This window comes from Pseudomyrmex gracilis, unplaced genomic scaffold (assembly GCF_002006095.1).
Source record: "Pseudomyrmex gracilis isolate BER0280 unplaced genomic scaffold, ASM200609v1 scaffold_233, whole genome shotgun sequence".
Classification (NCBI taxonomy): Eukaryota; Metazoa; Arthropoda; class Insecta; order Hymenoptera; family Formicidae; genus Pseudomyrmex; species Pseudomyrmex gracilis.
In genome coordinates, this window is record NW_018020817.1 from 158,478 (window position 1) to 230,566 (window position 72,089).

The 72,089-nt window shown below is 37.0% G+C and overlaps 6 protein-coding genes across 10 annotated transcripts in view; 4 read left to right on the forward strand and 2 right to left on the reverse strand.

Annotated features, from left to right (window-relative positions):
* The window catches only part of LOC109858998 (putative leucine-rich repeat-containing protein DDB_G0290503), a 6,872-nt gene extending 6,762 nt beyond the window's left edge, over window positions 1-110 (reverse strand). The window contains exon 1 of one of the 2 annotated variants that reach the window (XM_020436798.1): window positions 1-110. This exon is cut by the window's left edge and continues 298 nt beyond it. The gene's annotated coding sequence lies outside the window, so the exon portion shown is untranslated. The other variant, XM_020436797.1, reaches the window with a different exon arrangement.
* A 260-nt stretch (window positions 111-370) lies between these two features.
* Window positions 371-1,452, forward strand: LOC109859002 (D-tyrosyl-tRNA(Tyr) deacylase 1). The gene is made up of 4 exons (XM_020436802.1): window positions 371-579; window positions 718-808; window positions 904-1,139; window positions 1,255-1,452. Exons 1-4 carry the CDS (start codon window positions 537-539, stop codon window positions 1,386-1,388), a joined length of 504 nt encoding a protein of 167 aa, XP_020292391.1. The 5' UTR covers window positions 371-536; the 3' UTR covers window positions 1,389-1,452.
* LOC109858999 (GRIP and coiled-coil domain-containing protein 1) lies at window positions 1,302-4,582 on the forward strand. 2 transcript variants are annotated; one of them, XM_020436799.1, is made up of 10 exons: window positions 1,302-1,394; window positions 1,704-1,824; window positions 1,909-2,003; window positions 2,070-2,234; window positions 2,301-2,446; window positions 2,558-2,792; window positions 2,879-3,191; window positions 3,269-3,570; window positions 3,719-4,170; window positions 4,251-4,582. In XM_020436799.1, the coding sequence occupies exons 2-10, from the start codon at window positions 1,755-1,757 to the stop codon at window positions 4,414-4,416; spliced, it is 1,944 nt and encodes a 647-aa protein (XP_020292388.1). In that variant the 5' UTR covers window positions 1,302-1,394; window positions 1,704-1,754; the 3' UTR covers window positions 4,417-4,582. The 2 variants fall into 2 exon arrangements, with proteins under 2 accessions (XP_020292388.1, XP_020292389.1); XM_020436800.1 differs by lacking the exon at window positions 1,302-1,394 and adding an exon at window positions 1,485-1,553.
* LOC109859000 (dnaJ homolog subfamily C member 17) lies at window positions 4,563-6,272 on the reverse strand. Its single transcript, XM_020436801.1, has 7 exons — window positions 6,089-6,272; window positions 5,851-5,979; window positions 5,549-5,716; window positions 5,257-5,472; window positions 5,103-5,183; window positions 4,794-5,003; window positions 4,563-4,695 (listed from the first exon to the last, which is right to left on the reverse strand). Exons 1-7 carry the CDS (start codon window positions 6,155-6,157, stop codon window positions 4,579-4,581), a joined length of 990 nt encoding a protein of 329 aa, XP_020292390.1. The 5' UTR covers window positions 6,158-6,272; the 3' UTR covers window positions 4,563-4,578.
* Window positions 6,273-11,669: 5,397 nt separating this feature from the next.
* Window positions 11,670-21,185, forward strand: LOC109859005 (RNA-binding protein 25). Of its 3 annotated transcripts, none has more exons than XM_020436820.1 (12): window positions 11,670-11,971; window positions 12,537-12,677; window positions 13,187-13,541; window positions 13,613-13,807; window positions 13,885-14,000; window positions 18,029-18,240; window positions 18,599-19,211; window positions 19,318-19,735; window positions 19,870-20,088; window positions 20,164-20,336; window positions 20,561-20,707; window positions 20,814-21,185. In XM_020436820.1, the coding sequence occupies exons 2-12, from the start codon at window positions 12,570-12,572 to the stop codon at window positions 20,904-20,906; spliced, it is 2,649 nt and encodes an 882-aa protein (XP_020292409.1). In that variant the 5' UTR covers window positions 11,670-11,971; window positions 12,537-12,569; the 3' UTR covers window positions 20,907-21,185. The 3 variants fall into 3 exon arrangements, with proteins under 3 accessions (XP_020292409.1, XP_020292411.1, XP_020292410.1); XM_020436822.1 differs by having other exon boundaries at window positions 13,217-13,541; XM_020436821.1 differs by having other exon boundaries at window positions 11,670-11,799.
* Window positions 21,186-27,946: 6,761 nt separating this feature from the next.
* Window positions 27,947-49,053, forward strand: LOC109859007 (DNA-binding protein D-ETS-4). Its single transcript, XM_020436824.1, has 6 exons — window positions 27,947-28,328; window positions 42,435-42,829; window positions 42,990-43,651; window positions 44,449-44,603; window positions 47,494-47,689; window positions 47,935-49,053. The coding sequence occupies exons 1-6, from the start codon at window positions 28,317-28,319 to the stop codon at window positions 48,276-48,278; spliced, it is 1,764 nt and encodes a 587-aa protein (XP_020292413.1). The 5' UTR covers window positions 27,947-28,316; the 3' UTR covers window positions 48,279-49,053.
* Window positions 49,054-72,089: the final 23,036 nt, after the last annotated feature.

Genomic DNA, 72,089 nt, shown 5'->3' on the forward strand with positions numbered 1-72,089 from the left:
CGCGCGACAACGAACACGGGAAGTGCGTATCGCGACGCGCACATATCACCCACGATCACGGGGGAATCGGCGAATGGCTGCTGAGACGACGATTACGCGATTACTATTTGCATACGCTACCGAACCGCCACTGTAGTCTGTAGAAACAGAATTTCTCTTGACTCAAGTCGATCGGCTCTCACCACTTAAGTTCTCGTCTCGCGCGGCAGCTAAAAACCGATTGAAAATTGACAAATCATCAGGAAACGAAAACCAATCTAATACGATTTTGTAAAAATTGTTCCTGTAGAATTGACCAATCACATTGATCGATTGGACGAATTATAACCAATGTGATTGGCCGATTTCACGAAAACGGTTGTTTCCCAAACCGGATGTCAACCGATGCCGTGTGAACGTGATCAGTCATGCGGGGTTGAATCGTCCCGAGTTATGCACTTACGCTTTATGTCTAAGCTGCATTTAAAAAAAAAAAGTAATTATCTGTCAATGAAGACAACGTTTGTATTACGAGTTATATCGAAATAGTTTCTGACATGAAAGCGATAATACAACGAGTATCAAAGGCTTCAGTTTCAGGTAAAATCCTGTAGCTTAAAAATGACATTTTTGTATATCTCATATGTCTTAGATACATATTTAACACTTTTTATAATATGATAATTAAAATTCGTGTTGTATTATTTAATGATAGTAAGGTCTAAGTATAATTTTCAGTTGACGGACAAGTTATTAGTAGCATTGGAAATGGGTTGTGTGTGTTAATTGGTATAAAGAGAGATGACGGAGCTGTAGATGTGGAATATATGTAATGAGAATATATTTAATAATGTGTAAATTATAATTCATATACACATATCAATATTTATATGCGTACAAACGTGAAATTTTTGTGCTGTGTAGAATAAGAAAAATATTGAATACCAAACTTTTTGATGATGACAAGGGTAAAAGATGGGGTGCCAGTGTAGTGGATAAAAAGTATGAAATATTATGTATTAGTCAGTTTACTTTGTACCATGTTTTAAAAGGAAACAAGTTAGATTTTCATAAAGCTATGCCTGCACAAGAGTCAGAACCTTTTTACATGAATTTTATTGCTGAACTTCGTAAGAAGTATATGCCAGAATTAATTAAAGGTAACTGTCATTTTCACAGCACAGTTGTGTGATTTATCTTATATTTACTTTGTTCAAAAATGTGTGCAAAAAAATGTGTTAAAATTAAAAATCAATTTTTGATAAACATATGCAGATGGTAAGTTTGGTGCAATGATGGAAGTTTGCATACAAAACAGCGGACCAGTAACAGTGGAAATAGAATCTCCAATAAAATCCATTTCAAATAATGACACTGGAAGTATAGAAAACAGAAAGAAAACAGATTAAAAAAACGTACTAATTATGTATATAACTGACAAGTTCAATAAACTTATGCCAATCTTGATATCAATGAATGTATTTATTTAACCTGATATAAATATATAAACTACTGTACTTCAAAGTTTTGGAATCAAACTCTTGATATATTAATAACAATAACATAATTCTTGTGTAAGATTTTTTAGTATATTTGTATTGAACTCAAGAAAGTTATACTTTGTTATTGTAATATACTATATGTTTTATTTGTTATATTTGCTGATAAAAATTATATGTGTACACATATAGGTAAAATAAATTTGTAAATTTTGTTTTTTTCAGATATTGAGACTAATAAATTATAACATTTAACTACACATTTAATATTTGATCATGGCAACTGCTAAAGAGGAAACTACATTACAGAATAAGGATAGTAAATTAGAAAGACAGAATGAAAAAGGTATACACACATACTATATCAATGTGTCATTAAAAACTGTTGGTATTTGATTTGTATTATATTTAAACAAATATTATTTTTTAGAGAAGAAGATTACAGAACTTGATGCAGAAAATACTGAAAATGTAGCCAGAATAGACCAATCTATTCCTAAGAGTGACTCATCTATTGATCAACAGGTAGTCATTTGTTTTCTTTCTTAACATCCTTAGAGAGAGATTTTTTATGATCTTTTATAATTCTAGTCGCGTGTAACTCAGACAGATCCTGAGGATACAGAAACTGTGGAACTGTTAAAAAATCAACTAGGTGTATTAATGAATCAGTTAAGTACCTTGTCAGCCGAAAAATCGAAAATGGAGGCAAACTTTCAAATCGATAAGAAGCAACTGAGAAGTGAACGCGACGAAGTAAGATAAGAAGCTTGTTGTTTATTCTATTATCGTGATTATTCAATTGATTGTTAATGTTTACAGTGTGAAAAAGTAATCAAAGATTTGAAAGAAAGACTGAAGAAGACTCAAAATGTTAATCATTCCGAAGTTGAACATATAAAGTGTAAATTGATTATGGAGCGACACGAACGAGAAAAGGAACAAGCCGATTTTGTTAAAAAGATTAAGTATGTAGTACTTACTACAAATTATCTACATTTGTATGAAATAACATATCTCGCGCGCGACATTACATTATGTACCTTTTTACGAAAAGAGAAATTGTTTTATTCTTACAGAGAGTTGCAGAAATTATTATACGACGAGCAACGTAGCAAAGAACAATTGGAAGGTCAATTAAAGACACATCTAGCAAACAAAACGCAATGCAAGATTCTTGAGGCTGAGCTGGAAATTACCAAAACCAAACTCAAACAAGCTGAAGAAGCTGCAAAAGAAACACCACCACATTTCCTCTCTCTGCAAGCTGAGATGGCTATGATGAAGAAGCAACACTTAAATGCGATTCGTGAAGTAAAGAGAAGATATAAGAAGACTCTTTGCACATTATCTATAATAAAATCGAATATAAATCGATATAAATATATTTTGATGTGTAGGAGCAAAAACGAGCCTCTGCTGCAGAGCAGCAGGCGAGAGGATTAGCCATGAAACACGAAGCGAGAGTAGCTGGCTTGGAGGCTCGACTGGCTGAACTTTCTGAGATTGTCGGAAGTTACGACAGATTGAGACAACAGGATCAATTAGCCATACAGAAATTGAAGGATCAGCTGGCTGCGTTGCAAGACACCGATCACAATGAAACTGTAACATCGAATAATCAGGCAGAGGAAATTATTTCTAACATAAAGGCCTTGTACACTCGGTTACTAGATCTTGACAATAAGAAAAAAGACTCAACCTTTGTAAAATGTAAATAATTACATATCGATTGTGCAAAACGTGAGGAAGATAAAAATTTTAAATAATTTAACTATAAATTTTTTCAGCATTATTGGAGAGTTTAGATTTACGAGATGAAAATTCTGTCTACAAAGAGAAGTACGATGCACTTATGCAAGAATTTGAGGACTATAAGCATCAAGTAAAGTGTAAATATAACATGTCTAACGTACTTCGTAGCACTCAGCAACAAAATTTGTCTTTGGCGCACGATAAAGATCACGATAAAACTCAGTTGAATCTTCTCAAGGTTCACAACAGCAATCTAGAAGAAAGAATACGTATGATTAGTAATGAAATGCTAAATAAAGAAAGAGCTTTGCAAGAGCAATTGGAACATCAACAAAAAGTAAGTTTCTCTCTCTCTTTATCTATCTATATTTTTCTCTTACCAGATAATTATAATTAAAAAATTATAAAAACTCCTTAATTAAAACCCTTCTCAATTAATTATTCTTATTTATAAAAAAAAAACAATCAAGTTGTACTTGTATTAGGTGTTTCATGAAGAACGATTGAAACTGGAGAATACCTTGCATCAAAAAGACAATGAATATCGCAATAGAATCTCGACATTAGAACAGCAACTATTACGACAAAGAGAGAGATCTATGGCTCTTGTAGAGGAGAAAGATAAAGAGATAATTACCTTAAAAGCTTCATTTCGTGCATTATTACCTAACAAAGAAACTGCGACAGAAAATAAGACTCATAGACACGAGGGTACAGTCGAGCCAGTTTCCGACTTGGTAACAGGATTGTTGACAAACGACAGTCCTCTGATACTGCATTATACTCAGGAATTGTCCAGGAAAGAAGTGCAAATGTCGTCATTGAGGAAACGGATTCTGGAGTTGGAAGCGACATTGAGAGAGCAGCAAAGAGAAATAGTCCATATAAAAGAACAACAACAAGAAGAGACTAAAATGTTAAAAACGCATATTACTAGGTAATAAATTACATCATTAAAAAATAAATGTATATATCTACTCTTCTTTTTGTTTGTATAAAATTTTTAAAATTATTCAGGTTGGAAGCGTGCAAGTCAAGAGAAGGTGCTAATCTGGAATACCTGAAGAATGTATTTATAAATTATTTGACAACAAACGATGCATCCAGTAAGCGACACATGTTAAATGCTATTTCAACGGTATTGCGTTTCACACCAGACGAACTAAGTAAAATTAAACATTAACAATAAATAAAAGACATACACGAACACCTTGTATAATTGGCTCGTACAGCCTTTTCTTCTCCATAATATTAACAATAGATGTTTATTATATCAATATATTTCACTAATGTAGAAAAAATAACTACACGCGAATATTGTCTAAATACAGTTTACTTATTGAAACTAAGTATCTTCTTCTGTCTTCAATTCTTCTATAAGTCGTTTGCGTTCTTGTGCTCTTTTTAAATTAGCTAATACGGAACTTTCAAATTCCGCTTCTGACATTCTTGCCTGCTGCGTCTATATAACATAAAAGATGATCTTATTATAACAAATCATTTCAATTATCTACAAATCACAATAAAATCTCAGACGGATCTGTTTAGCATTATACATACAAATATATTGGGTGCAGAAGAAAAGCTGACAGATGGTTTGCTATTGTTCAAATGTGTGTTTGCAAAACACACAGGAAATATGGTTGTTCCTCCAGCGTTGCAACTTGCTATATTACTTGGTAGTGCGCTAGTTGATTTCTTTGTGTCCCATAATCCACAAAGTTTTAAAGGATTCTCCGCTAAACCGATTTCTGCTAAAAGTGCTGTTTCCTAAAATAAGAATTTTCTTACAAATTAAAAAAGAATTTTCTTATTATAAAATAGCAACTAACATTACTACTTTACTATGAAACATTTGTTTTTACTCACTGCTGCACTTTTGTCTCCAAATTCAACCATGGCTCTACCTTTTTTTGTAGATGATATTACAAGAGCTGCTACATCTCCATACTTCAAAGTAAAATAATAAAAATAAATCTCTTTAAAACATACATATGTAATGTTAAGAACTTGAAGATCTTACTTTTGAAAACATTGTGTGTAGGTTATCATAATTGTAGCCACCATTTGTTGTATCATCTTCTTGTACCTTCCATCTGATTTTGATCCTAAATTCTCCTACATTAGATGCTGAATTTTTTGACAATCCATAAAGCTGCTCCCAAATTTGTTTTTTTACAAAAGCCACCTCTTCTTCTACTTGCCTGGATCCTTCCTTTTTTAATCTTTCTATCTCAGCCTAAGAAAATCATGTATTGTTAATGATTCTTATAATTTTATAATTAATTGTATATGCATATATATGTTGGCTATACCTTTAATTGTTCCTCATCTGATTTAGTATTGTATGTAGGATCTAATGATCTTTTGTAAGCTTCCTCACGGGCTTCTAAATCTTCTTTTAACTTCTTTCTCTTGGCATCAAATTGTCTAACTCGTTCTTTTGCCTGCTTCTTGGCAGCAATAACTTTGTCGTAAGCTGCCTTGTTTTATACATATGACAACATATTTTAATAAATTAGATTATCCTATGAGACTTTCTGGAAGTCTATATAAGAAGATACACATTTAATAATACCAATATCAATGAGCTTTCAAGAAATATCAATGTACTTACTCTAGCTTTCTCATCTGTTAAAATTTCTAGAGCTTTTGAAAGTTCAAGAAATGCTTCTGCAGCTTTTGGATTATCAGGATTCTTATCAGGATGGCATGTTAAAGCTTTTTTTCGAAAAGCTCTTTTAAGCTACAACATAAACAATAATGTATATTATATATTGTACTGTACTTAAAATGTGGAAAACTTTGTTAAAATAAATTTCTTTAACAAAACTATTTATAAACACAGACGTTACCTCTGACACAGAAGCTGTAGGTTTTGCTCCAATTAATTCATATAAATTCACTTCATTCATATGATCCATGTTTGTGAAAATTTAATAATTCGACGTAATTTTGTAAATTGGTTTGGTACGAAAGTGGCTCAGCGAACCGTTTCAGGTTGGTCCATACGCCATTCTAAAGGGCCTTCTACAATAAGATATTAGCAGAGAGAAACCTGAGAGCGGCCATCCTTATGTAATTTTTTACGACGGTTTCAGCCGCTGGTTTTAGCCGTATTTCCACAAAAGTGGAACTCAAAGGCCGGTCTACATTAAACGCAAGTGTCAGATCTCGTGGAATTGACCAATTGCAGAGTCAAATCAGCCAATCGACCAACGTGATTGATCAGTTCCACGAGACCTGCGACTTGAGTTTCATAGAGAANGGCCTTTGAGTTCCACTTTTGTGGAAATACGGCTAAAACCAGCGGCTGAAACCGTCGTAAAAAATTACAATAGGATGGCCGCTCTCAGGTTTCTCTCTGATATTAGTAATAAATCAGAAGTCAGAAGCAAGAAATTGACTAATCACAATCGATTATTCTTCTGTGATTTGACTGTGATTGGTCAATTTCTTGCTTCTGATTTCTGATTTATTACTAATATCTAATTGTAGAAGGCCCTTAAGATATTAATATTTATAATAGCTGTAACCGCTAAAGGGTCGTCTACAATGGAGAGTTGTAGGCCGTAACAGTAAGAAATTGACAAATCACAATCGATTATTCTTCTGTACTTCGTCTGTGATTGGTCAATTTCTTACTATTACGGCCTACAACTCTCCATTGTAGACGGCTCTTAAGGCCTGGTTTATGCGGGCAATAACTGGTCTAGTTTCCACCGAAACCCTCAATTCGGTTTCACTCCGGTACTGATCAAATTTAGTGCTCTGTTTCCATTGGAAGTAGAGTACTTATAGATCGAAGCGGAAGTGAAATCAGCACAATTTGACAGGTTTCCATCGACTTGAATTTGATTCTACGTCGCATTTGGTGTGAATTAATGCTTCGATGGAAACTAGACCACTGTTAATTTATGCCGGAAACCGGTAGAGTTTAACTATAGGATTCCAATACTTCTGTTTATATGCATTCGGCAATTTTGTATAAACAGAAGCATTGAAATCCTATAGTTAAACTCTACCGGTTCCGGCATAAAGAGCCGTCTACAATGGAGAGTTGTAGGCCGTAATAGTAAGAAATTGACCAATCACAGACAAAGTATAGAAGAATAATCGATTGTGATTTGTCAATTTCTTACTGTTACGGCCTACAACTCTCCATTGTAGACGGCTCTTAAGTTAACAGTTATTGCCCGCATAAAGACGACCCTTAAAGGATCGTCTACAATGGAGAGTTTTAGACTGTAACAGTAAGAAACTGACAAATCACAATCGATTATTCTTCTGTACTTTGCCTGTGATTGGTCAATTTCTTACTATTACGGCCTACAACTCTCCATTGTAGACGGCCCTTAAGATCATTGTTACAATAAAAGCTTTAGAATCGGTATTATATAATTATTGTGTAACATTTATTCTCCTGTACATTGCCGGGATCGTGTGTTGTCGAGGTCGAGCCGGTCGTCGGCATATATATAATACTCCTATATTGCTAGTACGGTGCCGACCTGAAGCCACATGTTACGGTGCAGACAATATAGTAGCCTCTCTCTCTCCAGCTGCTTTGTGCGCATGCGGTGAACATTCAAGCACGTTTAGGCATTTCTTTCTCGCGTTCTTTCCAATGCTTTATCTCGCTCGCACTCGCTTAGTAGACGCGCCTGCGCATAAGGACGCTCGACTATCTATGCCCATATTTGGACTTTGTGCGTCTCCCTTTCTCGGGCCTCGTGCCTCTCATTGCGAAGATACGCGACTAGCAATATAGGAGTATTATATATATGGTCGTCGGCCAAACAAAACCTAACCTAACCTAATCCGGCCATTGTCGCAAACTTGATTCAAAAACCACCACATCCACCCGTCATGTTAATATAATAATAAGAATCGATAACTTCGAGTAAATTCAAGTCGCGTCGATATGGACAATTTTTTCCAAGACCATAACAGGAACTGCAGATATTTAGATTTGGCACCCTCCGAACTGCCCTAATAGGAAAACATTTACAAAATTATGTGACAAAATCTTGCACTAAAATTGTAATTTGCAATTATACAAATATATTTTAAGAAATGGATGTAAAAACATTGATCTTTTATAAAATATTTGTTTTCGGGTATACTCATTTTAGTTGTTTGCAAAATTACTTTCCAAATACTATCTTGGCAAAAGAATAACGATATGGCGAATCATCTTAGCAGTATATTTGCAAAATTAATTTCAACAAGAAATTGAGACAATATTAATTGAGAAAATAATTGAGAAACAATTTCAGCTATGTGATGTTTAAAATATATAGAAATATAATCGCATATGAAAAAATCAACTTAATTCATGTATATACTTATGGAAATGCATAACGACTTTTTCGCAATATTTGACAAATATTATTTACAACATTTTATTTCGACAAAACTGTTGCATTATGGCGAATCATCTTAGTACAATCATTGCAGGATCGTCGTTATTCATGATGCCATTTTTGTGCAATATTTTCACAATTTGTCTATTAGGGATGAATTAATCGGCGGGCCTCACGACCCGCTTAGAAGCGGATGCTTGCCCACATAGCATCGTAGCCAGTGTTCACAGTTTTAGCTTCCTTACAGCATGCTGAAGCGGTGGAAGGGATGCGCACAACAGTAGCGAGTTTATGCAGTTAGAATTCGCTGCTGTTGTGCGCATCCCTTCCACCACTTCAGCATGCTGTAAGGAAGCCAAAACTGTGAACACTGATCGTAGCACAAACGTTTCTGCAACGGGTTTTTCAAAACTTAGCAACGTTTCGTTAAGAGCCGTCTACAATGGAGAGTTGTAGGCCGTAACAGTAAGAAATTGACAAATCACAATCGATTATTCTTCTGTACTTTGTCTGTGATTGGTCAATTTCTTACTATTACGGCCTACAACTCTCTATTGTAGACGACCCTTTAAGAGCCGTCTACAATGAAGAGTTGTAGGCCGTAATAGTAAGAAATTGATCAATCACAGGCAAAGTACAGAAGAATAATCGATTGTGATTTGTCAGTTTCTTACTGTTACGGCCTACAACTTTCCATTGTAGACGGCTCTTTAAACGTCGTAGCAACGTAGCGGAAACGTCGAAATGTCCGCTTTTTAAGTTTCGGTCCGATTTCGTTGAAACGTATAAAAAACGTTGCCCGATAAGTTGCAAAGTTGTTAATCACTTGTGTAAGTAATCACTCCTTCCTAGAGAATGGTTAAAGCAGGCAAACCCTGCATGGTTGATTAATTGTATTTTACAATGTTTATAAAAATTTAAACATTAACAACTTTGCAACTTATCGGGCAACGTTTCTTATACGTTTCAACGAAATTGGACCGAAACTTAAAAAGCGGACATTTCAACGTTTCCGCTACGTTACTACGACGTTTTACGGCCGATTTCTTCATACCTCTCGATAGCTATCCTCTGGATAAATTCCTCCATAGACGTATAAGAAATAGACTGCGCGTGTGAGAGGGGAAGTGAGTCAAACTTCGGAGTGAGACAGATGCTTTCACCCGAGTCTCTGTCTCTGTCTTTCAGCATCTGGAGTGGGGACTCCCCACTCGGGAGACAACTCCATAGAATGTCTATGCTGTCAATCGCCTACTGTCGCCCCTTCATCGCTCGATGCTCCTCTATTGCCCCACTACGCTATTTCTCATTCCTACTACTTTTCTTGTCCGCCAATCACCGCGTCACTAAACAAGGATAGTGACTCGGGTGAAAGCATCTATCCTCGTCCGAAGTTTGACCATTCTTTCTGCACAGAAAAGATACGGGACGCGCAGTCTATTTCTTATATGTCTATGAATTCCTCTGAGAACCAATAAGGAGAACCAATTTTGGGAGATATCTTCTAGATAAAGTTATCGAAAACTTATCTAGAAGTGAAAAAATTGGCTGTTAGAAACGTTTAGACCTGTTCTACAATACAGTCGTAAGCTGTAAGTCGTAAGAAATTGACCAATCACAATCGATTATTCTTCTGTAATTGGTCTGTGATTGGTCAATTTCTTACGATTTACGGCTTACAACCGTATTGTAGAACAGGCCTTAACGAAACGTTGCTAAAGTTTTGGAAAACCCGTTGCAGAAACGTTTGTGCTACTAACGATGCTATGTGGGTAATATCTTATTGTAGAAGGTCCTATAGGACCTTCTACATGCGTCTTGAATTTTTTTTTCATATGGCAAAACACATTTTACTTTTTTATTCACACTTTTTATTTTGCATTAATTAGTACTATATTTTCATGCAAATCAATGAGGTAGTCTATTATTTAAAGTAAAAAACATTATTCTTTAAAATAGACATAAGTAACATACCTTCTGTAACGTTTCTTTCTCAAAAGTGAAGCGCTACTCCGTACTAGATGAAAGAACCGCTTATTTGTGTTTGCAAAATTAATGAGATCACGCATTCCAAGTCTTTCATCTTCGAGTATCATATAGATAATCTCATTGGGCATACTCATTAACGAAGCCATAGAAATTATTGTGTTTTTTTAGAAGAGACAACGGTGAACTTTGTTAAAGTGAAATTATACAGAAAGATGACTACGAGGTCTACGAGTCGGAAAGTATGATAGTATGATAGAAAAAGGCGGTCTTGAGCATAGATGCCAGATCGGGGACGCTTGCAGCATGCTCCGCAAGTAGAAGGGATACACAGACAAAACGCACACAGGCGAACAGCCGTGTACGTGTGCTCTCAGCGATTCGACGAGTGGCTGCTCGCGTGTGTGCGTATCCTCTCCACTTGTTGCAGCATGCTGCAAACGTCCTCAATCTGGCATCTATGGTCTTGAAGCTTCTCATTGGTTGCAATATCTCCGCCTGGAAAAATTTGGACGAATCGCCGTCATACATCAACATAATGTTTGTTTTTTTCCTGCACTGGCTGCACTAGTTCACAGTCTATCTTTTTTTTATTCATATTAGAAGGAAAAAGATAGACTGTGAACTAGTGCAGCCAGTGTGCAGGGAAATAATACTAAGCTATAATATGTCTGCGCTCTTTCACGAGCGCATACGGACGCAAAAAACGCACCCATTGGGTGCGTTCAGACAACTCAACAGTTGCACAACGGTTAAGAGATAATCACTTCTGATTGGATCATACTTTTGGAACCCAATCAGATTTTGAAGAATAGTCCTATCATAAGTGATGATCTCTCAACCGTTGAGTTGTCTGAACGCACCCAATGTAGAACGGGCTTGATGAAAAATGAAGCCAGAGACGTACGATGCTTTTTTGCTTGCTAGATCGCTTGCATGCTTCTGTACTGATTTACTGACAGGAGCCAATCAGGACGCAGCCTTAGAGTATCACGTGATCTAAAAAGTTTTGTTCTGATTGGCTCTCGTAATAAACCGGTATATGACCGTGCAAGAAAAATAGTATCCGTGATTTATCACGAAACTTCAGCAAAGCAGTCCGAAGCGTGTGTAGCCAGCACAGGAGCACGCAAGCGATCCAGCAAGCAAAAAAGCATCGTGCGCCGCTGGCTTTATGAGTAGTGAGCTACCATGTTGTGTTGAAGTACATAATGGTATCCTATCTATGGCATTCTGTGATATCATAATTTTTGTGCTGAAAACTATTAAAGTACATAATACCTGTAAAATTCAACTTGTGAGGGATTTCTGCTTAATCAGATAATTTTATCGAAATGACATGTAAATTTCTAGTACGGTAACTCACAAGTGGGTAGTTTGAGTTGTGTGAGTATAATACTTGACGATATTGTCCTACGCTCTCGCGTTTAGTGGTTAAAAGTCTGTCCGCATTGACGTCGAATGTTCGTAAATCTTGGTATGACGCGAGAATAATCACAGTTATATATATTGTGATTTCTTTCAACGGCAAATATTTCACATAAGCTTGTTCCATTTTTGTGACAATGTTATGTATGTATTTACGCGTTTCAAAGTAACTCTTAAAGGTTACTATAAAAACTAAAAAAGATATTGAGTTTTTTTTTTATTGTTCTTGTATGCGGCACATGCAAAATTGTTTGTGCAATTTTTCGTCTATTCTACTATTCGCAAATTTGTTTTGTTTTTTTTTTATGTAATATCAATAAATTAGTATATAATTTGTATTATGTGTGTGAAAAAAAGAGAAGAAGAGAGAAACAAAGTACATACAAATATATAAAAGTATATACAAAGATTTTTTTGTTTGTTAAAGATATGTGCACATGTACATTTTTTCTCTTTGTTGAATATAAAGTTTAGTTTGTATTTAAAACATTTTATAACATTTTTCTTTCAAACCATGTTTCAGGATTTACTGCAATAGTATCAATTAATCACAACCATGTCTTATCCTGGTCAACCACCCATGGGTATTCCAGGAATGCCACCAATGCCATACATGGTTAGCGCACCACCTCCGATGATAGGTGGAGTGATGCCTATGGCACATGTTAGTATATTTAATTGATTAAAGCATGATAGGTGTTTTTTTCATATTGCTATATTATCTTTAAAATGTGTGTGTACTTTTGTTTTGTGTGTGTATTATATTTTCTTCTCTTTAATTAAAAACCAGTTTTATATAGTAGTAATACTTTTATTTTAATTATAGCTCTGGGAAATTTAATGTTTCAATAAAAAAGATTTAAAAAATAATTATTTATAATGAAGAAACATATGTATAATGTTAACATATATCTTAAACATATATTCACACAAAGTATGTGTATGCAAATGTTTAAAATAATTATCTGTAAAGTAAAAGAGAAAAGATATATTAATTAGTTATATTCTTTTTTTTTAATTTTGTTTAATGCATGTGATGTGTTTTAATAAGGTGGAATGCTTAGATAGCTAAAATAAGAATAAATTAATCATGCTATTAGAAAGGGAGGGGAAAAGCAGAGTGCATGAGTAGACATATGCATAATTAAGAATCCTACCATTTATAAAACATAGATGATACCAACACCCGTATCTGCGATGCAGACATCAGCGCCTGCCGTCCGTTATTCACGCAATCAGAATCGTCACGATAACAATCGAAGACGTGAGAGGGAATCTGGTCCGCCTGTCACAGTATTTATTGGTAACATAATGGACAGGGCACCTGATGTAATGATGAGACATATTTTGAGCGCATGTGGACATGTGCTTTCTTGGAAGAGAGTGCAAGCGTTTGGCTTTTGTGAATTTGCTGGCCCTGACGCGGGTCTCAGAGCTGTGAGATTACTTCATGATATGGAAATAGGCACTAAAAAACTCGTTGTCAAAGTGGATGCTAAAGCTAAAGTAGCTCTGGATCAATTTAAAGGTAAGCTTTTGAGATGAAAACTAAGTTAGAAGAGAGGTGAGGTTTTATTAAAATAATTACTTCTTTAATAGCTGAGCGAAGAAAGAAACTCAAAGGTGGTCAATCGCCTTTACAAGACGAGATATCTGGTGAAGGAGCAGATGGTGAAGAGAACGAAGATTATATGGACGAAGGCATGAGAGTGGTTGATGCAGATGCGCTTACTCGTATCAATCAGATCATAGCTGAACACGCTGCGGATTTGGAAATGGCACAGGTAGCTCCAGGTAAGTACTTAAAAAATTTTGTTTAAACACACGTGCATAAAAGTGTTATTATTATTTCTAATTTATTTTCCTTACAGAAGAACATCAGACCAAAATGGTAGCTAAATCCTTAAATCTGGATGATGCGGAGATAGAAGAAAGTAAAAGAGACTTGATTACTCGAGAAATTGGCAAATTCAGGGAAGTCATGAAGGTAATTATTATTATTATTATTATTATTAATATTTCTATACAAATATACTCCTTTTTCTTTTTTGACTTTGCTTTTTTTTATTAGTTATTAAACGTTGATTACATAAAAATACACAATAGACAAATTTTATTTTCTTAAAAAGGAACATACTAAAAATATTTCATATCTTATATCTATCATATAAATTTAATATAATTTATATATTTATATTTATAATATAATCTGGACTAGAAATTATTAAAAAAAAACATCTTTTTATTATGATATATAATTTTGTCTTCACTCTTATACTGCAAAATAATGACTATTCAGCAGAATAAGATAGTGTACTCAAAATTCAACAAGATGAGATAGTATATGTATTAATGCGCTTATACGTATTTTATACGTGCATGCGTGTACGCATACACACACACACACATAGTAATTTTTCTGAAAATTAATATCATCTTAGTCCTTTATTTTTTTAATCTATTTTATCTTTCTTGTCAACTTGATCTAAAGATGTGCAGAATAGTTTCTTTACTTTCAGAAAAAATGTATATATCGGATACAGTTTTGTAATACTCTACATTAATGTGTTAGTTATTTTTAACATTTATTTTCTATATACATTTATCAATTTATTTTTTTTAATTCGGGTCCTACATAAATTGATTATACATTAATATATGTATAAGTATAATGATCACATTAAAAGAGAGGAGAAAGAGAGAGAGAGAGAAATATCAAATATAAGATTGTTTTATGCTAAATTTTTATACAATTTGGAGATGTTATATATATATACATATATATATATGTATATGTATAAATATACAAAAAACAATTTTTGTCTACATCATATCTTGATGATTTTGATGAAGGCAAAAGTACATTCAGCAACAAAACAACAATGTAAATCTCGTGCTATATACGAAAAGAACATCTTTAATGTTTATCGATGTACATTGCCGTTAGCACTTATTTTATACAGATGCTGCGACCGGACACAGGAATATACTTTGTAAAAAAAATCTTAAACAATCTAAGTGATAACATGAGGTCACAAACTAACAAGTTGTTTTGGGAAAGTATGTGTAATGTGAAAAAATAACAAGTGTCCAATCGCATATATATCTTATCGCAGATGCTGGTAACTAGACTATTTCTCTCTGTGTACACTTAATGTGTAAAAGAATGTAACTGGATTTATAAGAGGATACGGTAGAGATATATAGATTACACGAGTATTTTAAAAGACACGTAATTTTTTAAGTATTTTGTGAGATAAAATGCGTGTGCTCTATTAGCTCTAAACAATTGGAGCGGTGATTCGTTGCTATAATTATAATAACAGGCAGCGTGCGTCGCACACAGCAAACGCACACGCCTAGGAATGCTGTGTGTGTGGGGGACCACTCTTTCACTCATTCATTGGCTCTGAAGGGAGTCAATCACAGCACATCCCTCGTATTTTCGCAGGCAGCTGCAGCCTCGTCGGTAAGTCAGAGTATAATCCAAAAAAAAAAACCAAACATGAAAAAAAAGCCAAAACAAAAACGAAATATGCAATAATGTTAAGAAGACTCTCTTAGCTCTCCGCGACAAGCTGGCGACATGTAATTGATCATTTCATCTCTATTAATATTCCAGTTGAATTTATTGCAAATACAGATCTGTGCAACATTGCAACTGTAATATTTTTTTATGTTTATAGAGATGGATATGTGATTACAATTCATTTGTAATAACTAATCAGTTAATTTTATCTACTTCTGCATATATGGTATGCTAAACTGCTAGCAATAATATTTAATGTCAAAGATTTATTGTAATGTATTATACATAAAATATAATTAAATAAATTTGTTTTTTTTTTATATACATTATGCAACTATATTTTGTTTTTATAATAATTATGTAATTATTGTAAAAACAAAAGAGTTGTCTAGCAGTCTAGTATTCGCATATTGCAAATGTAGGTAAGCGGGGTTGTTCAGATTATTTTCACGCGCAATTTAGGATTTAGAAAGTGTTACCGTATTTTGAGCAAAATATATTTTGACGCTGACACTCTTTGTTCTATACATCTTTGGATAGACTGATAGGACCGAAAGATTTTCTCTGTACGCTACACACAATGAAAACTGATTTTGCCCATCATCAATGGCGACTGTTCAGTTGTTGTCTTTATTTTGTGTAAACAGCTTCTGTCAGCGTCTCGATCAGACATGTAGTACCTAGGTGCGCGCTCCTCCATTCTCTGGTACCACCACACTGACTGACCAAGTCAACTTCACACCGTGAGTAAACTCCACAACCATGAGCCAACACAAGCATTCGGTTCTTGTAGTTTTTTTTTGCTAGTGAACTACCCATCTGAGAGATATACCTTTTTTGACCACGTTTTCGACAGTCTACTTTCTCCTCACAATGTGCATCTACTTTTATGCACTGAGTTATTCTGCCCTTGTTAAAACTTAAAACCATGGGTTACTGTATGGATAAGATATTTTATATGTTTCACAAAACTATAATAAATAATTGTGAAAAAATAAAATTGTAATAGAATTACTAATGATAAAAAAAAAATATATATATATATATATAAAATTTAACAAACGATAAAAGAACAAATAACGTAAAACTTGCAGCGGTGGGTACATATAAATACTCTTTGCTCTCCTAACAATTATATACATTTATCAAAAAAAAGTCTTTGTTGTGTGTGCGTGTGTAACAATAATATATAATTTTGCAATATTATATATTATATAATAGCATTTTATTAGTAGATGGTTTCTACTTTCTTTATATACACACATACACATAATTTTACTTTTATAAACTAAATATATAGATATACATATGTATCTTCGTAATCCTGCAATATAAAGTAGCATCAGAATTAATTAATTTTCCAAACAGTAACCTATTGCTAGTATAACGAGTAAAGATCAACCATACTAATTTATTTCTAAGACATTGCGTTCATAACACGGAAAGTAACGGTGGGCAAACTATTGTGCATTTGATATTCAACAGTTTGCTGCATCGGCCACCAATAGCGCGTGTAACCAGAGGAAAACATATGTTGTCAGACAATACGACAGTTTCTTGGAAAATGTGAAAAGATGTTTGGTGGGATACTCTTCTTCATGGTGACTGCACCTGCGATTGGTATAATACTTTCTAATAATTATAGAGTATCAAATCGTGAATCAAAATTGTCTAAATAATCTCAAATCCCCTTTCAAGCACTTAGATTTTATATCATAAATAGACTTAGACACTATCGATTTTACAGGCACATTTGCAATGTTGTAAGTACATTGGGTGGCCTCTGCGATGCATCTGTTTAGTGTTAAGGTACTTAAATGTAAACTCTAGAGTCTAAGTTAACTTTTATACCTTGTATCCAAATATTTGTACCTGCACTTAGGTAATTGATATGTAAACGAGATTTCGCGTAAGATGCTGCCGATCGAGAATACTCCAGTGGAGTGAGTATACCATATTGAAATGAACATCTCTCTACATTTACATGTCAGACTTTGATTAAGGCTTATAACACAACTAGTAATCGTTCTTTACAAATAAATTTATAACATAGCTATGTAGCGCGACATCTTTTTTTTTTTTTTTCTGCTCGTGTATACGTATGTTTGTTTCAACAAAATATCTGCGCGCGACAATATTCTTGAGAATAGAGACACAGTTGTTTAACACGTCTTCGCAAATATTTTGACAAAATTTATTTGATGAGTTGTGATTAAGATTTAATTTGAACAAAGTTGCGTCTATAGCAAAACATATGCATTTTTACAACTGAGTTTATAACAAGACTTATTATTTGTTGTGTGACGCTACTTGCCAACAAGTAGTAAATCTTTTATTTTAGTTTTTCATTTTTTTTTTGTTTTTTTTTTTTTGTCGCATCTAAGAAGGATACGATTGCTAGTACTTTGATTTCATCAATATGACAAACCGACACGCTTATTTCAACTTTATTGTCTCACCTGTGCTCGCCTTCTTGTGTTTTGTAGAAACAAGAGGAGGAGAAGGCCCAAGTGAAACGAAAGAAGGAAGCTGTTGAAAAAGAGGAGCGCGAGAAACGAGAGAAAGAGCGACGTGATAAACGTGATGACGATGTCTCGAAGGATGATCAAGATGGAGATTCGGGTAGTCCTACATCTCATAAAGGTCGTAGTGGAAGTACTGGCAGCAGTAGAAGAGACAAACGTCGATCTAGATCTAGGTGAGACATTTATGTGCATTAATATATTGTATCAATAAGTAAAAGTACATAATATTGATAAAAGAATTTCTAAAACATACGTATACTATCACGACGTAACATGCGGATTGTAATTTAAATGTAATTTAAATACAGTAGAGATTAATGTGAATCCTATGGTCAGCACATTTTTACTTTCAATTTTCTTTTTTTCTCCCTCCTACCTCTCTCACTGAGGCATGAATATCTTCTATCTCTCTCTCTCTCTCTCACTATCTTTCTCATTGAGGCATGAATATCTTTTCTTTTGTTATCAAATTTTAACAGAGAACAAAGCTTCTTTCTTCATGCAACTATTTTACAAGTTTGAACTTCTCAGATCTAAAGAACGTGACAGGGATCGAACGAGGAGTGACCGGGATCGAGACAGAGATCGTGAGAGAGATCGAGAACGGGAACGGGAACGAGATCGGGATCGCGAGAGAGAACGCGAACGGGAACGTGAACGAGACAGAGAAAAGGAGAGAGATCGAGAACGGGAAAGAGAACGGGAGCGAGAAGAAGTGAGGAAATCCGAGAGAGAAATTATGCGTGAAAGAGAGGAGGAGGAAGAGGCGAAAGAGAGAAAGAAAAATGAGAGACGAGCCAGAGAAAAAGAGGCGGCATATCAGGAGCGTCTAAGAGCGTGGGAGACGCGTGAACGACGCAAACAGAAGGAATATGAGAAGGAAGCCGAGAAGCGTCGTGCAAAACGAGAAGCGAGAGAGAGGGAGGCAAAGCGTCTAAAAGAATTCCTCGAAGATTATGATGACGATCGTGATGACGCCAAGTATTACAAAGGAAAAGAATTATCTCGTCGGCTCGAGGAACGAGCTCTTGAAGCAGAGGCGGATTCGCGGGATCGTTGTGCCGAACGTCAAGAACTCCAACGTCTACGCGACAAACTATATGCAGATACGTCCAATCCGGATCCTGCTGCAGAATTTGAACGAGTAAGTTGAGTAAAAATATTAAGAAATCTGAATTGTTTAATTACAAATAAACGAATCTTCTATTTTTTTTCAGTCATATAAATTTATTTCTATTTTGTTTGTTTAGTTAAAAGCTGAGAGAGAGGAACAGTACAAGCCTAAACCTGTAATTACTATAATTGACGAAGAAGATGACAAGGCAACGAAAAAAGAGAAGGAAGTGATGCCGCCAATAGAAACCGAGCCAATAGAAAGCGATAGCGATGATGGCGTGCAATTTGATGACGCTTCCCAGCCGGAAACACCATCCAGAACGCCGCCGCGACATCATCATCATCATCGTCGGCATCATAGACATCATCAAAATCATCATCGCGACGGCGAAGAAAATCACGAGGGTCTTATGGAGGTGGATGAAGAGAGCATAAAAGACGTACGACCATCGCCGCATCTATCGGTTGCGACTCCTGCTCAATCCATTCCACCCTCACTGGACGAAGATTCGCGTATGTCTCTCGTCAGTGAACCAGAAAAGACGAGCGGTAGTAAGTATCTTGATTCAAAATTAAGGAATTAGATTTGTATTATATACACGTAAGTTTGATTTGATTAATTATTTAATCATTTTATATTTAATTATTTAATCATTAATTATTTAATCAATCGTTTTTTCTTGTAGGTAATTTTGTTCCATTTGCTATGGGAAATGCGGGAAATCGTCCTAGCGATCACAATGTAGGCGGTAAAACTCCCGTCAGTCCTAGTACTGTTAATACAAATTTGCAACAAACGAATCAAACACGAAAAAAAGGTCGTATCGATGTTAAAGATGTTTTCAATAACGATGATGATGACGACGCGGCTAATAACGCGAAAAAACGTAAACTTGTACCTTTAGGTAAGTATTTCAAGTTTTTGACTACACATCGAACGAGGGAAGGTAGAATACATGTTGTAACATTTTATCTTGCAGATTACGGTGATGAAAAGAAAAAGAAAGCTGAAGAACCGGCGAAGACGGGAAAAGAAGAAAGTACAAAGAGCCAAGAAGAAAAGCGAAAACACATAAAATCTCTCATAGACAAGATACCTACTGATAAGAACGCATTGTTCGGTTACCAACTCGATTGGGCAATCATCGATAACGTAAGTGAGAGATTTACGCGCGCGCGTTTTTAAATATACATATACAAATTCACAAAATTTTCGTCTTCCGTCAATATAATTTATAAATAAATTGATTCAGTTAATTTTGTCTCTAACGTAAAAGAAGTAATCTAATCTTATCTTAATATTGTGCAAAATTATATTGATAAAATTCTGTTATTTGTCAATATGATTTGAGTTTTATGCATGTTTTGTTACTTTAGACATTAATGGAGAAGAGGATAAGACCTTGGATTAACAAAAAGATCATCGAATACATTGGTGAGCCGGAACCTACCCTAGTGGATTTTATCTGTAGCAAAGTAATGGCGGGTAGTTCTCCTCAGGGAATACTCGACGATGTTCAGATGGTAAATGTCAAATATCTCAAATGCATATGTTGTAAATATCAAATATCTCAAATATAATCGTTGTTTTATACACAGATTTCATACGTGTCTTATTTCTGTGTTTTAGGTACTTGACGAAGAAGCGGAAGTGTTTGTAGTCAAAATGTGGAGGCTGTTGATTTACGAAGTAGAAGCGAAGAAAATGGGATTAGTGAAATAAATAAATCAAATATATCACATCCGCAAAAAAAAAAAAAAAACATTCATTAACTCGTGAATTATACATGTATTATGCGAGCGCGTGAAACTTTCGATTTGAAAACTGTGTAGAAATTGTGTGTATTTACACACAATTTGCCGTTGTATTCTCTTTCTCTCTCTCTCTCTCTCTCTTTATTATAGAAATCCTTTTCTAAACAAAAATCACAAGTGTTGCTCGATAGATGGTCTAAGTGTGTAGCAACTAGTGTTAAAAATAAACTTCTATAATTGTGTAATACTTAAATAGTTTTGAATTATGTGTCCACATTATCAGACGGATAAATAATGACTCGCCTAAATGATAAAATTAAATAAATAAGTAATTAACAAAGTAAGTAATTAAATAAATAAGTAACTCTTGATATAACTGTCAACCTGTAACTAAATCTGACCAACCTGCCGGTAATCCATCTCGGACACGCTATTTAACTTATTTTGTTTATATTTATAGTAATTTATAAAAAAAAAAATCCACTTAAAACTGTGGATTCTTTTTTGCACGAGCATGAATCCTCACCGCGTTCGTTCTTTCCCTTCTTATCTTCACCTGAACATAAAAAGGGAAAGAACGCACGTGAAGTTTGTCGCGAAAAGTTTTTATATTTACAAAAGTATAAAAACATTTCTGATTCACGTTCACAGAAATCCAGTATCGCGGGATTTTTGTTTACGCGTTGAGAAAAAACTCATCAAAATTAATTAGCAATAGTCGAGACAAGTTCATTATTAAATCTCGACGAGAAATTGTCTCGTCTCGGAATGTGATGACAAAAACATCTGACATATTTCGAAACCTATTTTGCGCTTACTGCACGACACCTGTGCGTGATGGCGCACAAAAGACAAGCGTACGTTGAAAGCACATCACCCGCATAGCCAAACCCGTATGTGAGCTTTTGCAACTTTAACTCGCGTCTCGCGCAGTTGTAAAACTTCCGTCCGTTTCTCTGCCGAGATGTATGAAGCAAACCCGATATTTTTTCTTGTGTCTCTGTTTTTCTTCTATTTCAATTCTTTGTCCAATTATCAAAAGCAGTTTGCGTAAAACCAGATTTATTGATTTGCTAATAATCGAAGCAATTTCGTTGCCTGTAAGAGAGAAATCAGCGTCATAAGTAGCGTATGACGCAGTGGTGGTAAATTTAAAAAAAGAAAAAAACGTATTAGTCACTTCCGTTATGTATCCCCGCGTGTGCAATGTATTTTTCTCAATGTATGTGTTCACCGTTTACCAGAGCAAAAGTCATTAAATAATTTATGTAAAAACTCGCTTTATTTTTGTATGTTTGTGTGCATTATATGACTACGTATAATAATAATAATAAATAATAATAATAATAATGTATATTATAAATAATTACATATAATATATAGAACCAATTAATCCCGAAATATAATAAAATAAAAGAAATATTCAGAAATGAAACGAGTTACGCAAAATTATCTAATGAGTCTTGATCTGTTAAAAAGTCTGTACCGCTTTCGTGCGCCATTTCACGCGTTACTTACCAAGGCTGATTGATTCGCACATGTAAACATCGCACTTGTAGTGACTTGTAATCTTCCTAATAATAATCCCTCTATTAACGGTAATTTTTCACACATGTTGTATATATTCTCGCGACTGCGTATTTCTTCCCGTACTTATGTACTCCGCATCACATAGAGGATCCAGTAACGCGCCACATGTGTGACTCACGCCACCATTGCGATGATCGCGTCCGACATGGAATTGCGCCGGTTTAATATAATCTTCATTGTTGCGATTCCCACGCTAAACCTGTGTTGCAATTGTAAACTCGACAATCACGACAATGTGAGATATGCGCATGGGGATAAATTTAGAAAGATTAAAGGCACATTCCGTACGTGCGTATGTGTGTGTGTGTGTGTGTGTATGTGTCACTTATATAATTTGAATTGCGTATGCAACTGACACTTTTTCTTTGATAAGAAACGTAGATTGTTTTTTCATTGAAAAGAAAATGTGTTTGCGCAAAATTATCTCGTTGTTACAATTTACAAATAATTATTAGTGGATTTTTTTTCTAATATCTATATATATATAGCTTTTATCTCTTGTGACTAAATTAAAATATATGACGAAGAGTACAAGAGACTTCAAACAGAAGGTGTCGAAGAGAGACGGTACGAAAGAAAGAGAGAGAGAAAGAGAGAAAGGGAGAGTAATGCAGGAGCAAAAGGCAGAAAACACCGGTAGGCAGTTTTGTAGCTGTTTTTATCAGCTTCTGGGCATCGGGGGTCCAGATCATGGCAGGACGCATCTTGGGGGGTTCGTGTGGGAACGTACGTCTCTTTAGCGTACCACCGCTCTCTCCCCCTCCTCTTTCTCTCTCGTTCTCTCGCTGTTCTTCACGTCTTCTCTTCTTCTTTGGCGAACCCGTCTTTTTTTCTATTCGGAGCCGGCTGGACGATTCGTTCCTCCCTCGCATCGGCCTCCCCCAGACCTCCCTTCATTCCCTTCTCTCACTCCTTTCGCGCGCTCGTCCTCTTCATCGAGCCTGGTTGCCTTCGGGTACCACTTAGGTCATCGGGGTCACCCTTCGCGATACACTCGCTACGTGGTATGCCCTATATTTACGCACGGTAAGAGCACCCTGAAGAAGAGGTGGGCGCCCGCCCGCCCTCTCATCTTTCCTCTCTTCGCCAACTATGTTCGCTTCGCTCTTCTTCTATCCTGTATCACGGCTGCTTCTCAATAAGTACCGGTCGCGTAAAGATCATCTCACAACGACGACCGCGTATCGAGGAAATAATTGAAATTAGCAAAATTGCAATTGGGTTTTTTGCACTAACAATTTATTTATTTTCAGGTTTTCTATATTCTCTCACCGCAATCTGTCTTTTAATCATTTGCGCTGATAAAAAAAAAAAAAACCTCCTCTGAATGAGAAGAAAAAAATCATTTGTTGTACCAAGAACAATCGTACAGCATGCAGCGTCAGTTCCATAAATCAGCGAAATTTTTTAAAAAGCGCCGCGCGCCATTAATTCGCGCGATAAAAAGCGTTAAGCATGCGCACGATTGCGGCAGCGTACGCGCGTATTGTAAAATGTAAAACATTGCGACAGAGTGCCTTGCAAAGGTTATGATACGAGCCGTGATGGCGTGTTGTAACCTTTGCGAGAATTGCATCGTATACATCGCGCGATAGATAATAGTCTGGCATGATTGCCACGATCGTAATTACGTTTGTTCTTGCTGTGTTAGATGCTGAACGTAATTTTTACGTGTTAGACTTTGGCAAAAAAAAACTTGCTAAAAGTATAGGTTGTTTTTTATATAATAAATAAGACTCGAAATTCTCGAAACAAGGATCTCTAGATGCTGACGCCGCGAAAAATCGTTCGACACGCAATAAGCGATCAATAAGAAGCGAAATACCGATTTTCAGTGTGTACTGAGCCTAAGTATGCTCCAAAGTCCTCATGCGAGATACAACAGGGTGGTCACAATACGCGAACGTTACGAAGATACGGGACGATGAAAAATATCTGGTATCTCAAGCCAGGATCCTTCGAACAATGGGATATCTTCGGAACCGACTCGGCTACACGAGTGGACAATTATTATCCCGATTGGCGAAAGATAATGTTTTATCAGCGATATATATAATGATTTTCTTCCGCCGGATCGGACGGGAAAAATGTGCGAAAAAAGTTTGAAAACATCCTTATACGCGTATGAGACCCCGATGATCACCTAAGTTAATTAAGTCGCGTATCGCTATAGTTGTATAAAATGAACTTTCTGCGATAAAAAATTATATTTTTCACGCGCACATCAAGAGCGCTTGACTCTTATTGGTTTTTACTTCTCTAATAGTTGAATATCAAAGAGAATCTTGTACAAAAAAATTTCTGCGATAAATTTGATAGAAATTTAAAATCGCTGCACCGAGACGCGCATCAGAGTCGGCTCTCACAGAGCGCAAGAGGGACGTAAAAAGTGCCATTGCACTTTCACAGTCTTGTTTCTTTTCCTTCCGACGTAAATCCTGCTCTCTTTTTTCTCACTTCTTTCTCTCTCTCTCTCTCTCTCTCTCTCTTTTTCGCAGTTGAACAACATGGGCAAACATCGATTCAACAGACGTCACAGACATACGTCTAAGCGAGATCTTATATTTTTGTTTCTGCCGCCCTCTTCGCGATTTTCCCACACGATCTTTTACCATGATGTTGAGAATGCGCAAATTCTCTCTGTCTCTCTCTTTCTCTCTTTTCGGCAAGACTCTCTTCGTCGAAAACGCTTTCTCCGTCGAGTTCCGTCATGACGTGATGACGCAAATGCAAACGCTATATACCGTGTTTCATCTCGCTACTGAGTTGGATAAAATACGGAGCGATTAATATATGGTGCACGAATTATACACGTCTGAACGAAAGGAGAAAATTGATAAACGAACAAAACGATATATCTAACAAAACAAGACGCGATTTTTCGCGAGTGCGTTTACATTCTTAACCGGACGTAAACTTTCGCAACGAGGAAAAAAAAGATCGATTTAACCACGTGATCGCGTGAAAAAAGCATTCGCCGAAGTAGCAAAGCTGATCGATAACGAACACCTGTGCATTATTTGCGGTTAATATCGATCTCGTAATCGACTCTCATTTGAGACCAAAAAAAAAAGAAAAAACTTAAATATATTTTATGCGCGCGTGGAAAGTGGTTTGCGTTCTACATACTTGAAAGATTTTTGTGAGAATTTTTTTGTTGAAAAAAAACAACTTCGTTAAATGTGGAGAAATTTTCTTCTCCGCCAATAATTGTAGTGAATTATGATTTATTTGTGCACTGAATACGCACCAGGAGTGGAAGTATTATATAAAAACAAGAATGTGATAGAAAACGCAATTAAAAATATAGATACTCACACACACACACACACATGTAAATGTACACCTACATGTTTGTGTAGCGACGGCACAACTAAATCATCATCTTTCTCGGTAAAGAGGCATGCAAGAAGACGCGTTACGAAACACGCTACGTTTCTTAGCACAGATATATTACTTACAATTGACCATAAAACACTTTTCTTAAAACACATTTATTAACCGCGTTGTTCGTATAACATGTGTCAATTGCGAAATAAACTCAATCGAAAATAGATCGTTTCTTCGAAATGTTCGCCGAAAAAAAAAAAAAAAAAAAAACTGTGCGCTTATGCAATTCGCACCGCGCAGATCCGGAAAAGGACTGTCCTGGAATTCGTTTCGAAACGATATGTGCGACGCGACGTCATCGCCAAACCGACAGTCTCGGACAGGCATACAAAGGGCTATTGTGCCGATTTTTCTCCAGATAAAGCGTGTCGCGCGCGGATCTAATCGCCCACGCGAATGCTTGCGTGCTCTCGCGCGAATCACACCGACTACAGAGAGACAAGGAGTCTAATTTCAAGCAAAGCTCATACATACTCTCTGAGGCACACGTTACGCACATGCGAGTTGTGTATTTACTGTCGTATCAAGGCTGGCGCGCGAACAAGCCGGGGGAGATGTGTGTTGTCGCCTCTCATATATTGTGTGTACGTGGCATGGTCCGATAAAGAACCTAACATCACGTAATCGAGAATGTATAATATAATAGAAAAAACAAAATGAAATTAACAACATCGGCAAGTAGAGCCTCGCGTGTACGCAGTTATTGGTGTGTGTACATGTAAATTTTTTTATTCAAGCAAATTTTAAATAGACGTTTTGATGAACCAACGAGATTTGAATATTACACAAAATTGTGTGATTTCTATTTTATAATTAAGTCATATATATATATATATATAAAAAACGCAAACAATAAAAAAATAAAAGTCATACAATTGTCAAAGAAGCGTTAGGAAAAAAAAAAAAAAAAAACGCACAAATTCACTTCACGTTGGGTGTTGCGTTTAAAATATTGATTGTTTCAGTTTTTTCTCTGTGATTTTAGCAATAATATAATACAACGCGAGTGGACATGTTAGATTACGCATATTTATATGTCAGAGTTAAAGCACAATGCTCTTATTTAAGTTAAAGGTTGAAGCAAGTGCGTCACGCACTCTTAACTGCATCCTGTCTATAGCGCCAACATACGTAGCGCTATTACTTTCAAACACAATGTCCTCCGATAGGATAGGAGATCAGAATCTGAGCTATAACTCTATGAACGCCTATGTAGCTTAGCGTACACAATGGTCTAACATTTATACGGCGATAAATATTGGTGATAATTATATAATGGAAACATGTATAAGAGTACTATGTATAAACATGTATCGATTAAAAGAACAAAAATGTATTTCTATCATTAATAATTGTTGTACTATAATTAACTTATAATTTATTCTTATTACGCCGATCAATATACATATTACCTGTCTCATTACATTAAAACGTATCCGCTACGAATAAAACTGATCAATCATTCGGAATATAAATTGAAAAGTAAAGAAACGTTGCGCGTATCGATCTCTCATTGTCAGTTACATAACTACGTATACATTGTGTATTGTTTGTTTTTGCATATACAACGGTTTCAAAAATCGAAGCGCGCGTTATCGCTTTTCGTTATTCGACAAACTATATGTACGAGAGTTCTCTCTATTAAGTCTCGACTAATTCCTTGATAAGGTAAATACGTCAATTTCGAATATTAGAAAATGAGCAAATCTCTCAATGTCGTGTGTAACGTTTTGACGCTAATCAGTCACACGAGATACGTGTGTGTGGTAAAATGCGGAAGTCGCTGGGCGCGAAATAGCGACGCACATGTTCCGCCGCAGTTCGCCGTGTCGAGGAGACTGGCGAGCGAGTGCGCGAAGGCGAAGCAACGCAAAGCGAGCGACGCGCCAGCGAAGATCGCGCACGCGCGAATTAGTAGGTCGATCGCGGCTTCGGTGATTCCCGGCCGGTTTCGGTCGAATCCGTTTGGATTCGAACGCGAGCACTGACTCCCGCCACACGATCGGTGCGCGCCGGCAGTCGGTCGGTCGTACGTGGTACACGAGGTTCGCGAGGAGTCGCGAGAAACCCGCGAAGAATCCGCGAGAGAGGAGGCACGCACACGCGGTTGACAAGAACGGAAAAAAAGAATAATCGTGGATATAAAAATTCTCGACGAAAACACGAAGAGGAGACGTGGAGGATCCGCTGAGGATTTTCCATCGTCGTCGTCATCGTGCAACAATTTGACGATCGCGCGGAAAAAAAAAAAAAAAAAAAACAAATCGAGTCGATCTCTCCTCTCGTGATCGAGAGCGCTGAGAGATCGATCCTCGCGCGTGAGAACGAGAGCCGTCAAAAAGTGTGGAGCCACCAGCGGCGAGAAACGAGCTATAGTACACACGGAGGAGAATTCGACATGGTGGAGACGGTAAGTTTTTCATTTCTTTTTACCGCATCCAATAACTTGCGTTTATTGATTTCACAATATTCTCTTTCTTATATTTCATATTCAATATAAAATATTATGTGTTAACATTTGTTCAGCTACAACTACACTTATTGCTCGCATCGACACGCATCTACATACATGCGCGGTGCGTTCTTCGAACTATTTTACAATTTTTATAATTGACGGGTAAAAACAAAAAAAAAACAATCAAATGCGTGTTCAATCGTAACCGCAGAGAAAGAATTATGAGGAGAAAAAATAAATTTCCAATGCGCCGTAATGGTTACGGTCCTGTCGAAGAAAGATACTGGTGTGAGTCAATCGTACGGAAGGCTAACTTTCGAATCCACTACTACTATAAAGACTTGCACGGTGTGTCGATAGTTAGTACGGGAAGCGAGAAATTCACTCGGCTGGTACGTGATGGAAAATTTCGCGGTAAAAAACAGTAGCGAAATCTGCGACCGATCCGCGATTTTCTTGACGCGCGATGAGACTTTTACCGAGCAACACTTCATTAGTCTTTCGCGAAAACGTGCCACTTTGATACGATCGAAGTGTTTGTTTTTTTTTTTTTTCTAAGCGCATTTGCGTGAAAATAATTAAATAAATAATCGTACACTTTTGTACATTATGTATATTTTACATGTCGCCGCTATCTTAATAATTCAGTAAGCGATAATCGCGCCTCCGACTCTCTGATCGCGCTATCATTTTGTTATAATTGCAAAACAAAAAAGAAACGAAAAAATTACGCTATAAGCGTATGAAGATTTTTTGCGAAGATATGCACTCAAGTTTATCTCTTGATGACACGCGCGCGGGAAACAAAAAGTACTATGCGAGCGCGTGCGATTAAGCGATATTTGTAATTGTATTCCGCGATTAACTGTGCTTCCACAGATTAAACTCTGCCTTTTTTTTGTTCGCGTCTATTATCGCCGCTTGTAAAAGATAATTAACGTTATACTTATGTACGTAGTTATTTTTTTTTGCGACGCTGAAGAATAAGTATCGAGCATAATGGAGATAAAAAATATTATTTTATATATTACGATGTAACATTTATGAAATAGAAATATGTTGAAAATAAATTGTTTTTGAATTGCCTAAAATCCCGCAACTCTCGTTCGGCAACGCTTTCACCTTTAAAACTTATTTATTTTTACTCACCGAACTTAACTACACTTTAAATTAAATTGTTTTAATTGTTTTTTTTTTTTTAATTTATGTAACGCTTCTCTCTTACAACGTATATTTGATTTTAATTGTTCTCACGTAGTAGTTTAGCGTTTTGACGATATGCACAACGCGGCTGTAGAATTTCGTACTTTGTACAAACTTTATCGCTCTCTCGGATGTTTAAACTTTTTTGAATAAAAATAAAACGTTTATAAAAAATTAACAAATATCGCCAGTCTTAATGATACAAACATACATATGTTCGATCGCATTTGCTGCGATTCTGTCAATAAATTTGTCAAAACGAAACTATAGAAACTATATACGAGACTATCAGTAATAAAACCTATAAGTATCTGAATTATTGGGAAAAGAGAGAGAAAGGCCGTGTTTATTTCAACAACTTTCCGTGAGACACTATATCATTAAAACTCACAGTTTGCTTTTTTTGATATTTCCAATAGTGAAATGTGTTACAAATTACACGTGTTATAAATCACAATTATTTTTGAGTTTCAATCATAAAGGAAAGCGGTCTTGAAAAAAGAAACGTTGTTCACGTCGAAACGTTATTTATAACATGCGTAAGAAACGTCATTTTTGTATTTATTGGTGTGCCTATACACAGCAGAGAATTACATTAGAAGGTCTCTCTCTTTTCTCCAGAGAAAAAAGTTAAAGTATCTCTCTTGAGCGAGGAAATTTGTATAGTTAATAAAAAAAAAAAAAGACTACGCGCGAATCTCTATTTAAGGGAAAGGAATAAAAAAAGGGAATAAAATTAAAAAACTTTTCGCGTGATAATTAACAAAAACAAACTTTGTCAAAATGATATTGGCGGTAGCTGTTTTTTTAAAAATCAATGTCTGACCAAACGGCCATTTACTCGGATCGACGGGAGCGGCAGACAAGAGACTTCGTTCCTTTTCTCTTTCCTGAGAAAATACAAATAACATTTTATTTTTTAATTGCAATTTTTTGTATTTATATCGTTTGAATAAATAAGTTTTTTCACGTCGCGACTTGCACGCTTTAAATCTTCGACCCACGTATACTTTCGCTAGAGAAGAAACCAACGAATTTTTTTAACCTTCCTTTACAGTTGTTTTTTTTTCTTATTATATTTCAATATTTGTCCAGAGTATCCGTGAGTATTTTCGGTCATCGATATATAAAAGCGCGTAACCTATATCATGCGAAACTTTATTGTCAGAGATAACCGAGTCACAATATATATGAGACACGCCGTGTCGATTCGTATCCTAGCCGCGTAAACAGCGGTGTAATTAAAAAATATCGGTAGCCGGTCTTTGTGTGCCACGAGCGGGTATTGTATGTAGCAGTCGTCCTTGCCGAGTCAATTCGAAATCCTGTCTCACACGGGTTCGCATTAGCGAGGGCGTGGTTGGCTGTTCGTTCCTGGTCCGAGGATAGCCAGCCTCATAGTAATTGCACCAGACTCGTTTCCACCACACGACATCTACGGTTTTGCTTCTCTCTTCTTTTTCTTTCGTTGTTCTATCTCTCTCTCTCTCTCTCTCTCTCTCTCTCTCTCTCTCTCTCTTTCTCTCTTTCTTTCTTTTTCTCTCTTTCTCCCCTTCTTTATCTCTTTCTCTTCTTCCTCAATATTGTAAAACTTACAACTGGATATCATCTCAAAAGAATCCACTTTAATTTTAATTAACTCGATCAATTATATATCTTTGATTTGATCGCAGCTCGTTCTCTCTCTTTTTCTCTTTTATTTTATTTTTATTATTTTATTGTTTTGTGTATTTTTATTTAATTCTCTTACGCTCGAGAGGAGCGTAAAGAATTTCCTTTATCAGAGCGCATTATATAAATATAGCTCTTTAATCTAATCTAATTTTCTTCTCTATATTTATGTTATGTTAATCTTGTTTTTTTTTCGCGACGATAAGAATTATAGATAATATGTTATACGTGTAAAGCCATTCGCGGAGATACTTGTTTTTAGTGTGACTTATCGACAAGTATATATAACGTAGTATATATATATAAAATATATTCGATGAAAAGTTCAAAGAGAGACAGAACCAAGTTACAAACGTGTACAATGTGCGCAATTATTATTACAGTTTATTTTCACAAGGTGTGTTAAATCGACATGTGAGGACCAGCGATCTCTTAGACTTCCTACATTATCTTTCGTACGTCATTTCTTTTTTTTTTTTTTTTGCATGAATAAGATATTGGAGAGTTTACAGTATTATGTATTTTACCACATTAGTGGTGTATGACTGTTACACACACACGCACACACACAGAGGCCATACAGCGGTACCGTTCTCCTGTACTTAAGGGATACGAAAGGTCGTCGTCAATATTGCTAACGCAAGCGAGATACGAGTTGCGCAATCTTACACAGCCGTGTCGAACGTCGATCTCGGGGCCCTTGCGAGATCGACGTTGAGTTGCGTGTCGACGCCCGTGATCTACGATCTAGGATCGATCCGGGACTCGAAATCGAGGACATTAATCAGCGTTCGGCGGTGTGTTGTGCACGTGGGTGGCCGTTTACTGACGCAAATCGCAAATGGCTCTTTCTCCGCGGCTTGCACATTTATCCGTATTGCACAGGGGGGTATAAATCGAGCGAGGTCAAAGCACCTCGGCGCGAAGCGAAGAAAGGACGACGTAAAAAGACAGTGTTTTTTTTTTTTTTTTTTTCGAAAGGCAGTTTTAAAGGTCGAGATCGACTCTCTTTAATATGTACTTCTCGATTCCCATCCCGAGAAAGCGAACTCGCGCGCGCTCTCGTACAAAAAGAAAAAAAAACAAAGTAAAAGAGAAAGAAAGCGTTTCTAAGAAACGCGCCGCGCGCGCGGACTTTCCGTTATTTATTACACAAGTTGCAAACTATTGTGCAATATTATCGGATTGAATTTCAATTGTAAAATAATATTCGCCAATTAAATCGCCGTAAATTCATATCGACGAAAATTTTATTTTATTTATTTTCCGCGCTCTTTACTTGAAACTTATGTAAGCGCCGCATATTAGCAAAAATGAATGAAATATTGTATCGAGAATGCGGAAAATTTGAAAGTAACACCTGCGAAACAAGCGCGTATCTATTTTCGTTCGAAGACTCCGCGCGTGTATCTTCCGATATTACCATATCGGTGTTACCAGCAGGTACTTGCGGATTACGGTTAATGCAGCGGTGTGATGCACCGATTAACTGTACGGGAAGTCATAAGGGAGTAAATACGGCGCGTCTGATATCCGAGAGCGACCGGATTCCACGACTGCAACAACCGTTGCGGAGGCGCATATCCGGAGATGAGACGAAAGTACGTCGTCGCGCGGCATTGCTTATAACCGATCAAGAAAGAAGGAAACAATAAAGAAACGACGTTGTTACGGGGCCCGCGTGTTCCGCTCTGCCCGCGTGCGTTCGTTCCAATTACCCACGATTGCGCGGTGCTACGTTGCACCTCGCGTACCACACATACTCCGTAATATTGTCGTAATTATCGTAATGCGCGTGAAAACAGGTTGAGATCGCCGCATTTTACATATCATGTGGAAATTTACTTCTCTCATGTCGTCTATAACAGAAGAGATAGAAAGAAAAAAAAATAATAATAATAAATGTGATACTTTCTTTTAAGTTTTTATCTACACGTAAAAACTTGATACTTGACATTTACTCGTAATACTTGTAACAACTTTGCGGTTTTTAATGTTGTTTTATTACACCGAAGACAAAAAATAAACTTCCTCTCTTTCTCGCTGTTTCTGTCATTATTTTGTGATTTTTATGATGTGCATGATACTGTTTGGATCTCAGGTAATTTTATGTATAAGAGGAAATATCTTATAAATAAATAGAGTTTTAATTTAAGTATCCCTTCAATTGCTCAGAGCCGTAATCACGTTTTCTTTCAATTCGCCTCGGTTATGCCGCATACGTCGGTGGTATTTACGCGTATGGCTATGTGATCCACACGTATATGTACATGGGCAACCGCTACGGCAACCGAGTTTGTTCGGTACGTGACTTTACCGTTACGTTGCTTCTCTGCTTCTTCTGTCCACGAGTTGCCTACATACGGAACGGTCACTATACGTATACGCATTTAATGAACGAGGTTTGACGCTTCTCTCTCTCTCTCTCTCTCTTTCTTTCTCTGTTTTTGTTATGTTCTACAGTTAAATAACGGCAAGCGATCGATAATTTGCACTTGACAATTAGCAAAATTGTTCAACTTGTTCTTTTCTAATTGCTATTTTACAAAAGCAAACAAAAATTACTCAAAAGAGATAAACATATGTATATATTTATTTTGAACTATTTATTATATTCATAATATACTTCTCAGAAAAACGCAAACACATATTTAACACATGTTTAACAATGGAAATATAAAAATATATAAAAGCGTACGTTTTTCGGCACATAATTTGCGAGCCGTTGCAAGCGAAAGAAGATCTCTTAAAAGATATACAAAAGAGGTTCGAAGAAACAACAAGAGTGCGAGAGACGTCACCGAGAGGGGAAACACGAGTTTCATTTGAATAGAATAGGTCGATAGTGATTTACGATAGTCGATGTCGCATACACTCGTGACTGTGTTTTCCACACATTTCTCTCCCTGCTGTTCTTTACCACCCTGGTCTGTTATTTTATATATGTATATATATATATATAAGAACGCCGGTAGAGGACACACAGTATGTCAGAAAATTCAAGTACATATACGTAGTATTGTTTAAAACAATACATACTCTATATGCATGCGGTTTGCGGTAAAAAAACAAACGTACACACGATTGACAGTTACAACAGGACAATTGCGATTTGTAATATTACCTCGTATTGCATAATGTGCAGCGGACTTCTCGACGTCTGAAGAATGAAACTTCGTTTGTGTGAAGTTATGCGCGTGAACCAGCGCGTTCTTGCGTATTCACGTGCAACGGTATCTCATGTGCGAGACGAGGCGACGCGCGACTTTGATGTGTGCGCGAGTGTGTCTCTCTCTCTCTCTCTCTCGTATAAATTATGTACTATTACGCATAAACGAAAGAAACATTTCATACAAAAAGACATCAAACTATCTCGATTGTCTCCAAGATTTTGCGCCACGTAGGAGCTGCTGTTGAATAATAATATATTGCGTATATTTTTGACACAGACAATAGAACTCTTATCGCTTCGAAGAGCTGTAAAAAGGCATGGCTCTAAAAATAGAATGTTGTTTTGTAAAATAAAACAGTAACTGTCAAGTTGAGTTATATTGTAATATTTTTTGTTTTTTTCGCGCATATATGGGGAATCAAGAAATGTTGATCGCGACTTTAAGATGATTCTTTAATCGTAACAAGAAAATAACAACAATATTACGTTATTTCTATCTCGCACACGAACCTACAAGAGACAACGAGTTCTTAGAACACGAGGGAGAGACCATTACCACCGGTACACGACCCATGGTATACTGATATCTCAATATGTGCTCTCTCAGCTCTCGAATCCATTATAATGCCTTCGGGTGCACCGCGGGGACAATTGTCGCGTAAAGGGTTCGCGGGAAATAGTCATGCGTGCAAGCGCACGTTCCAAGAATGTGCTTCCCGAAGTCCTTTAAATTTCTCTTACCTTTACGCGACTCGTTTATCATCAAAATTTTTATTTGCTTCGAAACTTTTACGCGCAAAATATATATAAATGTTGAAATTTTGCGACTAATTAATTCTCATCGTTTATAAAGTTCGTAATAAGTTTTTGTATGATCTCACAGAGTAAACGCGGTCTATCCACACAGCACGGATTCCTTAACTCTTTTACGCTGCGATGTGCGTCGATCAAACCGTTATGATATAATACTTGTTCGTTATAAAATGTGATCGATTCGAAGCGAAACATAAAACCGAGAAGATCCGCAAGACGAGAATCAAGAATTACTTGATAATTTTTTAACAAAAATATATTTACCCACGTAAAAAAAATGATATACATATAAGAAAGAGTACTTTATGAAAAAAGAACTTTCCGAAATGAAATTTTCACGAAGACGTAACGGCACGTGTAGCAAAGCAAGTTCAGCGAAAAAGAGATTTATCTCTCAACCTCTCTCTGCAGAGAAGTTTTGTGTTTAAGAAACAAATCTTCTCGCTTCTTCCCTTTTAAAAATATTACTGATCTATTATTCGCCGAACGTCTTCGGGAATGAGAAAAGTAATATTGCTATACTCTTTCTCAAACTCTCCTTCTACTTTTGCACCTGTAAAAAAGAAATTTTTATTTTTGGATTGAATTATGACCCAGCCGCTAGGCCGGGTACTGAAAAAATTAGTTAAAGACTCATCAAGTTGTTCCCCTCCACGGAAATCTTTAGTAAAAGGCGAAAGATTTATTCGTGTAATGAAGGGAAACCAGAGTGACGTACTGTGATCCCGCGGCCCCTTATATCACCTAAATACAAAATTTCGCTTACGAGAAATATGTTGACTCAATGGACATCTATCGATTGTCAAGAGTACTACAGTAATACGGTGACCGGTTTACATGGGAGCACGCACGCATACACACATACACATACACATACACACACACACAATGCAAAAAGAGAAAGAGAGAGAGAGAGAGCTGCACGTCGAAAAGAGGTGGTTGTTTCTCTTTTGTGCCGACGCAATGGAGCGGCAGTCTCAAGGTCGGTCGCTTCGGGTTTTCCAAATCATGATCCTGCATGACGAGCAACTTCCTATCGTTGTCCTCGTCTCACACACGCTCAGAAGCGTTAAAGGGGCAAGAGAAGGGAATGGAGAGAATTGCGCGTTATTTTTCCCTTCTCTTCTCTTTCCACCCATGTAGGTAACACTCGGCGACAAAAAGTCGCATAACTCCTCGACGCGCGCGATAATAATTCGACGTTGATATTATTGACAGAATATGGAACACGCACGAGAACCATCACTTTGATCAATGACATTTGGTTAGAACGTTACACGGTCGTTTTTTTCTGACACGTGACTGATCTAAAAAACAGAGCACTAGTTTTTTTGCGTCGCAAAAGTGACAAGCTCCTTCGAACGCGGAAGCGTATCCATTATGAGACTATATCCGTCTCGTAATATACATACATTTGTTACCGTAAAAATCTCGCAAAGTCACTTTTCATCTAACAATAAAAAAAAACAAATATAAGATAAATAAAATGTCAATTTTTTTTTATACCGATATTTGCAAGATTATATCACGGGATATATAAATTGAATGTTTTGAGATCTGCATTATTTTTTTAAGCGGGAGAGAGAGAGAGAGAGAGAGAGAAGCTACACGAATGTGCTTTATGTGCTCGCAAAACTAGAACTTCACACAGTCTTTGAATGTAATCCTGTGAGATTATCCTTGCGAGATTATTCACGGACAAGAGATAGAACACTCTCCAGAGTCCTAACACGACGCCTTAATAATAATAACGCCACTTTAAAGCTCGCTCGCACCGGACAAAAGCCGAGCTGCCATAACTTCCTCGCGATGATGCACTGACGGCATTACCGCGGCGCATTCCATATGCCTCCATTATGCGGTATTATGTTACTTTATTTACGCTATCGCGCGGCACCCCTATTTAATTTGTCTTGTCTTGTCTTGTTGACCGTTCTCGATCTTTCCACTTGACCTTTCGTTTTATTTTTTGTTTTTTTTTGTTTTTTAAATCATATACGTACACTCTTACACTATGAATTAGTTAAACAAGCTCGTATATAAATGTACTGTTATTATTACTATTATTTTTTCTTACTTATTCGCTCTTCTCGCGACACGTAATTGATCAGGCGAATAACCACACGAATAACCGCACACGTCATGAAGAAATACTTATTCCACGCATCGAGATTACACTTAATTTGTAATACTGATAGGAACTTCTTTTCTATCGGAATTACATATTTCCGCGATGGCCTTGGATCACGTAATTGAGGTAATACATCTGTGTGAGATTTCCGCGAGACAGCTGCCGTTAAACGAAAAGAATTATTAGATCTTGATTTTTATTCTGTTATAAAATTACAGAAGTGTATAAATGAGCGGAGATAGATATATCTTACAAAACGCGTTACGCTTGAGCAATGTCAAAGGAAAAGTATCGAATGAGATGTAGACAATTGTAAAATAATAAAACAAACTTTGAGAGAGAGAGAATTAACGTTACATCTTCTGAAACGTTATTTATATAACTAATTCGAAAGATAATAGAAAGTAAACAGAAAGTAAAAGAAAAAGATGTAATGAAGAAGATGTAATAAAGAAAATGATCAAAGAAATGTTCACACACACAAAAGTGGAAAACTAAGTGAGTACAATAATAAGAAAATGAGTAAAAGATAAGTAATTGAAGTGGAAAAACCTACTACTCACACAATGTTTATTTCACGAGATACCACGATACTATTTTAATAAGACTATGACGTCATGGCAACTCATACATATAGTGAAGATTAATTCGTGGCAAAGAAAAAATATGCAAATACGACAGAACAAGTATTGTAGCGCGTTTATGTGAAAATCCATTTCTTATCAGTCGCTCACATCGTAATTCATTCAACGGCATAAACACGTCGTATCTCTCGCATACACATTGATAATATAGTAATATAGTAGTTTGTACATATTTGTATACGGAAAAAAAAAAATTATGCGGCGCATTAAAAATCCCTAATATTTAAAAAATAATGTTTTTACTTTGTTATTTACCACGCATAAACGCTATTTACAAAGAGCGCGTTGATTTTCCAAACCTTGAATATATCACAGAGAACACATTTTTTCCGTGAATTGAATTTTTACTCAAGAAAACATTTCGCAATTGTTTTGTTTCACAAAACAGATTTTAACAGATCGAATATAAAGAGACTTCATTTTCGTGTCTATACATATTTTATATGAATATTTGATTTTAATAGCCGCGGAAAGCGTAACCCGAACCGAAACAAGTTTGAATAGGCGACGAACTGGAAACGAGGTTTCTGGAGTAACTCAGAGCGGTATGACGCACGCGAGTTGCAATTTTCTCGCGTTCAGGTTGAGCTGACTGACATCAGTTTGCTGCATTTAGTGTTAGTTGAATTAATTGCAACGATGCGCGCGAACGTTTGAGCAAAATGAACGTCCAAAGTGGACGTACATTGTCGCGATTGGTTGCTTGTTTTTGCGCGTTATTATTCGCGTTATTATTCGCGTTATTATAAATGCTAGTCACAATAATAATAATTCGCGGGAGAAAATATGTAAATAAATTTCGACTCGTAAAACATCAAAAACGTAACGACACGAATAAAGTTGTTTACGTATTTTACATATGTATGTGCTCGTACCGTGAAAATTATCGCGCATATATATTCGTCATTTAATTATTAAAACCACGAGAGAGATTATTTCAAGTCTCGGAATGTGACTATCTCTCTCTCTCTCTCTCTCTTTCGGTCTGAAGATCTCGCGAGAAACGATGATTTTACGGTGCGCGAACGAAAACCGCGATTTGACATAAAAGAAAATTATAATACTTCATCTCTCTCGCGTTTCGTGGTCAACGGTGTTATCGAAGGTCGTGATTTCTCGCTCGAAATGTCACCGTAAACGTTCAAAGTCCGACAAAGATCGTGAAAAGAGAGAGAGCATCGAAATCATTATTACGAAATAACTGCTACTCGCTCGCGTTATCACGCAGTCAATTGCGGGACGTTTTACATCAATAATTTTTCTGTCGTTACAACGCTATATGTTATTTTTATTGCGATAACAATCAACAAGTTTTGCGAATTCTCCGTGACGAAAAAAATCGGTTTCGAAATCTTTGAGCTCAGCAAATGAAGCTCAGCAAATTGTGTGCGTGTGTGTGTGTGACGACGTTTTATTCATTTTCATAGAATATTTGCAATAAGTTTAATCAACAGCTATATATATCTATGCAACACACACACATCTACATAAGAGTCCAAATATATGTTTTTTTTGTCAAAAATTTTTTCAGCAATAATTATTTCCGTGAAGTCAGATGTGCGAAAATACAATGACGAGGAATATCAAGCATACTTGCGGTGTACCCGCGTATAAATTACAATGGTTGAACAGAGAGAGAGAGAGAGAAAACGCGACAGTCTCTCGAAAATTATGAGGTCGCCCAGTGGCTGCGCTCAGCCCGTGACTCCAGTGGAATCCCATGTTTTGCGCACGGAAGGGGAGAATGCAGCTGCACCGGCGATTAGTCGAACGCGTGACGTCAATGACTTGTCTTTGCGAAAGGCACGGAGAGGAAGGTGTAGCGCAAAACCGAAGGAGAGAGAGAACCATTAAGGTTCTCTTCGTGAAAGCACCATTCTCACACGCTCGCCGCATGCAAGTGCGCTTGGTTAGTGCTCTTCGTCGAGGAAACCGACCAATTAAGTTAGCCGAAATTCCTTCCCCGCTTGCTTAATGAGGAGTTGTGTCGCCTCATTACCGATAAATAAATGTTCGTTGCTTGATAAATGTTTTATATTTTCACATTACATTGAACTCAAATGTCTTGAACGGTTGGTTTGTTGAATTGTTTCGAAGGTGTCAAAACAAGAGATTGTGGTTTTTTTACTCACGCGAAGCTCGCGAGACGCAAATATACGGTTTTTTTTATGCGATCGCTAATGACATGGCGTCTCACGTCTTCTCGTACGGAGAAAATCCAGAAAAGCTTCCCTGGAAGTTGTATCGTTCCTTTAGATCCCATCAGCACATATAGATAAGAAGCATTCTCTTTCTCCTCGGAAACCTTTCGAAGCGGTCCCAAGAGAGAACGAGCGGAGAGTACGCTTTTGCGCTGCGCTCGTTCGTATCTCTGGGCTGGCGTTCTCTTGTGCCAACTACGCTCGCGTATGGATGTACATGTACGGCGCTATGTATATATATTGTATATATATATATATATATATATGTGTGTATATGTATATATATATATATGTATATATATACGGCGGTTCTTGTACATGTCTCGGTACGATCGAAGCAGAGAAGAGGGGTATTGTGTCTTTACGTTGTCTGAGAGTCCCGCACATGTGTCTGTGGGTATAATCGTTTATTTCGCGTCGACCTTTGCGGGGCACTACGTCAAAATGTCAGATGCGACCCCGCCTGAACGCAGAGAAGATGCACTGGGAACGCTGTAATGGGCTTACAAAGCGTAACAAACTGATGCGAGGTCAAACACACGACGGGCAATAAACACACGTAGAGATAAATGGGCCCTTAAGGTGCACCACATCGCGAGTACCCCAGGCCGCGAGAGGAGAGGAGAGAGCGTTTCGTCTCTCGACGCGCGTATCTCGACATTTTGTTTGCCGCGCGAGAAGATGAACGCCGACGATCTGACGGAGCGTGATCCCGAAACTCGTGCTCGGGTCCGCTCGTCAGCACTTTCGGAGAATTCTTCATTTCTTTTTTTTTCCGCGTTTATGAACTGAGCGACGATTTAAAATGCAACAATGTTTGCTCTTTCCTTTAAGAAGAAGACCAAAATCATTTTAACACCTACTTGTTGGTCGCTTGATTTACAAACGTTTGGAAATGCAAAAAAAACTTCTTTTGTTGTAGTTGAGTTGCGTTTTGAAACAATTATCTCTACATCGTTTTTTTGCTTTTTGGAAATGTCGGACGCGCGCGTTTCTCTTCTTAACTTTTGCATTAACTTGATCGTTACTTTTGTCATTTAATTTCAAATTTTTGTAAACGTAATTGTGACACATTAAATTAATTTGTGAAGCAAATTGTGTTTTTGTTTTGACAATATAATTCTATATATTGTTTGGATCTTTTTTTTTTTTTTAAAACACAGTTGCTTCACGTTCTCCGCCACCCCTTGATAAGACGATAGCGACGAGTTGTTCTCCGCGCGCGCGGAGATACGAGCAACAGAGTGTGTGATCGCCGTGAGCGACTCGCGAAGCGTAACAAACTGACGCGGGGTCAAACGCACGACGGGTAATAAACACGCTGAAAGATAAACGGGTAATCTGGTCCACACACCCGCGCGAAGAGGAAGAGGGAGAGGTCTTAGAGAAAGTGTTTTATCTGCGGCATCCGCGGTGCTGGTTTTCGCTTTCTCACAGATCGATATGATGTACAGTCAGACAAAAGACGATCGAAGGTTTATTTATCCTCTTTTTGTGTTCTATACGCGTTTACTTTACGATCCGCACTGTGTGCGAATAGTTATCGACTACAACCCGCACTCGTTCTCGCTGCCGCCGGATTGTAGAGAAATATAATGTTTGCTTGTAAATCGTCTCGGTAAAAATTTAGTGAAATCCGGCAGCTGCGTTGCTGCCGCAATTTCACATACGCAATTTCAACCGATAATCCTTAATCTATCTACGAGTAAAATTAAAAAATAAACTTAAATGCGACTCCGAGATAATGTCAAGAACATCTGAGATAGCTGTGATATATGGTTTACATGATACGTACATATAATACATGTGTATAAGAAATAAAATTAGATTTGAAGAAACATACTTAGATTCGTCTGTTTCGTCTGGTTTTGCGCGACACTCGTGTGTAATACGTGTTATCGCCCGACCGGTTCTTCCGTGTGTACACGCGACGCGGAATTCAGTCTACCACTACAAGAAAGTATGTGTGATCGCGCTCTAATTGCGTGTATATTAGTTACTTACGTTCGAAGCCACGCGAGATATGCTCTCGCGTCGATCTAGCCTTGGCCGCGGCGCGCGACGAGCGAAACGCGTCGTCTCGCGGCGCGTCAGGCCTACGGGCCCCGCGCGTATAAGCGCCAACACGTCGCTTTCTCTTCTCTTCTCATATCACAGTTTTTTTAGCAAGTTAATCGCCGAACACGACGAAATGTACGACGATCTGTGATTTTGAATTCTTTTCAGATGCCGCAGACGGTGCCCACCGCGGCCGGCTACTCACCGTCGTTCGACTACAGTAATTTTCAGTTCGATTTGTCCCTGCTGTCGGACGATTACAGTTCGACCGGCAATCATCAGCTTGATCTGAAGACATCGCAGATTAAGCAGGAGGCATATTCGCCGCATCCGAGGTCGCCGACCACCTATCCGAGTCCGCCGTATCAAACGGGCGAGCTGTCGTTATCGCCCAACTACTCGCACGAGGGATCTTCGCCGGGATATCCGACGAGCCCCTACTACGTACCAAGGAGCCCTCAGAGCGCCCAGTTTTATCCCACCAGCCCGGAATCGTCGACCAACAAACAGCCGGTCAAGCGGGAGAAGAGTCTCGATCTGTTGGCCATCCTTCAGGAGTCCAGGTGAGCTTTTACAGCAAAAACTTGTATTTGCGTTGAGTTATTTCGCACAGTGAGCTATTTATTCGGTTTTTATTACGCATTAATTTAGTTTACATTAATGTGTATGTGAATTCGTCAATATCAGTAATTTTTCTACTAAAACAATCACGTACGATTACAGATTTTTAGAGAGTTTAGGCTATCGCGAAGACTCGACCGACTGCACGGTGCCTTGTACCCCGCCTCGTACCGAAGAGGACATTTACAGCAGTTTTGATACAGACTTCCTGCCAAAGAAAGAAGACACTGGCGTGCAAGGGCATTCGCTACTCAAGGAGATTCTTTTCAAGGAAGAGCCACGATCAGTTAGCAGTGCCAACGACTCGTCTCCGTCCTCTTCGTCCTCTCCCTCCTCTTGCTCGTCTTCATCGTCGTCGACTAGCCCTTCGAGTGAGTTCGAGAACAGTTCGGCTTTACGCGAGCTTCTCTTCAAGAACACACCTCGTAAAGATCTGGCGGAAATTTCGAAGACCCACCAGCCCAAGGTGGAGCAGAACGAATTGGCGAATCCTCTGCGTAAGGAAGAAGAGCTCTTCAAAGACGGTCAAAAGAGCGATCACCAACTGCTGCGGGAGGTGCTGAGGGACACCAGTTTTCAGAGGAAGTACAACTTGAGACCCGTCGATCTCGGTGGCGTCGGCACTGGCTTTGTCGAGGACATGGAAGCTGGCGAGTGTGTAGGCGATCTTGCCCGCGAGCAGCTCGAGCCGGTTCTCAGCCTGGCCATCCAACAGTTGCAGAAAGACTTTGACAACACCTGCGTGGCACTTGGTATTCATCCGGGTAAGTCGATTTTTTCTATCAAACACAGTGTGTCTGAGTCTAATTGCGAAATAAAATACGAGTAGATAACTGGTTTTCAGTCGTTTGTTTAATTTTTTTATTTTGACTTTTGTGTTTTATATATAAAACTTTCTCTCTGTAACATATCACATCTCACAGAAACTAAGCACTTTCTCTAATGTCGAATAATAATAATGCGAAATGATTATGTGACGAAATTCTGACATGTACACCTTGATTTTCTCGACTATCGACTATAGCCTCGCTCTTTAGACCTTCTCGTTACCTTGCCGCGGGCGTAAGTAGTTTCGATCGTCGTTCTATATGTATATGTATATATATATATATATATATATATATATATATATATATATATATATATATATATATGCGGTTAGTTGGTCTATTCGTCCGAAACATGATGTCACGCTTGAAAAAAGTTACCAAGTGTCGTATCGCAGCGGCGACGCGCTTTCACGCGGAGTTATAAAATGACGCTATGATAAATGCCCACACGTCATCGACGTAATTATGTTTCATACAAAGTTGTTTTCAACACACTTTTTTGTATTTCTCTCGATACGTACGTACGATGAAATTAATTTTTATCGCGAGTGAATAATGCAATTTTTATTGTTTTTTTTTTTTTTTTCATGAAATATTACTGATCTTGAAATTATTGAACTTGTGTCTCGCTTTGTGTAGGTATTTATTACACGCTGCGCGCGGTAGGGTAGGTTTTCTTAATCAGCGATAGAGAAAGAAAATAATGTTGGATTACTGGCTTTTAATTGCAGAACCGAGACGATGGAGCGCGGCGGACGTAGCGGCCTGGGTACAGTGGGCCAGACGGCAGTTGCAATTACCCTCGGTACCGCTGGAGAGTTTCAACGTCGACGGTGCGACACTGGCCTCCCTCACGGAGGAAGAATTCTGCCAGAGAGCTCCCCAGGTGAGCGCTAATTACATATTCTTGCCCCTTGGATCGCATGCGCAAATTACTTAATTTTTAACAATCTATCCGCGATAATATTTAATAACAATAATAATAGAGACGTATATGACATCATCGGGAGATTGAACACGACTTAATCGCCGAATGTGATTTTCAACGTGTCCAACGATTTTGACGACTCACTCGACACACACATACACACGCGCGCGCGCACAAACGAGTAGTATTTAAATTCACAAACATAGATAAGATGTGGCCGCGCGATATATTTTATTTCTTTATACATATAAAAAGCACTGACTCGATCTCATACCAATCGAATTGTCATTTCTTATCTGTGTCTCGTCCGACGTTCGACAGCGTCTACATCTTGCTTCGCGAGACTTTGCCTTTTGTTATCGCGAATACGTTTACACAACAGACGCAATAATAGCCGCGTGGAAGTCTAATCGGTTTTTGTTCGTAATTTCTATTGCAGATCATTAGGGTGCTATTCTTCATGGAATTACATTAATGAACTAACAATTGGAACTTAATATACTTTTGACAAGTAGAAAAAAAATTTTAATTCGCGAAGTAAACTCAGAGACTTTTTTGTCAATATTTTTACCATACTGTGTACAATCCGCAATTATTGCACAAGCGAATCTGCGTTTGTTCGACGCAAATCGCACGGAATCAAAGGCGAGGTTTAAGAAACGTTCGCGCGCGCGCGCGCGCGGCGCCGTTGAGATCCGGTGAAAGTGAGTTTTCCCGGTGATCAATGTGCGTTCCTTCCTTGTTAATCTATATATCCCGAGAAGTTGAACATGGTAAAAGGTGTATTGCGTGATTTCGACATGTAACGGGATCGGAATTCCCGCGAGAATCTGACGACCGACGTGAGAGTCGCGCGTTTACATCAGAGCGATGCGGGAAAGATTATCCTAAAAGATTATTTATGAGAGACTGTTGCGCTAATCCAAGCAGTTTTTTGTTCTCATTTCGCCAAAATTTTTACACTTCGTTAATTTTTAATAAATCACGCGAAATGTCACTGATGACAAGTACGTAAGAGATGTGTCACAGTGAAACTAACGTTCTCACAATGAGTGTGTAATTACGATTTCCTTCTAAAAGGACAACTTGTAAAATAAGAAAAAAACCGCAAAAATTTCTTTCCTCTGCCTTTCTTGATACGTACACACGAGGCCGAATCGCGTTTGTCAAGTAACAAATCAAGTTATATTTATCGACATCGGGGCGTGTTAAAAACCGGTTGTGCCGATGTTGACTGTATCTAGTTTTATTAATTCTATTAATAACTATAATTATTTCAAACTTGATAAAATTAAGCTGCTTATAATACGAACAATATTCCATTTGTATATATCAAGGTGTTGTCAAGGTTTAATTTCCTACGTTATAGTGAATGGTATTGTAAGATGATTAATTGAGTTTGTCTATTTTATCGCGTTTCTAAATTTGTTCAACCACACGCGAACAATACATTAAATTATTTAGTCGAGAATTTTTAATAACATTATTAATAATACAAAAAATTCGGAATTGGTTTTTTTTTGTTTTTTTAATGTAAATTTTAAGCAAGGAAATCTTCAAGTCTTGCAGATAAGTGCGCACATCTTGTTATTCAAAACTACAAACGTGTGAGTTTAACGGAAATTAAGCGAATAGAGTAACTATGATAGACTATGTACAAAGCAAGAGCGGGGAAGTAGTCGTGCATAATAGACTCCGCTTTGCGTCTGTAGTAATTGGATAATCGTGCTACGTAGAGAGAAAGAGAGAGAAAGATAGAGAGAGAGAGAGAGATATTTCTTGCAGCTTGAAGTCATGGTCGGACTTACAGCCTATCTACAATCTTCCAACTTCTTTCCTTGTTTAAGCTTTGTTGATATCACGCCGTTCACAAGTGTAAATTATTACTTGTACAATAATTTTCTTCTTTTTCTTCTCTCTCTCTCTCTCTCTCTCTTTCTTTTACGTTTAAGTTAAATTTTAAAGGCGAGTTCTTTGTAATTGTATTTGGTTGTTCGAAACAAAAAATACAAATGATTCGAAAGAGAGGAAAAGAGAGAGAGAGAGAGAGAGAGAGAGTGCAAACTTACAAAGTACACAAAATAAAAAAAAAAAAATAAAAAATAAATAAAGGCAGAACATTGAGAAAAAAAATAATAGGAACAGAAAGTTAAATCTTATACTTGGCGTATAAGATTTAATACCGACGTGCAAAAAACCTCGAGAGGGAGAGAGAAAGAGAGCCACATTTATTCGTCGAGGAAACAATTACGGAATTCTTTGTGGTTTGGCATCGGGTTTTAATAACAATGATCATCGGCAGGTTGAGAATTTGTTTCTCGGAATCTCGTCAATTGCGGAATTGTGTTCGAACGTGTATGCGTGCACACCGCTTCTCTCGCACGTTTATTCGCGATCTTTTGCGATCAGCGGGATCGGCTTTGCCGTGTTCGCTAATGCGCGCGCGGCAGCGGATTGGCAGAAACGATCGAGAAGTGGGTCAACCGCTCGAATGTCTTGCCTGCCGCTTTCTCTTCTCTCTCGCATGTGGTATGGTACAACGACTCTTTCCTTGGAATTCTAATACTTCGCCACGCGTGTGTGCTTCGCTTTTATTTCTTTCTTTTTTTCTCTTCCAATCCCTTCTTCTCCTACTCTTATTTATTGTTTAGCCGCGTGGCGATCCTTTTCATGCGTCGATGAAATCTCACAACTGTGTTCAATATATCCTTCGAATTTAGAGCGTCCCCGACGCAATAATAACATACACACACACACACACACACGGAGTGAAACATTTAACATGTGACATTTGACAAAACGTTTAGAAAACGTTTAAAGCGTATACGTGTATGTATTATTGTTAAAGTGTGGGAGCATGTTGCACGCGCAGTTGGAAATTTGGAAGGCCGCCGTCGAAGAATCGCCGCGAAACACGTTAGCAGCTTGCTGGAGTCCTGCGGGGGTGGTTCAGTCTCCGAACAGTGTCGCGACACCAGCGGCGGTTGGAAATGCGACGACAGCCAGTCTCAACGAGCCTCCCTGCGTATTAGATTTCTCAGACGGTATGTTACATTGAGGTTTTGTCCGAACTCATCATTTATTTTAAATCGCTATTTATCGAACGCGCTTCTACATATGCTGAGATTAATTCTCTTCAACGAAATTTTTTATAACACTCGCTCTTTCATCAGCTCAAATTTGTTCCTATATTTTTTTTACGCGTATATAAAGACAAGAGCGATTGAGAGCTCGTCAGTTTTGCTTTTTCATCTTTCCGCATCGCGTCCTGCTTGTTTCTTGCGTGCAGACGAGGACGCGGAATGCGCTTCCGATCAAGGTGGGAGTAACGGGGGTAGCAAGATGCGCAACGGCGGCAGTCACATCCACCTCTGGCAATTTTTGAAGGAGCTACTGCAGAGCCCGAGTGTGCACGGTTCTTGTATACGTTGGTTGGATCGCAGCAAGGGGGTCTTCAAGATCGAGGATTCGGTGCGCGTGGCGCGGCTTTGGGGCAAACGAAAAAATCGGCCCGCCATGAACTACGACAAGCTCAGCCGCAGCATCCGACAGTACTACAAGAAGGGCATCATGAAGAAGACGGAGCGTAGCCAGAGACTGGTGTATCAGTTCTGCCATCCTTACTGTCTATAAGACAGCTTTTATCCCTTCTTTTTTTCTTTTTATCTTTCCTCTGTTTCTTTTCTTTCTTTTTGTCTTATTTTCTCTTTCCTTCCCTTCCTTCTTCCTTCGTTTCCTTCGTTCTTAATCTCTTTCCTTGCGCATGCATTTGTATGCATCCGAAGCGAGCGTCTTCGAAGAAGAGGCCGCTAAGCTTCACGAAAAAATCGAAAGACGAACGATAATGATCCGTCATACGCGCGATATTATCACACCGCGATGATGATAACGTCGAGCCACGACGGGTCCGTTTAGTACGCCCGTGTTGGGCGACCCCGTAACTTTATTTTATAATTTTTTTTTTTTCTCTTCTTTCTTTTCCCTGTGTGTATGTGCGCGCGCGCTTTCTCTCACACGTTTGTTTTTTTTATTGTTTTCATTAATATACATCCACACATGTGCGCGATTCCTCATCGAATCGCTTCTTTACTCCGACGAGTTTCCGTTTCCGCAAACAACACACGAGGTAAATAAGCGAGTCTGATGAAGAAAACTTTACTACTTGTTACGGAGAAAAGAGAAGAGATGACTCTTTTCTCTCTATTCTCATGATCGCTTGTCGGCACCAGTCGTCGTATCCTCGAGTCGCGCGACACGACACACATCGACAGGACGCAATATTTAAAGCGCGGAACTATTCGCTGCCTAGTTTGTGTCCATTGCGCTACTCTTCGACTCGAACAAAAAAGACCAAGTAAATCTCGGAGAGAAAGAAAGAGAAAGAGAGAGAGAGAGAGAGAGAGAGAGAGAGAGAGAAAAAAAATCTATTTTTTATATGAAACGCTTTTTAAATAAGCGCACATCAAATGTTCCCTTCGCTCATACGTCTCGCTCACGAATCACGTCGCGATAAGAAAGGAACAGAATACGTCAAATCTTTTGCCTTAGTAAAAATATATCTTCGCTATATAAGGAGTAATTATATTATCTGCTCTTGTGCAACGTAATAAAATATCGAAACGTTCAGCGTAATGTGATGTTTGTTCACATTTGTTCACATTTCGTAAACTTTGACGCGATATGTTCATCACGGAAATATTTTTACTAGCTGTTTATTAAGTTATCAATAAAAAAAAAAAAGTGCCTTAGACGCGTGTCGTGAGCATCACAATAAAAAAAAAAAAAAAANAAAAAAAAAAAAAAAAAACAAATACACACGGCGATCGCTAACTGTGCGCGATCAAAGTACCAAAGATCGATCAGTGGCTTTCACACGTACGAGAAAATACAATTGTTTCGGTTGATCGTGTCGTTTTCTCGAGGTATCACGGGCGCACGATTGGTGCTGGCGATTTTGGTCCCATATATCTATGATATATTAAATACAGTATGTTCCATGAACGATTAGATTTTAAGATAAATGCGTAAGTATATACCGGGGTGGCTCAAGTGAGCCGCCTTTAAGCTACTCCAAGAGATTCTTATTACTTGTTCGATATTTTAATATAAAAAATTTTAAGTATATAATATAATTTTAATTATTTTTTAAGCGCGTTTCTGTCTCTTTCGCGCGTTATCGTGCAATTATTTTCTTATCGGTCGCGTTTACACTTTTATATCAAGTTTTTGTTATTCTCGTTTGATGCAAAAACCAAACTCCTGCTCGCGCGTCTCTTCGTTTTAATTGTCTCAACGCAGATTTTATTTTATCTTAAACGCAATCTTCGAGTTTTCTCGCAAAAAGAATCGCACACCGCCGCATTCGGTCAAGTGCTTCCTGTTTTATATTTATTTTCCACACGCTTCCAATTGTGCAATTCAATCATGTGTATTGTTATAACACACGTGAAAACTGTTTTTTAATACACACGTGCAAAATTTTTGATAATTTCTAAACCATAGAGATAAGCGTAGAATTTATATTTACATTAACTATATATATTTACTTTTTTTTGGCTCACACCGATCGGTTGTACATGCATGTACAGTAATAATACCGTAGTTGTCACTAGGCCGTTTGTTTGTCACCGCGTTCTCCCCCATCACGTTTTCTTTTTTTATTCGGATTTTTTCGCATGTCTCATTTATACTCAGAGCGCTTTCTCTTTTATCGTTTTGCGTGCAGTTCGAAGAAGCAAACAAGGAAGCCGTTTTACACTATTGTCAACGCGGTCCACCGAGTGACAACTGCGCGGGGACACTACTGTATGTATATATTGTGTATATATATATATATGTACACGCGTTGTATTTATTTCATTGAGTTTTTTCAGCGACTATATAGATATAATATCGTCGTGCACGCGCGCCGAAAACTCGCGGTTTACATAACATTATTCCATTTGAAAAAAAAAAGTTCTCCCAATTAATATCGATTCTGTCGTTTTTGCTCGTAAAGAACACGGAGCTATAAAGTTGAAAGATTCTTACGTGACCGTGTTTCTCGACTAAAACCGTGCAATTGATAAATAGTGCAATTATTGTTCCTACATTTGATTCACAAAATTGAATTGTTTTAAATTGTTTTCAATTAGTACTGCAAAGATGAGGAGTTTACAAATCCTTTTTGTACAAATTTGGTTACAACTCGAAGTTAATAAACATGACGACGTAAACAAGCTAGTGCCAGGTAATTCGAGGAAATAGCTTCATTCGCGTAATTAGATCGTAAAAGCGCGCTTGCACGCCCGCTGCATTTCTCTACGACACATTATTTTTTTCATGCGACCTGGCATGGAACGTTCGCTAAATTGTGAAGTAGACCTCGAAAGTAGATCGAGGTGAGGAATCTCGAAACTTTATTACAAATGTTCGAAGAAACAATTATTTGTAAGCCTTTTATTTTGCCTCGCGTTAAGTTTTTGAAAACAAACTTTTTAACAAATATATCGTAAGTTGTTTTATATTGATAGTGTATATATGATAAATCGATATATACAAATTTCTTTTACATCTCATTTTAAACAACTACGTAAATATACAACGCAGAAAAATTATGTTTTTAACACGTTGAAGTAATATAATATAATATGTAGTTTGTTACCCTAGATTTATATTACAAATGTACATATTTTGAGGGTCGTCTGCAATTTGTTTTGAGACAGATTTTATCGTATATTCTGTAAGTTAGAGATAGATAGTTGTTTCTCATGCTGTAAAGTATAAGCAGAAGAAAGAGAAATTTACAAAATTATTATTATAAAAATCGTAAAAAGTTTAAAAAGTTATTATGATAAAAAAGTGCGGTTGATCGAGACTAAGAGAATCGAGGAACGATGTATTAATAATATTTGTTAATCTGTCGCTAAACTCAGAGAGAAGTTCACAAAGAATGAATTAGTCTAATCAAGCGCGTATTAAAAAATATCAAATAGATTTTAATCGTATAATTTGTCAAAATAAAAGGATTTGTTGTGCAGCGAGGTGTGTTAACTGTTAACAAAATTAGATTATGTAAAAAAAAAATTCATTCAGTCAGTTAAATTAGGGGAGAACAACTAAAACTCTCTATCAGCGCGACGCGCAATTAAAAATTCAAAATGCAATTAAAAATTACTTGTCTCTATGTTTTATACGTATAGAGTATTTGTTGCAATGAAGGTGAAACACTAAAATTCTACCAAACTGAAATATTTTCGTTTGCGTAATTTCTAGCAATAAAAAAAAAAGTAACTCCGCAAATTATTCGAGAAAAACTTCTGGCAATTCACAGTTTTCTGGCAATCATCGATATACATATGCGCATTGATTTGCGAACATATCTGCAAACACGACTGAAAATATTTATACGTTTATCCGATATTTAACATAGATAAAACGTTGCTGGTTTTATATGAGCAGAGATTTATTAATTAGGACTATAAGTGTTGATTTCTCATTTTAACCCGTTTTTGCTCCGTGCAAGACATATATATTGTTATATTATATATTTATATATCTCTATGTTTTTTTTTTTATGACTGTTACTTGTAATATAGAATTACGATAGATAATAGTCAAGGCTACTCACACACAACATATTGTGGTATAAATCGATACGTGAAAGAAAATACAAGCTGAAGTTCTCGAAGACCAGATAATGTCGATTATGTAAAATATACGACAATTGAAACGTTTATAACGCGTTTTGCGCACGAGCTGAAACATAAGCTTCGACGAGAGCAATAATAATAATAATAATAATAATAATAATAATAATAAAGTAACGTTGATAAGATAATGTATAACACATTAATATATATATTTTCTTACGCTGATATTTTCTGCTGCCGACATTCGGAGCAAGTTACTAACACGAAGCAAATAAAAAAAAAAAAAAACCAAACCTTGTACATACCTGTTGATTATTTATCACACGTTTCCTTTCTCCAATTTTCTTAAATTTTTTATTATATCAAGATTGTTTTGGTACACATTGTATATCCAAGAGACCTTTCATTACGTCAACGTCGAAGCGGGTAGTTTTGAACATATTAAGAATTGTGCTCAGAAGAAGCGAAAGCAACCAAGTGAAAGTCTTTTGGTCGCATTTCTAGTTGGTGTGTATGTGTGTGTGTATGTGTGTGTGTGAACGGTCGACTTAAGTGAATCATCACTACTAAATTTTTCATCTCACACAGAGAACAAAAAAATAAATAACTCTAAGTATCCTAAAAACTACTTCGACAAGGGAGCATTTTTGCAATTAATTGAGAGAGCTTTAATCTTTAGCAGAGGCGTTGTTTTCGTTGCAAATTTCACGTAAAACGAGCATATGAACTTTCTTGATCGATTATTCGCTTATAAGTCCACGCCGGTGGAATATTTGCTCTCTACACGAAAGTTTTCCTCGAGAGCCGCCGAGCATTCCAATTTCACGATTAACGTCTCTCGCGAGACGAAGACGCGAGGCAGGCAGAAGAGGGAACGCGGCTTGGGAGAGAAGGCGAGAATCTTACCGCTATAAAGATTTGTATCGCTCTGGAAACGTCGGAGAAGAAACACAGAGAGAAGGCGGTCTTTCTTCCTCTCTGTCTCGTCCTCTCTCCTTGCGCACCCTCCGTGCACTCGCCGGCGAGTAGGCGTCCCTTTTCGAGATTTACGACGATTTAATCGTGCAATTAATCTAACACCTTGTTGCAACAACACCTTACGCCGAACGGCGGCGAGAAAATAAAAATGGCAAGCGAAGCAAAGAACCGAAGAAGAAGGAGGATCGGGATCGTTGCGATCCATCGCAATGAATATCGGTAGATCGGTGCGCGAGGTTTTTAAAAGCGGTCGGGGTATTAAGGGGAAGCAACAAATATGTGGTAAACAGAGAGGAAGAGGGTTAGCAAGTGAGTAAGAATGAGAGAAAGAGAGAAATGTGAGCAAAGGACGAGAGGGGAGATAACTGAACGGTCTTATACACGCGCAAAACGCGAAAGCAATCATAAGCGTCGCAGGAAACCTCGTATTGTTAGCGCGATAAATTAAGTCCTCGTCATTTTTATTGAGTCTTGTGGTTTTACAAAACTAAGTTAGAATAATCTTTCGTGAACTCCAAAAACGCTTACTAATTGGACAGACTGGGTCTGTAAGACCTACGCGATTTTAAAATCAAATATCTCAGCGAAAAATCAATGGTTTTTTAATTTTTTTTTTTAAATAAAAAATTGGAACGATGCTGCATCGAAAGAAATTGAAAAAATCTCTAGTATTTTCGAGATATAAGCGTTTAAAAAGAAACTAATTTCCATTAGAGACACCGGTTTGAATTGACCAATTTTTGGGTTGGTCCGGGAAAACCCAGTCTGTCCACGAAGGGATAAAAAAAAAAAAAACATTCAAGAAAATTACAGACACACCACACACAGTTGGAGATACACTGAATCTCAATGAATCTAACAGTACTGACGTAACATGATTTCTCTCTTATTTTACGTGATTCTTTTTTTTTTTGTCACCGTACGTCTAATGTAACGATTGCAAAAGAATTGTCCGCGCGTCACCTGATATATATATACGTTACACACAGCAAAAGGTGGCAAGACCATAATAGAATATAAATTTGCCTCAAGATTCTCCCGACTGTTGTTCTCGACGATGTACAGACTTACGCGGGCGGAGAGGCGAGGACACCCCCGCACACGCAGCAGTCGCGCGCGTTTTACTCTCTCACTGTCTGTACAACCAAGGACAACAACATTCTCTGCAAAACTAATTGCCAGGTAAATATATACGAACAACGAGAAACTCACCGGCACGTGTATGCGTGTGTGTTGGTGGTGGACGACACGCGGGGGCCCTGCGCGAAGCCCCGTTGTCTATACATTGGAATTTATTGCGCCTGTGTGCCTAGAGCGTCGATAATAGGATGGTGAGAGGAGCGCGGGAGGAAGAGAAGGAGGAGAAGGAAGAGGAGGAAGAGAGGGAGAAAACAGAAAGAGCGAGATCTCGTACGAGAGCGCGTAATTTATGCTCTCATTATGCAACAACCGAGATTCATTACGAGCGACGCGCGTTGTCTCTCTCGCGGATTCAGAGATCGATCTGCCATCAAAGAACGATTTTGATGGTCAGAGCCGTGGTGTAAAGCACACCGGTAAAGCCACGTAAACACAAAAAGATCGAGTCGTCTCGATACATTTGGGAGATCAGAATATGATGCGTCGTACCGTGCGCGATTTTTGTTAAAAAAAAAAAAACAAAATAACACACACATGTTCCGCGATTGTGGTAGATAAATATGCAGTTCTTTGTTATTTGCAAATTGATATAAAACATTTATACGCATGCAATTTCTCGCGCCTATCCCTTGACCCGCTAGAAAGAGCACGGGGAAAAATTGCAAATGAGAGACGCATTCCCTGTCTAGGCGTGTTGCATCTTTGCGAATCTGGTCGTTGCGTCGCGGAAACTATCGGTCGCCGTAGCGGGCCCGCGCGCGCTCTGCGTCTGTAATCTCAGACCGGTAACCACTCTTTGACCGGCGACAAAAAACCAGCAGAAAATGAAATAAGGATTACAGTGCTTCGCCGAGACCGGATAATGGTGGATAATGATGACCTCGGCTGTTGGTACCTTTGCTACCACCACTCCCGCTCGCTCTCGGATCACATTTTCCCACCTTTTTCCTCTTTTTTTTCTTCCCTTTCACCGTCACTTTTCACCGGCGCTCACTGTATCTCTTTATCGCTTATTGGAATATCCATGTTCGTAAAGTTTTGCGCCTGATCATGACGTTTCGCGGCGTGTATTTCTCGCATTGCGCCTTGTTGTGTAGTTCTTACACATACAGGTTTTTTTAAAAATAGAATTAAAGAACTTGCGCATGATCGATAAAACTTTCTACTGAAANAAAAANNAAAAAAAAAAAAAAAAAAAAAAAAAAAANAATACATCCTGAAATTATAAAGTTTCATTTCGCGCAATATTAGCGTATCGCATATCAACTGTGCGTACTTACTAATTATAAGTATCATGATTGCTTCGGTGTCTTTTTTAGATGTATGTGTGTTCGTATGTACGTGATGACTAATAAGATAATTTCATAGCAATATGAAATATAAAAAGAACGATTTCGTTCGAGCGAAAGAAAAAGAGCGAGTGAGAGAACGCTCGCTCGTACAAATGAAATTAATGCGCATGAAGATTTCCGATACATTGAGAGCGCAGTGAGAATAAATCAGCCACTATGTATGTGAGAAAGACAACTCGCGGGAGAACGTATAACTACAGAGGACCAAACAATACCATACATCAACCATACATCAACTTAATAAATCTCTGTATGTACGAGTCGAAAAATCTCGCGGAATTGACCAATCACACATTGCGTGTGTGTAACATCTTTTTTTTTGGTGTTTTTAGGTAAAAACGTAAATTATTAAAAATTAAACTTTCGCGGAAAGTTTATTAGCTATTAGAAAAAATGGCAAAATGAGGCAACTATAATTATAAGCGCATATAAAAATCCAGAGCGTTAAAATGCTAAAAAAAATTTAAATTACAAAAATTAAAGTTTAAACAATATCGAGTTCCGATTAAATCACTTTATCGTTAGCTGGTTATACCGAGGAATCGGATAAGCGATTACAGCTCCATCTAAATAATATATGATATAGTGAGCGCTCTTAAGGTAAACTAGTGCAGATACTTACAGTTTTCACCGTCAGAGTGCAGCACTTACTGGAGAGTAATTTTGCACAGCAGAGCTCCGCTTAAATCAAGTCGGGACCGCTTATAATAAATGAATTTTCTTCACGCTTTGGCAAAACGTTTTGCGCTATACCGTGTGCACACAAAAACCGACTGTAATCTTAACAGAAGAAAAGAAGCTGGCGAACGTAAACGATAGAGTGAGACGGCAGCACAAGAAAATTTGTCTCAACCGAAACAATGCCGTTTAAACAAACGAATGATTTGAGTCAAACAGAATTCTGTCGTATATTGTTGCGGGGTAAGTGAGATTAATAGTAAATGACACTTCGGATAGTTTCGTATTTTTTCGGATATATTCGACCGTACACACATTTTGCGGTTCTCAACTGATTCTCTACAGAGATAAATATTTTATTAAAACAAATATATAACAAAACAAAATGAATAAAATGACACGACAATCTGTGTCTGACTTCTTCCTTTGAAAGAGGACAGAGTTTCACAAAACAGTCATTGAGAAAACTGGAATATGTGTGTGTTTATTATAGCTACACAAACTCTTTTATCAGATATAAAACTTGTTAAAATCTTTCTGTAACAATGTAATTTATTTTCGTTAAAAAATTGTTATAAAATATAACAGTTTTCAGATGACAATGTATGTACCTATAAACTTACGTAGCGCGTTTTACGTTGTGATCGACGAACACTGTGAAACGTTTACGTGTTTATGTGTAAGAGCGTTGCGTCGCGTCACGTCACGTCGACCGGTTACTCACCGCGGGCGACGCTCCATCGATCGTGTCGGTCGTGAGGGACTGCAGGAGTGGAGGAAAAGAACGAGGGATTCAGAGGTGAGATAACTTCCTCTCTGGCACCGGTATTTACCCTCGCAAAGCGTATATTTATGGATATATTTATATTACATATATACGTTACATTCGCTTCTTTACGTATTTTATTTTGGATTAGGCTAATTATATCAGACAACTGAATTTGTTTTAACGTCTTCTGTCAAGAATAATTTTTTTCATACATTTCAAACACAACTATTATGATTTATCTGCGTTGAGTGAGAAAATATATAATAATTCACGTCAGATTAGCGATCGACAGGAAACGCGATTGCGTTTCGACTCTCGACGTAAAATACATTCTTCACTTTCTGTTCTCATATTCAAACCTTTATTGCAAACAAATAAAATGTTTTTCCAGAATATAACAAAATGTAATAACTAATGTTGACAAAAAACATAATGTTAAAAAAAATTAAATAAAAGATATCACACACGTGCTGTATATCGTGTCGCGTTACACGTTACTTTTTCTACTTGCCGGATAATTTTAACTTCCAGTGGTGTAAGCAAATGCCAATACCAACATTAACACACTCCGGCCTGTTGTGATATTCACACATTTACGTTTTTAAACATAGCGGTATTGTTTTGATATTACGTACAGTATTTTTCTTGTGGGATAAAGTTTGGTGTCGTAACTCTCTCATCTCGTATAAAGGAAACTCTGTTTTTCAGGTAGTTGTTACAGAAGATTTATGACCAGGATGTAGAGAGAACGAGCTAATAAGCTCGCACAACGGGTCAGGTAAGGAGTTCGTTAACCTGTCAACCTTTATAGCAGACCTGTCAATTATTTTCATCCGCCGTGAGGTGGGGGATAAGACAACATACTACAGGAATTCTTATATAAAGAGGAAATACCGCACGTTTGTAATCGTCGTATGTTCATTTAATATTCTCTATTTATTTTTATGTACTTACCCCTCTCTCCTTACGAACACTTTTGGCACGAACTGCAAAGTTGTTGTGAATTTGCTTGGATAAAAAAGTTAATAAAGGATAAAGTACCATACACCGGGTGTTCTTTTTTCTTGAAGCAAACAAAATACTTTATTGTTAGATATTATAGTACAATACGTGTAGCCCGTGACACATTAAAACAGACCATTTAGTTTATATCCTAAATAAATAGCCCTCTTATTCCATAACCAATCTTGATATGACCCTTTAATACTTGCTTCTTGACAATTCCCACCTCCCTCTCTCACTCTCTCGTTTATATCTTTACTTCGTCTCGCGTCCTCTTTTGTCACGTCAAGAGAATCACTTTCTTTTCCATATTTTCTCTCTTTCTCTCTAACACTTGTCTCTCTTTCTTTCTTTTTCTCGCGGTTCAATGTTCTGTGTTTGTTTGTCCACAAAACCACTCATTACCGTCATCGGTACATTGGGTTTCGCGCGTAACCGGGTAGGAAGTTGTTCGTCGTGTGGCTGTGGAACGAGTGTTTATTAGAAAAAATATTTTTCGCTCAGTACTTTCCTTTGGCATGCATACAACGGAAACATACGCACATACATACATTTTTGCACTTTCGCGTGTAATTTTGTTTTGTTCGGGGTGATCACTTCTCAGCTTTTTGCTTTACAATATATATATATATATTTATTTATGCTTTTTTCCAAGTTGAATTTTATATTAATTTTATATTAATTTCCATATGGAAAGCATGAGAAAAAGAGAAAGGAAAAGAAAGAGAGAGACAGAGAGAGAGAAAGAGAAGCAGGTATAAAAGTGAGAGAGAGAGAGCAATGAAGAACTACACAAAAAGTCATTATCGTTAATTTATTTTACATTGTTATTCTGATCTTACGCTGTTTATGTTCTTCACAACACACTCTCCTTCACTGTATCAATTAGAAACGAAACTCGCACGAGCACGAGCGTTATCTTCTGACTTAGCCGATTGCCATTACGAGTTTCGCTTTCATGCAGCTCAGCGTGAAAAAATGAGAATCGCGAAGCTCAGCCCGATAATCTCGATCTTGATTATTTTGCAAATATCAACAAATCGTAGCGAAGAACTCTTCGAGATCTTCTCTCAATGGGAATGTATAACATCTGTGTTGTTTATTTTCTAAAAAAAGACATATCTTTTAACACGTAAAACAAATCGTACACAATTCGATATATTGTTTTATGACGTATATAGGATATATCGATTTTTGTCAAATTTTCGTTCGCGATTCTCAAGAGGGGGTCCAACTTTCTCGACTGAAAAAAGTGGCACACTTACATATATAGACACGTATATATATGTACGTATGTGTAATTGTAACTCGCGTATTACTTGAGTTTTTTTTTTTTCTGATTATCTTTTTCTTCATGCGGATACGTACGTACAGTCGCTACAAACATAAGTCACAGGCCAATATTTTTCGTCAATACAACACAGTGTAATCATTGCCGTATCGTTACGTTCACCTTCGTTTTTTTTTTTTATTTTTTTTATTTTTTTTATTTTTTATTCACGTCCTTTTCTTCACGTCCGATACGTGTGTGTGTTTTCACATCGTTTAATATTACAGTAAGTTGAAGTTGTATATATATATACATATATGTATACATACATGTATATTATATATGTACATATACATATATATGTATGCGTGTGTGATCGTAGTAATATATATAATATATATACTATATATATATAATATTAAAATTGACGAGATATATTCTATTGACTAGGCACACTTAGTTCATAACAAGAAAAAAATTGTTTCTTCCTCATGCTCACATTCGCTCAACGTAACATCCCAACTTGTCTTTGCCGTCTGTTTCTCTATGACTCTATAGCATTCTCATCATGTCAACTTGGGTAACTTTGCAATATTTCTGCTTCATCTTTTTTTTTTTCATTACTCACACTTCTCTCTCTCTCTCTCTCTTACCATACACAATAACAGATACATGGGGTTCGAAAAACCAAAAACAAAAAACAAGAACTTTCGGGATTGCATTTTCCTCCATAAATTCTTCTTACAAATCTCATAAAATTTTTGGCTTCGATTAAATTTCTTTTCTATTTAATTGCAACAACATTTTTATCAACATGACGAGTGCGATTTTCGAACCCCAATGATGGGTACCGTCATTAGAAGTACCTTCCTCAAACTCTCTCTCGTGGTTTCATTTTAATATTTAACAAATCGTTTCGCTATAAAACTTGCTTCGATCTGGTTGTTTTCTTTTTCTTTCGCTCTGTCTTTCTCTCTTTCTCTCTCATACATACATACACACGCACACACACATATTAGTAGTAAATATTATCGTCCCTTATCATATTATGGAAAAATAGAAACTTCTGACAATAAAAACCAAACAAACATGAATCGGCGACCGTGGGGGGAGCTTTTCAAAAATCGACGTATATGTTGCGCCGATTCAATGCGTCACTGTCACAAAAAATTCTCATCAAACTTTCTCGACGTGTCGTGTCCATGTTGTATCACAAGGATTTGTGTGTGACATCGAAAATTTACTTTCTCTCTTCTCTCGTTCGAAAATCCTAAAAACGCGAGCGTAATACGCAAACTCGTTCTAACTACAACTGCTACGTACATATGTTGCATTACACGAGCAACGTCTGACGTTTTTATCTGAGTATTTCGTAGAATTCAGAAACACTCGATACGAATCTCGACAAATTGATGGCCAAGTATTTTAGACACAATATCGGATAATGATCGCAACAGGTTTTGAATGATTTCTTTCAGAAAGAAATCATTCGATCTTACAGATGCACGTCTAACATTGTCGAAAAGAAATACAGGGGATACATATATATATATATATATATATGTATATATTCGAGAACGATTAATCTCTCGCGAAGATTGGAGGAAGAATTTAGCCAATTTCACACAAGCGCACATGTACACATACACATATCGTCCCTCTCGTTCTGAATATACACTCTCCTTGTTACTCCGCAAAAACCTCACACGTATATAAAAACGATCGAGTTATAATAAAATAATTATTTCAACACTGGAAAACTCTTTATACAGATTTACAGCCGTTTTTTTTTTTTTTTTCGTCGATTTGTATTATGCAGAACGAGGCGTATTGTCACTTCTTGATTTGAAAAGCAGTCTGATCACCGAAACACACACGTCACGAATGTCGCACACGCAAATATATATAATAATATTTGTCCCTCCCTCTCGCTACGTTTTATCAAACAGGAAGCTCGTCAGAAGAGCATCGACATTGTTTCTCTTTCTTTTCATCTCTTTCTCTTTTTTAAGTAAGTTCCATCAGAGTAATTGTGACGGGAACAAAAAATCTCATCATCTTCACACTTTCCGGCAACAAACAAAAAAAAAAAAAAAAACAACAAGTACTCGAGAGTAAAACTTTTGAGCAATTATTTGCAGAGGTTGCTCTTTTTTTTTCTCCTGTTGTAACACACAACTGATTTTACCGAAATAAACCTCTCTTAATTATTTGTAACGAGCACCGCGACACTTGATCGGTGGAAAATTGTTACATTGTTTACAAATCCCGCTTGTCACAAGCACTCTAATGAACAATACTACGTAATCAAATCCTCGTTTTTCTCGCGAGAAAAACACCAGAGAATTATTATATTGACCATGTGCGCACATCTCGCGCCCCCCGCGGTGCTTTGTTTAACTGTTTACAGTCACCATCGATTATTATTATTATTATTAATTATTAATTATTAATTATTATTATTATTATTATTCACGTTTCTATTCAATTTCTCTTCCCTTCTGTCTGTTTCTCTCATTTTCTCGATTATCTCACACGTCCTCGCAACATCGTTCTCGCAAATACGCAAATTTGATTTCTTGAAGTGTGTAGCCGCGAAAGTCAGGCTCTTCTCTCACATTCTTTTTTTTCTTACTTCACTTCGCGACTTTTGATAATATCAATATATTACAAAAGAGTGTGTCGCGCGTATAAACACATTTGTGTGTGTGTGTACGCATATGTTCTTGATTAATACATGTAAAATATGCGCGCGCAATATATTATGCAGCGGTTATTATTTTTATACGAAAAGTCGCGGGTTTTCGCGAGGTTCCTACGTGTGTGTATGTGTGTGTGTTGTGTTTGTGGTGTACGTAAGAGCACGGTTTGTTATATCAAATATAACATATCGGCGTATCGAATTCACGGAGATGATGACCGATCGTGACGAATAAAACCGGAGTTTCTTCGCCTCTTTTTTATTGTTCTGCATCTGAAGAGTGATGAGAGACGAAGAATTCTTGCATGTGTATGTAATATTCCACATATGTTCATTTCTCTCACACAAATGTTATGTGACATACATTATGTGTGTATGTGTGTGTATGTATGTTTTGCATTCTCTTGCATGTGTACGCACTATGTTGCGCTCGTGTGCATTTGTTTGTTTTTTGGCCGATCATTAACGCTTAAAGACTTGACAACAACACTGAATAAACGCGAATTACAAAAGAATTGTCCGCGCCATTCGAAAGTAAACTTCGAGAGTTAATTACATTTTATTGAATAAATATGATTGCGGTAATCTCGCGCCTTTTTTTTTTTTTACGCTTCTGATGCGTCCACTCGAAGAAAAATGCCGCGCCTCGGACCCGACATTGCTCTTATCAATGGTTTTCTCTTTTTTTTTTTTTTTTGCTTCACACGATTGCAAGCCCTCGCAAAGTACATACCGTGTATCTTGTGTGCCAAATTAGTCGTAACAAGTGCTATATAAGTGACTCCTCCGAAGAACGGACGTTACCGCGATGTGGTCAACCCCCTCCCCCCCGTATCCCGCTCTCTTCTCTGTACACAAAAATACTAACTTCGTAAACTTCGCGAGAGAAAGAAACTTGTCTAGTTTTGATTTGAGAAGCGCATCATCCTTCGATCACGTCGATGAAAGCTTTTTGTTACATAGGAATCGTGTTAATTGCTAGACGTAATAGCGACGATATCGACGTAAATTGTGTATAGTAGTATAATAATTCTTTAATAGTATAATATATATTGTAACTCGATAGAGATATAGTTGGTTCAAAACTATCGTCCAATCAGACTTGATGACCTCGCGTTTGCGATGCGCGATTAGGTTTCTCACGAGGATCTCTATGAAACGATTTAACGATCCGTCCGATATTATCGGTACACACGAACGCACAACTTACATTGGACGAGAATTTTTCTTTTTCTTTTTTTTTTTTTTTTACAATATAAAAATAAGTTTTATTATATAGATTGCTTTAATTTTTAGTAAAACTGTTTTTCGCCCCGTACCCACGAAATTTCCGAATAGAGCTGTGTGTTTAGAGAGTATAATAAAATAGTTCTGCGGTCGCGCGCAAATATATATTATGTCCTCACACTCATTGTCAGTCTAAAAAACAGAGATATCACACACATATCTCCGTTTTCTCTCTTTTTTGTTTGTTTGTTTGTTTGTTTTTTTTTGGTTTTTTTGTTTTTGGTTTTTGATCTAAAGGCTGTCGTCAGGGACCAGGCGCGGCGTACGAGCGTAAGATCAGTCTGATAAAAAAATTCGATTTGATATCAATTTCACGTATGTGTGTGTGTGTGTGTGTAGTTTAGAGAGAGAAATTTCTTAACTACACACAACAGCATTCGTCTGTTTGCAGAGCTGAGTATGTGAATGAAAGGCAATACATTTATGTATATATATATATATACACATATTATATATATATGTATATATATATAACTCGATTAGCTGTAATGGAGAAACCGTTTTTGAATCGCAACGCGCGATTTCTTCTCTCCCCGCTCGCGATCCTCTAAACAATTTAAAGCTAGAAAAGTGTTCATCTCTTTTAATTGGAATCCAGCTTCTTTTACTCAGAGATTGTTTTTTTTTTATTTTTTTTATTTTTTTATTAAATCTGAATAAATAAAATGTGTGCACACGACCTTCACATTTTTTAAGTAATGGAGGTAACAGTTTCTGCAAAAAACTCTCATCACAAAAATATATCTTGTGTAACGCAAAAAGGTTCATCATCACATTACTTTTATCTCTTCAACGTTGAAACGACGTCTTCGACGTCGTCGATTTTCCCAGCTCTGTCCGCGCGAACGGAATATATATCGTGATGCCCCGGTCTGGATGTGAACGTTATTCGAGATGTTTCTTGAGACGCGCACTCTGAAGTAAGACATATATATATATATATGTATAATATACAGGAACTGAAACCGATATTAAATTTCAAAGAGTTCCGTTTTGAACATCATCATGGATATAAAAAAAAAAAAAAGATGTGTGTGTACGTATATAATTTGCGCCGTTAGAGAAATACGTATTGGTGTGCGCGAAACATCTTCATAATTACACCGCGCGTTTCGATCTTCGCTGAATCAGCGAATAAGAACGAAAGACCAATTGTCGAGAAGAAAAAAAACGGACTCCGGAATCTCGTCTGCGTACTTAGAAAAAAAAACAAAAAAAAAAAAAAAACGAGCGCTTCTTCGATCTATCGTAGTCACCACGAAATGTAACGCGAGCTTCGCTGCATCAATCCCATCTTCTTGTTCTACCCATATGCGCATATCCACCTTCTTCTTCGTTTTTCCGTTTTTTCTGTTCTATCTTTTTTTGGTTTTTTGTTTTTAAGTTTGTCATCATTTTCTCATTCTACCACAAGCACGAAACATCGTTTTTTGGTCGATTAGCTTACGAGTTCACAACGTACAAATATAATTAGAAAAATATAATTGGTAGAAGAATATAGAGATAGAGTTAGAATCGATCATTATTATGTTGTTCTCTCTTTCTTTCATCTCTTGTTTTTTTTTTTTTTTCGATTACATCTCAATAATATCTCTGCTCTTCTTTCTTTCTCCCTCTCGCCCGCGCGTTGTGCAGTGTGTTCACTCGGGAAGTTTTTTTTTTTTTATTTTCTGCGAGTAACCGTCGGCGTAATGTGTGTGTGTGTGTGTATTTTTTTCTCTCTCGTAAGAAAATTTCAGGAAAACTCTCTCGTAGCTGCATTATCCAGCTCCGTACCAGCTGTCGAACTCCATCGCGACGCATAAACACATCTCAAGTGTATTCACCATATATTAGTAAATGTGTGTGAATAGATTCTCACATTGCCGTTTCTCCTTGTTCGCGTATATGCGCGCAGTATCCCTCACGCGTCTGTTCGCCTTCTGCTCGCGTCAAGAGAAGTTTCCTTTTCATATTTTCTTCTCGCGTTGGGGGGTTTCCCGAAATAACGATCAAAAGAATACGCTTATATATTGTATCTCTTTTTTTTTTGGTTTTTCAGAAGTCACGTGAAAACGTATAAAAAGTCGTTCAGTCTTAAAGATGAGTAAGGAAGTGACAACGGTTAGTGCAACTTGTGGAGAATGTTGATTCTTCGCAGTGATTCTTCGAAATTCCATTAATTTGCTCCGGAAACTTCCTTGCGTCCGTCCGTCCGACGTCAGACGTTGACTTTCGCAAGAGTTTATCTCTCTTACATAATGCGACACGACCGCCATATCCAATGAATATTTTACAGATAAAAAGAGAGCTGTATTGTAAGAAGAAAATTTTTTTCCCGCAAGGAGAAGAGTTTGCGTACGGCAAAAACTCGTAAATTTTTTCAAGACTTCGATTTCGTTCGACTTTGATCAGTCGAAATCGACGATAGTCGCAGAGACGCGTAGAGACGCGACAGAGGGATACACACTAATATTGCGGGGAGAATATGAAATAGTGCGTGAAACAGAGTGTGTGTGTATATACGTAATAACATCCTACACAATCTCCTACATTTGAGATACAGTAGTTTGATACTGCTATAACGACGACAATTTTATATATAGAGATATAATAACGTGTGACTGTTCAATGTTGTGCGTACGTGTACGCGTCTCTCGCATTTACATGCCCATGCTTACGTTAATTCCTCCCCCTCACTCTCTTCTCTCTGTCTCTCTCTCTCTCTCAGCTCATGTGCGTAAAATGTATGTGCGTTGTCGCGAGTCCTCGATTTCAGTAATAGAAATGAGAAGAGAAAAATATCAGATTTCTCTTCGCTCCACTCTCTAATCCTTCGATCCTTCCGGATCATTGAGTTCCGTTTCTGTTTTTATTTTTTTTTTTTTATTATTCTCCGCCTCTAGGCTTTATCTCTTTGTTCGAAGAGATTTCTTTCTGGTTTTTTTTTTTTTATTACTTAATACTCAGAACATCCGGTTGCTTTTCGATCGCGAATGCACCTTTGTTCGGAACACGTCTATAACAAACAAGTTGAAAACCAAGTCAAATGATAGATAACGTATATATAAGAGAAAGAGCAACAACTCTGTGACTAGACGACACACATTCGCAGTCGTGTACAAATTGTCTATGTACAGAGATTACGATACGCACATATGACGTCTTTTCACAACACATTGTATACATACACATATACAAGTATACTTACATAATATATATATGTCATATACATATGCTATATATATATATATGTATACATAGGGATAATATATGTTAATGATGTAGCGCAAACGCTTAATAAGTAGCTGAAGTGTTGCAACATTGTTTTTAATGCTGTTAAAAACTGTTGACGAAAAAAGAACACTATACCGGAATTATCAGACTCCGAATGTCCACAAGCAGACAAGAAATCCCTCGAAGAGAGTCGAAGATTATTATAAAAAAATCGTATCGCGAGAATGCCATTTCGCAAGATACGAATTATATTTGACGCAATGCGACACGGCAGCGCGCGCGATGTATGCAGTAGAAAAATAAATCTTTTCAAACATTTAATATTTTGTTGATATTACAAAGAGAGAGAGTGTTTCCTAACACGTGTTTATATTACGCCAATTGTATCGGTTTTTTTCTTTTTTATTATTTTTTTATTTTACATCAGTGTTCTCATAGCTTTTCTGATAACCAGATTTTGCGTTCTTGTCTAATGTACAGCAGTTTTAGACCTTTTTGATTCACACACATGTGCGCTTCGCAGTAAAAAGAAAAGAAAAATAAAAAACAGTTCGTCGTCTAATCGTAAGAAAGACTCGCGTTTCCTTTTCTTTTTACACACACAATTCTACATTTATCTTCAAGATGTACTCTTGAGATACACGTATTAAGCAACACCTCGCACATCAGTATCAACGTCCAACAAGACAAAAATACGAGACTCTTCGTCTTTTTTTTTTTTTTTTTTAATCCTTGAGCGTCTGCTTTTTTGCGGCGAGGGACTCACGACCGAACGAGAGGGTGCGCGTGTGTGTGTAGTCGGGACTATATCTGAGACGAGACTCTGTATTCTCGAAGGAGGTTATTTTCTCTCTCGTATCATGCGCAAAACAAAATAGATATAATACACTAATACAGGTGCGTTAAAATTATAATCGCACTACGGCTACGACTCACTATTGCTAATCTACACGCGTGACCGCGGGTCACGACCCCACCTTGTGAGACGGACCCCGCCTACTATATCCTACTGACGAAGAAGAGAAAAGCCGAGCGCTTATCTTTAAGTTCTTAGTCAAAGAAATTCCTACGAAACACATTACACGAAGAGTACACGAGGTACTCGACTCTATACACGCGTACAATAACTTTACTACCGATACTATAAGTGGCCTAGATTCTACAAAAGTATAAATATATACGCGCGATCGCGTAACATCGCCAGAGAAAAATAGTTGATTGTGATTTACTTCGCGTTTATTATCGCGGAATAACCGACTACATTCTCGGATCTCTTGTGTGTTTTACGGATTTTTTACTTCTACATTCCCCAAACTTTAAATAACGCTGTCGCAGCACAATAACGTTAAGAAAAAAACACGGTCTCAACACGAAGATAAAACTTTGCGTCACCGCGATAAATAGATAAAGACTGCAATAAGACTTTTTTTTTTTATTGAAATGTGATTTTTGTCCCACAAGATAAGAGATGTTTTAAATACTAATGAGAATTTCGAAATTAAGTTTGTTCAATTTCAAAATTGATTTCCTTGTTGATATCTTAATTACGGCGAGACACCACAAAGTTACTTCTTCCTCCATTTTGATACCTTATTTATATTCACACTTTCTATCACACGACGAATATTCATATTGTGCAAGATTAAGACGCGAGAGAAACGTTGGGTATCTACATGTACGTAAAATGATTGAATAAATCATCTATAATTAATTAAAAATTAGCGATTACACAGCTCTAACTGATCGATCAGCACTCGCGCGTCAATATCGCATTAATATTGCTCTTAACTCGTAAATTCTCTTGGTAAAAAAATATGTTGTGTGCAGAAAAATATTTCAGTCGGGAAAAGGATCAACGAATTTTACAAGGGCTGGATTGCAGCCACATGTAAATACAATGTCGTAAATGCAATTCGTCACTTAATAGGAATAATAATTTTTTTGCAACAAATAGCACGTATTTTACACACATATGTATATATATATATATATATATATATATATTATATCATATATATATTTTGCTCGTATATCAGCTCGATACATTGCCTCAACACACACTGTTTTCGTCTCGATAAGAAACAGTGCTTATTATTGGTATACAACGATAAGATGTATCGAACGTATTTATCGATCTTCTGTCTTTCTCTCGTACTCTCGATTATTAGTACACAAAAAAATTTGCAACAGCGTCGGCAATCAACTCGCAAACAAAACAGCTCCACCGTTCGTCTAACGTTCGAACATACTACGACACAGATTAAGAACAGTCTCTTTAAAAGTTTCGATGTGTCAATAAATATAAATATGCTACAGAGGTAATGATATAATATACGAGTCAGCATAAAATACGAGGGAGAGCAACATATTTTGTCGATAATATCAATGGGATAATTTGATAAGAATTTTTCTTCGTGATTTTTATACGTTCAACTTTTCAACTTGTCAAGTTTCGTGTGTTAGAGAGCGAATAAAGTTTTCCAACTACTTGTCGTCTGAAAGGACGTCGGGAGAATTGTTAAAAAACGAATTTACTTCGTATTACGAAGAAATTTCACTAGGTTTTGTCAAACGTATAAAACAAATGAACTGTTATGATTCGATATCACATAATTAATTACAAGTAATTTTGTTATTATTTTGATTTTGTAATATCTCTTGTGAAAAAAAAGAGAATGTGTTTTGCTTCTGAAGCAAGAACCGCGATGTAAAATTATGGAAATTATATTTTATTAAAGTTTTAACATGCATACGTTTTATGTAATTCAACATTACATATTAATTGCGATATTACGGATTTTGGATATTTGCGGAAAATGCGGATAACACGCGCGTGTTATCGAACGCTCGTAAACACGTATGTTACTTTGTCTCGATTATATTCTGGTATTGATCTCCTGACGTTATTGAGATAAATGAAAATGACATAACGTATCTAATACAGCATGTGTGTGCACATAATAAAATTACAATTACATAGATAACAAATTACAAAGTAAAGTATATATAAAAAAAGACTAAAGAACATTGAAAAAGATAATTCACGCTAATCTTTAAATTATGCAATATTGCTTTCCGATGATCACTCATTTACGAATATTACTCACTGTCAATTTATATATATACATATATATGGATAAAAAACAGATAGGTATACAATATATTTATATATAAATATATATATATATATATATATGTGTATGTATATCTGTCTCGCGATAATAATTATAACAAATTATTAGTTTGATGCAAAATGGTATACTCTAGTCTTCTTACTATGCAAAACAACACTACAGATTATCGTTTGATTTTTTTTTGTCAACTGTAAGATCGTTACACTTAACTGCTCACGAAAACTTTCAATTCAAAAATCACATTATTTAGTTAATATAAATAAAGAATACAATTTGTTAAAGATAATTATCATATGAATATGTAATTTTTAACTATATTATAAATTCAGTAAGATGCAATTGTGTGCCACACACAAATTGAGAAAATTTGATTTTGCAGGATTTTTTACAAAAAAAAAAAATCGCGGTGTAAACACGTTCAATATGTTTATTCAAAATCCGACAAAATGTTGCTCGATCGCGATAAATATACATGGCAAAATAAAAAAGCTCTGCACGAGTCGATGTGAGTTCTGCACAAATTTGATAAGTTTGGGGCGTATAGAAATGGACGGGGAACACTATAAAATAAAAGGGGGATTAATATTGGTACAGTATTGGTGTTCAATTACAGTTTATCGTATTAATTTGATATATTCTTGCTTGTGCTACGCGAGGGTTTATAGGTAGCAAGCGATACTATGTATATGTATATATTTTACATATTTCTGCAAGTGCTCCACTTAACACTATGACTCGGTGGGAGGGGAGCGGGGTAGGTAGTGACAACTTCAGTTGGCATATAGAGATAATGAGAACTAGTAACAGTGGTCACATGAGAAGAATGTTGTACATACACGTGGCTCATATTTACACAAAGCCTTTATCTACATAAAAGTGTTTAAGGATAAACAGTTACTTTTTTTTATACATATATATATATATATATATATATATGTATAAAATCAAGCGATCGATCACTCGATACAAGTACATCGCGTATTCGATCGGGATCGGAGGACGATATTATTAAGATCGATAAAGAAATACGTGATGACACACATATATTGTAGCAATATCATGGAATCTCGTGTATTAATGCAGTGTGTATGTGTACGTACTATAAATATAATCTCACAACAATGTAATAGCAATCATGAATCAATGATCGTATAATAATCGGCCACATCAGAAGCTTAGAACTGTGTTTCCCTCTTAGGCTGTTACAACAACATTGCTTTGTATTATCTCGTTTATGCTACTTATCGTTATCACTTCTGATCCAAAGATCGTTTCTGTAATTTTGTATCAATGTGTGTTGCGTCATTTTTGTGACTCAATTCTTTTAAGTATTTTTAAGAATTTTTTAAAAATAGCTTTTCTTTTTTTTTTTTTTTTTTGATTATTTCGAATCTTAGAACAACGTTGTACGTGAAAATAACGAAAGAAGTCCGAGTAGTAGCACAACCGACCGTTTACAAAGTTATCGTCATCACTAACGACGCGCGTAAAAAACCGTGATGCAGTTTCTCGCTTTCGCGCGCGCGAATGAGATAACACGAACGTTTTAATCATGGAATAGGAATTCCCCCCGCAATATGAGCAAAACGCAGTTTAATTAAACATTACGTACAAAAATGTGTCATAACATATATGCCGCGCGCACAATGAACTGTTAATAACCGTATAATTTATATATAAGTAATTAGTCTCTCGTATATAATATATATGGTACGTACGTTTTCTATAATAACTACACGTGTACGAGTGTCCCGTAACTAGATCGTCGCGTATCTTTTAACAAGCATATTCCCGACGCGATGTCGTTCCGAGACGACAATCCCAATTATATCTAAATGTAAATGGCGTTAGGATTTTCGTGTAAGAATCTTATCCAAAGGAATTTGCTGTTAACAGATGAAATGACGGTGGTTGCGAGGAACACCCTGCAATAATATGTACGTTATACGCGCGTATATCGTGTTAATTGATACATTGGCTAATGCATGTCCGTATATAAATATGATATTATATAAACACTATACCGTGTGTGTCAAAATAATATACTCTATAAAAATCCGTTTTTGTTTCTTTCTATTTCGCTTTCTTCTCCGCGTGTTTTTTTTTTTTTTTGTCTTTTTAAATTCTTTCGGTCACCTTTGATCTTTTAATCTGGTTTAATTAATTCGGTCCTATCGTGTGATCATATCCCCCGACAAAGTTGATTTGAGCGAGCGAGACACATCTTCCCGTCGTATATCAATTCGCCTAAGATCCATTTCCATGAAGTCGATATTTCGAAGATTA

Coding starts and splice junctions, on each gene's coding strand:
- LOC109859002 (XM_020436802.1), top strand. CDS start 537: ATGAAAGCGATAATACAACGAGTATCAAAGGCTTCAGTTTCAG. Junction 580..717: donor ATCAAAGGCTTCAGTTTCAG/GTAAAATCCTGT, acceptor TATAATTTTCAG/TTGACGGACAAGTTATTAGT. Junction 809..903: donor GCTGTAGATGTGGAATATAT/GTAATGAGAATA, acceptor TGTGCTGTGTAG/AATAAGAAAAATATTGAATA.
- LOC109858999 (XM_020436799.1), top strand. CDS start 1,755: ATGGCAACTGCTAAAGAGGAAACTACATTACAGAATAAGGATAGTAAA. Junction 1,825..1,908: donor AGAAAGACAGAATGAAAAAG/GTATACACACAT, acceptor ATTATTTTTTAG/AGAAGAAGATTACAGAACTT. Junction 2,793..2,878: donor ACTTAAATGCGATTCGTGAA/GTAAAGAGAAGA, acceptor TTTGATGTGTAG/GAGCAAAAACGAGCCTCTGC.
- LOC109859000 (XM_020436801.1), bottom strand. CDS start 6,157: ATGGATCATATGAATGAAGTGAATTTATATGAATTAATTGGAGCAAAA. Junction 5,473..5,548: donor CAGATGAGGAACAATTAAAG/GTATAGCCAACA, acceptor TGATTTTCTTAG/GCTGAGATAGAAAGATTAAA. Junction 5,004..5,102: donor TTGGAGACAAAAGTGCAGCA/GTGAGTAAAAAC, acceptor TTCTTATTTTAG/GAAACAGCACTTTTAGCAGA.
- LOC109859005 (XM_020436820.1), top strand. CDS start 12,570: ATGTCTTATCCTGGTCAACCACCCATGGGTATTCCAGGAATGCCACCA. Junction 14,001..18,028: donor AATTCAGGGAAGTCATGAAG/GTAATTATTATT, acceptor TGTGTTTTGTAG/AAACAAGAGGAGGAGAAGGC. Junction 20,089..20,163: donor ACGTAAACTTGTACCTTTAG/GTAAGTATTTCA, acceptor TTTATCTTGCAG/ATTACGGTGATGAAAAGAAA.
- LOC109859007 (XM_020436824.1), top strand. Junction 42,830..42,989: donor GCCATCCTTCAGGAGTCCAG/GTGAGCTTTTAC, acceptor GTACGATTACAG/ATTTTTAGAGAGTTTAGGCT. Junction 43,652..44,448: donor GGCACTTGGTATTCATCCGG/GTAAGTCGATTT, acceptor TTTTAATTGCAG/AACCGAGACGATGGAGCGCG.